This window comes from Chelon labrosus, assembly GCF_963514085.1.
Source record: "Chelon labrosus genome assembly, chromosome: 2".
NCBI classification, from domain to species: domain Eukaryota; kingdom Metazoa; phylum Chordata; class Actinopteri; order Mugiliformes; family Mugilidae; genus Chelon; species Chelon labrosus.
In genome coordinates, this window is record NC_140338.1 from 9,285,265 (window position 1) to 9,356,045 (window position 70,781).

Here is a 70,781-nt window from a genome sequence, read left to right on the forward strand (position 1 = left end):
CTGCAGTGTCTGGTTCAACAGTGTGTTGTAAATGTTGTTTTTTGTGTGATTTATGGCATTATAAGCTGCGTCAAGCTAAACTAAGCTAAGCTAAGCTAAGATATACTATTCTAATGACCCTGAACCTAGGTGTTTAGTTAAGCAGATAGGTAAACAGTTCTTCAAATGAGAGATAATGTGTTCCAGGTACAGTCTAAAGATTTAATGAATCCCAAGTAAAGGCACTGTAAAACTATAAAACGCACACAAAAATATTAAAAGTTGCATGCACCTTTCATAAACATGTTCAAGTTATTGTACGACTTTGTTTAAAGCATTAACGACAGAAAAAAAGACCCAGCACAAGAAATCACCACAAATCGATTAAACAAAATTAGTTTATTAAACAATATACTGTTAAAATGTTGGAAAAAATATGTAAAAATGAAATGTAAAGTGCAAGAAGGTTCCGGGTTCGAATCCATGGGCCAACTGGGCCTTTCTGTGTGGCGTTTTGCATGTTCTCCCTGTGTCTGCGTGGGTTCTCTCCGGGTACTCCGGCTTCCTCCCCTCCGAAGACATGCTCGTTAGGTTAATTGGTGATTCTAAATGGGCCGTAGGCGTGAGTGTGAATGGTTGTCTGTCTCTCTGTGTTAGCCCTGTGATAGACTGGAGGCAGCTGGGATAGGTCTCCAGCAGATTCCACGACCCCTTAACAGGAACAAGCGTTTACAGAAGATGAATGAATGAAATGTAAAATGCTATTGTAAAATTTTATTGAGTTTTATATCCGAGAATATGAATTGTGATTGACAAAGAAAAGTGTAGCTGTCATCCTGTGCACAGCTGAACTACAACTGAACCACACCGCCTCAATATATATGATAGAAGAAGAAGAAGAAGAAGAAGGCATGATTGTTAAAGTGGTTGTCTTTCAAATAATTACTGTAATTTATATTTTATTAGTCTTAATAGAAATCTACCCGTTTGGACATTTTCAACAGTAATTTATTGGGAAGGTGAATGATACTGACCTGCTTTGTTTAGAAAACTAACGCATCAGCAGAGCTGTTTACATAAAATACGAAAACGAAAGAAAAAGAAGAAGAAGAAGAAGGACGAAGCACGCATGCGCTCCTCCGCTCTTCCGCTAGATGGCAGTATGCGGCTGTTGTTGACTTGATTTTGTTTTCCGGTTTTGTGTTGATGAAGACGGAAGCTACTCTTATTTAATTTGACCCAAACAAACGCCCGCTGAACACTCTCCCACATGTAATGGGAGAGACCGACTACTGTCTTGTTGTAGTCTCACTGTGGCCAGTTTTAGTGACTGTTAACTGTTTAGTAACCTAGCCGGCATGCTAACTGTTTTGCTAGCTAACCGGCTACAACACGTCAGATGAGGCTGTCCGTGTCGCCGGTGTGACCCACAACAAACAAACGTGTGTCTCGACATTGAGATAACACGTTTTCTCGTCACGTTTTGTCATCATGTCGCTGTGGTTCAAATATTGCAACCGGTGTTTTCTGAACCGTGTGGTGACTCGGGGAGGTTTCGCTGTCAGACACATCGGACGGGCTGAGCTCCAGCCGCCGCACGCCGCCGTGAACAGATGCTGCTCCACGGTTCAGGGGGAAGTGAGGGTCAGGTTTGCCCCCAGTCCGACAGGTAAGGTCCTCATCTCAAAACACACCCTTAAAATCCCCCCTCTAAGGTGATCAAAACCGCCTCTCATTGGGATTTTCATTTCATATGATGTGTATTTAAACTCCCATGATGGAAGCAGAAGGTTGGTCTGGTCTAGGTGGGTGCTACATGTCTAAGTAACATCCACATGAATGAATGCCAGGTCCAAAAGTTTCCCAGCAGAACATTGTATTGTCACAAGATGGTCATTGTTATTTACTTCTCTTGTCACTGGTTTTAATGATGTGGCTGATCGAGGAACATGCATACAGCCAACTCACCTGTAATATAAATGTCACTGATGTTGTTTCATACCCCCTATGCTCTTGTTTATCCTTAAATCAGTTATCTGTGTGCACACTTCATACCCTTTAAGTGTTTCTACAATTAATACTTGCTGTCTCTATCCACTCTGTCCATCCCAGGACTCATGCATCACCTGTATAAGTGTTTTGTACTCTAGTTTTTATCATGTAGGTGCACATGTTCAGTTGCATATGTGAGATTATATGCTTGCTTAATCTCCTGGCCTCGAGCAGATGGGTCAGCCCGTATGAGCTGCTCAAGGTTTACTCCTGTTAAAAGGGAGTGTTTCCATGTCACCATCACCTTAGTGTTCGCTCTGGGTTCTGTAAAACGTCTTGAGAATAGTTGGCCTGTCATTGATGCTATATATGTAAAAAGTTGCATCGAACTGGATTTAATTAGCTGAGTGACTGCAGTGTATGCTGATGTTTGTACTGTGTTTTGTCAGCGAGACTGGAGACATGTTAATTAGGCTTTGTGCAGAAACAAAGCCAAGTATAACGTTCTATGTAAATGAGAAACTGACTAAATTATTGCTTTTGCTTAAGTGTGAACTTCAGCCACCCAAATCTGATCAGTGTTGTGCTGCATCTGCATGTGCAACCACAGATTTCTATCTGAAGGAAGGCAAAAGATCAACATCTAATATACCTTTGTGTTATTTATTTATTTTTTTAATGGAAGACATTTTCAAGTGTCATTGCAGGAACAGCTCAGATTAGTTCGAGAAGGCAGATTAGTTTCATTTCTAAAACCGGACTCTTGAAAAATATTGTTTTCTGTCTTCTGTCTATCCATCCGTCTCCCGCAGTCTGATGTTCTAATAATTTCTTTCTTTGCTCTGCAGGGTTCTTACATCTCGGAGGTCTCCGAACTGCTCTTTACAATTACATCTTTGCAAAGAAGTATGGCGGCGTGTTCATCCTGCGACTGGAGGACACTGATCAGAGCAGACTGGTACCAGGAGCTGCAGAGTCCATAGAGGACATGCTGGAATGGGCTGGTAAGAGACACTGGAGACATATGAGGTTGTCTTCTTTCATTTTACACAGTGTTTCTTGACTTGGGATCCAAGGGAAATTGGCTAAATTAATACAAAATATGATTTTTTAATGAGTACGTGCTGTAGAATTCTTGCACAGTGGCACCACCTATTGGTCAGCTTGTGAAACCACATTGACACCTGTAACAAACGACTAGAAAACATGAAAGTACTTTAAGTACAGCTCCAGTCATAACCTCATACAGCGGGGATCTACAACCACCACCAGCTGTACCAAAGCAAAGATTGGTGACTGTGTAGAGGAAAGGTTTGAATTAGACTTTTTTTGAACTCAGACAGGTGATTAGACTTGTTCTCTGTCCTCTGCCCGAGCTTATCTGCCTGCAGTTCATTTGTCATTGTGGACATGTCTACACAATAATAACTTTCATCAGGAAATGTCCAATGCAGATCAGAAATGTTTTTGCACAGACAGAGTTGACAAGAATGTAAACTGTTGGTTTTTGCCCCAAGCTGTGTTGTTGTTGAACAGAAGTTTGGAAAAAAGAGTTTTTCATATCTGTGCAAGGTCTGAGGAGAAGCATAGCAATTTCGTTTACACTGTTGGTGTCTGATGAATCTACTGACTGAAAAATAAGGTGGGAATTTGGGTGGGCAATGCCACTGATGGAAAGGGCGGCGCGTAATATTAGTTTACTGGGTCGATATCAGTGGTGCACTAAGGCCCGAATTGTGACCATGCTGCAAAGTCATCCACTGTACTACCAAGGTGCGTGTCCTCCTGCAGGTATACCTCCAGATGAGAGTCCTCGTCGAGGCGGCCCACTGGGTCCATACCTGCAGTCTCAGAGGCTGGACCTCTACAATGAGACAGCCCAGCAGCTTGTCGAGAGCGGTCACGCTTACTACTGTTTCTGTAGCTCTCAGAGGCTGGAGCTACTTAAAAAAGAGGCTTTAAGGAGCGGGCAGACTCCGAGGTGACTGAAAACAAACCTACAAAATCTGCACGTTTAATCCCATTGTCAGGACGCTGATTGATTTCTTTGCGTCTCCAGGTATGACAACAGGTGTCGTCACCTGCGGGCCGACCAGGTCCGGGACAAACTGGCTCAGGGAGCGTCGTATGTCATCAGGTTTCGCCTGGAAGCCGGGGTTGAGCCTTTTCAGGACCTCGTCTTTGGGTTGAATCGTCACGATGTGGCACAGGTCGGTTTTTAAAGTGGTTTCATTCTTTTTCACTGAGTTTCATGCTAAAAGATGTAGAGGCGGGACGCACACTTTGTCATTAGATATTCAGTCCATCCTGGCTCATCTGTCATTTTCCTTCATCCTGCTTTTCATACCCTCTGTTCTCTTTTCTTAGGTGGAGGGGGACCCCGTGGTGATCAAAGCAGATGGTTTCCCCACCTATCATCTCGCCAACATAGTAGACGATCACTACATGAAGATCAGCCACGTGCTGCGGGGCTCCGAGTGGCTCATCTCCACCGCCAAACATCTCCTCATGTACCGGGCTCTTGGGTGGCGGCCGCCCGCCTTCGGACATCTGCCGCTGCTGCTGAACAAGGACGGCAGCAAACTGTCAAAGAGACAGGGGGACATATTCATTCAAAGCTTCCAGAGAGACGGGGTCCTGCCGGAGGCGCTGCTGGATATCACGACCAACTGTGGATCTGGATTCAACAGTGAGCGACGGAGGAATCGTCAGGAAGTAAATGTAGGATAACAGGTGTGAGATCTGCTCTAAATCATTATCTGCTTATGCTTTCTAATAGCCAACCGAGTTGGGCGGAGGATAGATGAACTGATTTCTGAGTTTAATCCTTCGAAGATCACAACTCACTCGGCTTTGTTAGACCTGGAGAAACTATCAGAGTTCAACAGGTAAGACAAGACGATACTTTAGATGTAGATATATCAGTTTAATTGTCTAAATTCTCGTCTACATTATTTAAAAAAAACAAATTAATCCAGTGTTTTGTTGTATGTGGTTATTTAGAGATAATTACAAGCACAACTTATACACTTAAAGCTCTGTTCGGTCTAATAACCAGAAATAAAAATGAGATTATTTCCATCATCTCATCTCTTTAGTTTAATATGTTCAATCATTCCATTATAGAAAATAAACAGTGTCCTCGTCTGGTGGCCCTAATAAGCTGAGGCCTTATAATAGCTACTGTAGAAGAGGATACAAGTGGCTGAAATAACTTGACTGAGAAATGTCTACGCATTACACCCGATTAATCTTTTCGTGACTCCGGCCAGGATCCACCTGCAACAGCGAATTGAAGACGAGGAGAAGTGCTGCTCGCTCATAAAAGACATACGGGAACATATCCAGCAGGCCTACACGGCAGAGATCCAGGATGAAGAGGTGCTGCATGAGGATTATATCAGACGGGTGCTACAGTTACGTAAGGTAACCGGGTTTTACACATTTGTGTTCATGCTTAATGTTAGATGTTGAAGGTAAAAGGTTTGTTAGTGTGAGAAACAGCTTGGAAATCTGTTGCACAGCTGAGGTTGAACGTACATGAGGATAAAGGAAGGAAGCAGTAGCATCTTTCATATTTTCTTGGCAGACCAGTGTACGTCTCTTTATAGCAACTATATCTGTATTTTGTTTTTCAATTTACATGTGGTTTCTTTCTCCTATTGCTTGTTCCTACAGTCAGACAGTTGTTACTTCTCTTCTTGTTGTTTACTCATGTCCCCCTGCCTCTCCAGTGATACTGAAACTGTCCTCTTCTCTCTTCAACAGGGTCACATATCCTCCCTGGAGGAACTTTTAAGTCCTGTTTACTCTTACCTGTGGGTGCGTCCTTCCTTCTCCAGCCAGCAGGTGGCAGCACTCACCCCAGAGCCCCAGCACATTGCTTCACTAGTGCTGAAGTAGGTTGAATTCATACTTGATAACTACTGCACGCTTAACTTCACTTTAAAATGTTTTAGCTGGAGTATAAGGACGTGTGTCTGTGTGTTTAGGTTAATAGAAGAGCGAGGCGAGGCGCTGTCAGTGGATGAACTCGCTAAAGACCTGAAGGCTGTGGCCAAGCAGGCTAAAGCCACCAAGTACAGAGAAGTGATGAAGCTGCTACGTCTGGCTCTCAGCGGTCTGCAGGTACCTGAACATAGTTGTACCAACGCAGAGGTGTAGAGCTTCAACATTTCCTAACAAAAATGGAAAAAAAGAAAAAGCTGAGGGGGCGTTTTCTAGTTCTTGCTGCTTTATTTGCTTACAGTGCATAACTTCACAAATGCTGTTAGTACTTTGTGTTTGCCAAGCTACTTCAGCTTGTTTAATGATATTTTTAAATATCAAAAGGGAATCTACCGGATCTGCACATTAAAGCGTGTTTACAGGTCTTGGAGTGCCACTGCATATATCAACCTTTTGTGACTCCACAGCTGTGTGAGCAACAGGAAGTCAGTGTTACGAACTACCTGAGCTGGCAAAAACCACAACTTTGAAAATGAGTTAAATCTAGAGCTGGTGCGGGCTGCAGCTTTCTTTCTTTATTATGAAGTACCCGAGGTAACAGACGGTTGGTTTCCAGCTGAGAAGTTTGCAAACTTCACTGATCAGCCACAACATTAAAACCACTGACAGGAGAAGTAAATAACATTGACCATCTTGTGACAATACAGTGTTCTGTTGGGAAACTTTTGGACCTGGCATTCATTCATGTGGCTGTTACTTAGACATGTAGCACCCACCTAGACCAGACCAGGCACCTCCACCCCATAGCAATGACACTCCTTGATGGCAGCAGCCATCCCCAGCAGGATGCAGCCTGACACAGACACACACACATACACAAAAACGGTTTAGGAACAACTCAAAAAAACACGAAGAACAGCACAAGGTGTTGACTGTGGGATGATCCACAGAGGCCCCTCCCCTCAACCCACAGGACCCAAAGGCCCCCCACTAACCACATCCTGTTGCCAGACACCACAGGACACCCTCAGAAGGCCCATGTCCGTTCTCTGATGAGTCACAACTGTTTTGGAGGCACAAGAGAGACCTACACAATATTAGGAAGGTGGTCACAATGTTGTGCCTGATCGGTGTTTTGTCAGACGTTTGTCACTTTCTTCTCTCGCCATTCAAGGAAGAAAGCGAGTCAGTCAGACAGTCACCACCTGATCTTAGTCAAGCAGAGTCTTGACCACTTTTGTTCTGCACAACTGAACCAACTCTTCCGGCGTCTGTATTTCTGTATAATACAAATTTAAATGACGGAAAAAAATACAGACTTTCACTCTGCACCTGTCTGAGACTGGCTGCGCTCTGAGTGTTTATTCAGTCAAGCAAAGATTAATGTGTTTATTTTTCTGGTCTTATCTCTACCTCTCGCACACCACTCACATTTTAATACTATAATATAATTGAGGCGATTTGAGGAAGTTATTACACGCCTGAACCATCTTTTTTTACAGATGACTTTCATTTCTGCAAAGTTTTTAAAAAGTTTGCTTTTCGTTTCCGTCCATCCGTTCCGGCGTGACGCAGCTAAAACTTTAAAAATGCTTATTTTAAAATACTGCTGATGAGTAAGGGGTCATAAGACCTACGGCGACTCTGCCCCCCACTGTAAACCTGAACATGTACACAAAGAGGAAGTTGTTTCTGATTCGCACTGTCTGGTTTGTTTATGTTACCTCACTGACACTTCTTCCTCTCTGACTGCAGCAAGGTCCCAGTGTTGCAGAGATGATGGTGTCTCTGGGGCCTGCAGAGATCAGACACCGCTTCCAGAAACTGCTGCTGCTTTCAGAGACTAGTTAAAGACCGGACACTCTGTCACCACATCACCTTACACTCACGGCGCTGACTGGGGGGGGACATGAAGACGTCAGCTGCTGTTGGACTTGGCCCGTACGTTGAGAATTACGACACACGTGGTGATTCTTAAACTAAACATGACGCATTTAAAATGAACTTGTGGTGATGTGTTGACCGATACTTGAATTATTGCGCAAATTTTATAAAAGAGCTGAAAAACAAATTTTATGCACGTGACTTGTTTGTTTAATGCTGTTCTGTGAGATTTCACAGCGCCACCATCTAACACCATGCACGCAAGGATGGGAAGTACCTTGGAGTTTTTTTATGCAAATGTTATCATGCTTTACTTAAGAAAAACGGTTTTAACGAATGTCAGTGTGCAGGTGTGTAGTAGGAAAAGGGGAAAATACTCTAGTTTATATATGAAAAAAATCATAAAAATAGAATTTTACTAAATATTAATTACTATTTGCACCATATTTGATACTGAGGTAGCGTTCAGCTGTTTCACTCAACTGTCAGATCACTAATAAAAGCATAAATGCCTTAAAAAAAATCCAGGAAAAGCAGGTAAAAACAAGTGATTTTGTTAAAGCAAAGGATACAATATGTATTAACATCTTATGCTTTTTTGTAAAAGTAGCAACACTGAGTATAAATACTCTGTTACCAGTAAAAGTTCAGTATCTTAAATGATTTTTAAATGATTTGATGGTGATGTTATGCTGCAGAATGACCTCAATCATTAGTGGCATTGATATTTAAATATATCATGTAAGCAAAAAAAAACGTTGCTTCTTTATAAATGTGGAGCATGTTGATGGTTTTTATCTGTAACGTAATATCATATATATTTTGTAAGCTCATAAAATGCTTTCCTAGAGCCTACATCCTTAAAAATGTACCGTAACTGGTCAGTAAATCTGCCAGAAATATGTACCGTGATAAAAAGTACGCACTAATAGAAAAGTAGAAGCATAAAGAAGCATATGAAGCAACTGGTCAATGAAAGTAAAAGTACCTCAAAACTTGTTCATATGAGTCACTGTCTTCTAAAGGGCCCTAGGGAATAGCAGATCACAGATATACCGCAGTAGTATGGAGGGCACCATGTTAATACTACACTGCCTAGCCTAAAAAAAAAAAGGTCACACACTCTAATATTTCGTTGGACCGCCTTTAGCTTTGATTACAGCACTCATTCGCTGGTATTGTTTCGATAAAGCTTCTGCAATGTTACAAGATTTATTTCCGTCCAGTGTTGCATTAATCTTTCACCAAGATCTTGTATTGATGATGGGAGAGTCTGACGACTGAGCAAAGCCTTCTCCAGCACATCCCAAAGATTCTCAGTGGGGTTAAGGTCTGGACTCTGTGGTGGCCAATCCATGTGTGAAAATGATGTCTCATGCTCCCTGAACCACTCTTTCACAACCTGAGCCCCATGAATCCTGGCATTGTCATCTTGGAATATGCCCGTGAACATCAGGGAAGAAAAAATCCATTGATGGAATAACCTGGTCATTCAGCATATTCAGATAGTCAGCTGACCTCATTCTTTAGACACATAATGTTGCTGAACCTAGACCTGAGCAACTGCAGCAACCCCAGATCATAGCACTGCCCCCACAGGCTTGTACCGTAGACACTAGGCATGATGGGTGCATCACTTCACCTGCCTCTCTTCTTACCCTGATGCAATGGTTCTCCACTATCCTTTCAATTTTTAATAATACGTTGGACAGTTCTTAACCCAGTTTTAGTAGTTTCTTCAACCTCCTTAGATGTTTTCTCTCCTTGTTGCATGCCAATGATTTGACCTTTCTCAAACAGACTTACATCTTTTCCACAACCACAGGATGTGTCTTTCAACATGGTGTTTTAAGAAATGAGAAGCTACTCATTGCATCAGTTGGGGTTAAATAACTTGTTGCCAGCTGAAAGATAATCACCCAAGGAGGCTCATTCCTATTTGCTTAGTTAAATCCAGGTGGAGACTTTTTTTGTTTGCCCAGTCAGTGTATAATAACATTATAGGTACAGTAGGAGGGCACCATAGTAAAGTACAAAACACTGTCCACACCACACAGTAACTTGTGTTTCTTTTGTGGTTCTTTTCATGTGCAACTAAGCTACTGTGACCAAGCAATTTCCCTTGAGGATGATTAAAGTCTAAGATGAGAAGGAGAAGGAGGAGGATGAAAATTTAAAAGGAGAAGAGGAGGAGAAGAAGAAACATAGATGGGTGAAGGAGGAAGAAGGGGAAGAGTAGAGAAAGGACGAGTGGGAAGAGAGGAAGGAGGAGAAGAGGAAACTGCAAAACGTTTAATATAATTGGTACCTATTCCTAATTTGTCCACTAAGAATAGAATAAAATAGAACAGAATGTCTTTATTGTCATTGTACAAGTACAACGAAATTGGGCCGGCCGTAGAAGTACAGGAATAAAAATGTACAAAATATAAAACACTAACATAACATCCCATTCACACATTATAATAATAAGTCACTGTTATTGAACGTCACATGAAATTATTGCATTTGTTAGCACATATGAAGTTACTGCACAGATGTATTGCACACTGCTATGAGAATTATTGCACATTCACGTTATTATTTATTTATTGTTCGAGTTGTGGGGCGACGGGGCCTTTCTGTGTGGAGTTTGCATGTTCTCCCTGTGTCTGCGTGGGTTCCCTCCGGGTTCTCCGGCTTCCTCTCGCCATCCAAAGACATGCTGGTTAGGTTAATTGGTGATTCTAAATTGGTCGTAGGTGTGAGTGTGAATGATTGTCTATTTCTCTGTGTTAGCAATGCAATAGACTGGCGACCTGTCCAGGGTGAACCCCACCTTTCACCTGATGACAGCTGGGATAGGCTCCAGCCCCCCCTGCGACCGCTTCACAGGACAAGCAGTTACAGAAGATGAATGAATGAATGAATGTTCGAGTTGTTCCGTGCATTTATGGCTCTTGCATGGAAGCCATTTCTCAGCCTGTTGGTACTGGCCTTCTGAACTGTTGACCGGATGGTGGACAGTTCAAAAAGTGAGTGTCCCGGGTGGGTTGTGTCCTCTAGTGTCGCCTGGGCCTTCCTCAGGCGGCGGGAGTCGCACAGTTCCTGTAAAGAAGGGATGGGGCAGCCGACGATCCTCTGGGCCGAGGTGACGACCCTCTGGAGCGCCTCTCCGTCTGCGGCAGTGCAGCTGGAAAACCACATGTAGCTAGATACATTAGGTGAGGATGCTCTCTGTGGAGCGTCGGTAAAAGGACGCCAGCTGTCTCTGGGAGAGGTGGTTGTTCCTCAGGCAATAAGAAAAGTCTCAGCTGTGCCTTTTTATAACATTTAAGGGTTATTAAATATGTAAAACCAAACCTGAGAGATCCAGAACTAAACAGCAGATGACAAAGATCACTTATTTTTCTCAATAAATGGCAGGTTGCTCATGAAATGTTCTGTAAAAAAGATTTTCACAGTTGTACTTCTTTGCACTCAATTAAAGGGAGACATCTGGAGTTATAGTTACAGGTTATTATGCTAGTGTGTGTTACTGATCCAAATTAAACTGTGGGCTGTGTGTGTGTGGTGTCCTGTGAGGGGTGTAACGTGGTGACTGTGTCAGGAGTGTGACTGACGGGGCGTGAGTGTCACATGTCACCATCCACACAGGCGGCAGCAGTTTGACACCTCCGCTTCCCCCGATACAGACGCTCAGTAGCAGCGGCAGGAGGACACGGACGGACGGCAATGGCGAACGGTGACAGCCCGGCAACTTTTGAGTCATGGCTCAGTAAGTACAAAAAGCAACACGGAAAAAGTTTATCCGTTCGTTGCTTCCAGCCGTTTGTTTGTTTGTTTGTTGTCGCTGCTCACCGCTAGCTAACATCACTGACTGTCTGTCTCCACCAACGGTCGCCGCTAACTGCACATTAACGGTCAGCTCGTGGCTTCAGTTGGACGCCGCCGTTAACCGCAGCGAGTGAGACGTTTCGTGTGCAGCTAGCGGCGGCGTGTTGTTTTTTTTTTTTTTTTTTAACGTCGGTTAAAAAGCAAATAAGTTTGGGATTTGTGCAGAAAGTGTCTAAACAGGAAGTAGTTCTAGTGTTTTCTGCACTTCTTGCTGCGCGTTCGCGAGAAAACGCACCGAACTGTGTGTGTGTGTGTGTGTTGTGTCTGGGCTCCTGTGGTGCGCGCGCACGATGGTAGGGAAATATGATTATATTTCTTAAATTTTTATTTATTTATTTATTTTTATTTTTTTAAAGCAGCGGTGCCTCTAAATGTCAGAAAAATAAAAAAAAATAAATAAAAAAGGAAGAGAGAAAAGCATTTAAAATATATATATTTTACTCTTGTGAATAGTTTTTAAGTTAACCACCACTTTGTTGTAAGCAATTCGAAATATAGTAGTTTTAATTAAAAAAAAAACTGTTAATTGCAGCATTACTAACATTGAAGGAGCTAAATCTGCACCTAATACCATAATTTAAACTTTTTATAGGTACACTGGGAGGGCAACATAGTGAAACTTTGAGAAAAGCTCTTACAGTTTCAGTTTCTCAGAATAAAATGTGCTGATTTAAGCATTTAGAGTCTTTATTTATGTCATAGTACAAACGCCACTTAGTAAAAAGCTCTATTGCAAGTCAAAACACTTGCGTTAAAAACGTCACTTAAGTAAAATTATGTCAGCGTATCCAGGGAAAAAAAATATACTTGAGGTACCAAAAGTGAAAGTACGCCATGTGGGGAAATGTGCCGGCGCAGTCAGCTGATGTGCAGCTAAACCATTATCTCATTACGCGTTGGTCTGCTGACCTTGTGGATCAATCCATTCGCCGAGGAGATTGTGGAAGAAGTAAGGAAACGGTGGAGACGTTTTCAAAATGTCTTCTCTGGCGGGGCAAACCCAAGTTTTAAGGTTTTGATTTTGAAGTTTGAATAGTGACTGGGAGGAATCTAAAAGAGCGAAGGTAAGAGTGTCTCCCCTTGAAGTGTAGTGTTAGTATGACGTGTTACTGACAGTGCTCTTCTTCCCGTTCGTGGCCAGTCTCATTCACTGGAGTTGCTTTAAAAAGTTACAAAGCTACACTCCTCTTTTTGAGGTGTTTACAATCTCTATACCCCAAACAAGCAGCATATAGTTCATCTGGTGAGCGATTATCGTTGTCTTGTAGTTGTAACTCCATCTGCCGCGTAAATGCAGTGTAGAAAAGTCTAAAACCTTCAAAATAAAAACAAAAAAGTCATCAAATAATAGCAATAAAAGCAGAAATATAAATTAGGGAACTGACAGAAAATCAAAGTTGATCATTAAGATAAAAAAAAAAGCTGAAATCTCTGGTCAAGCAGAAACAATGACGACGAACATCTTTTGCATTTTATAGATTGAACAGTTAAATCTATCTATCTTTTATTGTCACTTCCTCAATAAACAATCTTCTCTGCGTTTACCTGTTTCTCTGATCTGATCTGATATTCCCAGACCAGGCCACAGACCCAAATAACGAGGAGGACAGATGGGACTGCATTCAGGGCTTCTACCAGCTTGTCAATCAAGAGACGGACGGGTAAGCACAAGTATAGTTGTCTTTACTTTTATCTCCATCACAGTACGCAACCCTGCAGGCTCTGCGTATGAATCAAGAGATCTGCTGGCAGCCCCGCGTTGAGGAAGAGTTGCTTCACGTCCATGTTGCGATCACAGTTTGTCAGTTGCACCACCGTGCGAGCGCGAAGGGGGAACTCTGTTGCCCCTTCTCTCTTTTTGGCCCTTCTCCTTCTTTCAGTATGAATGCATTGTACAGTCTGAAGGTAATGTGGTGTAAAAAATCAAGAACAACTCTGTCTGGTGTCGGTAGGCATGAGGAAGCTGTGCGAGCTCTCTGCATCTGTTGCTGTTAGCGTAGCATTGTTCGCTCCCAGTCTGTTCAGTCTTTAGTAACGTGGTTCAACATTTTCTTGCTCTCAGGCCACAGGTAGCCATTCGTCTTCTCGCCCATAAAATCCAGTCCCCTCAGGAGAAAGAGGCTCTGCAGGCTCTCACTGTAAGTACTTACCTCTACATAAAAGATGCAGATAAGGCAGCTGTCCGCAGTGTGTGTTTTTATTTGTCGTCTGCACAGCTTGTTCATCTGTAAATTACCCAAAATGCGATTTAAAATGTTCTTTTTATATCACGGATTGTCAGTTTTTTTATGTGAGGAAACATGTTTTATTTAAGGTCACATTCTGCAGATGCATTCCTTGTAAAACAAATATCTTAACGCCGGTCGAGTGTGGTCTTGTGAGTAATATCTGTGACAAATTTTTGCCACATGAACAAAAAAAAGACATGAGGGACTTAATCTGCATTAGAATCGCCTGTGACAGCATGCAGTTTGCCGTCTCTACATCACAGTAGAGCGCCAGTCACTTGCCTCGGCCGTGAAATTTGCCCCGGAGAAGCTTCTCGAGGGCCACGTGCCTCGTGTCATGTGACGTTTTTAAAAGGTGGCTAACCACAAGCATGCTCTGACAAAATCTGTTTTCTCCATCTCTCCCTCTCTTTCTCTTGCGTTGCACAAGAACAAAAGGTCTTCCTTCCTCGTTGTCTCTTCGTGTCTTTCAAAGTCTCTGATGCCGATTGGTTTGTTGGTGCTTTCCAGGTTCTCGAGGCGTGCATGAACAACTGCGGCAAGAGGTTTCACGGCGAGGCCGCCAAGTTTCGCTTTCTCAATGAGCTCATCAAAGTCTTGACGCCAAAGGTAGGAGATGCTGGAATATGTTCCCTTGTGCAGCAACCGTGAAAAAAACTGTTGAAGCTGCAAGTTTTCGTTCAGTTTATCAAAAATCATCTGACCTGAGTTCAGTGCCTGGATGTCAGGGGTTTCATGCACACACACGCGGCTTTTGAATTCTCTCTCTGTTATGTAAAAATGCGACACAGACATGTAAATGGTTTAAAGGGAGTGGTCTTCCTCGTCCCATTTCTGTCCCAAGTAATCTGCTTTTATCTCTGACCAATTTTTCGTGCTGCTCGTACTTTGTGTAATCACTGGTTTTGAGTTGCATCTAGTTTTAAGAACACAAACTGTGGTTGGGAAAAACTAGTTTTTATGGAGCCCTCTCCGGAAACCAAAGTTTAAAAAGTTCTTCTCACAGAATAAAACTAAACGTGTTAGGGATATAAAACAACGCTTCAGATAGATTTGCAAGAGTCTAGTCAAGTTTCATTCAGCAGATATGAGCTGACTCATCGCAGAGATTGTCTCCATATACGGTTGTAAATCAGATAAGATACAAATGTAGTAAAAAAAAAGAGATGAACCAGAAAGCTACACATGGTAAATGGCCTTATATAATGTTTTTCTTCCTATCTTTATTGAAAGCTCTTCACATTTTCAACAACACATCAGCCCAGGTTTTCACGTAAGCGCACACAGATGTGCACAAACGAGTTCAGGGTTCAGTTTGTTGCTCAGGGACACAAGGCATGAAGGACTGCACCGCCAACCTTCTGGACAACCCACTATTTAGCCACAGCCAACACTGTATCATACACAAGGATATACAGGACGGATAACAAACACACAAGTTTCTAACTATAATTACTACAAATATAGATCAAAACTGTGAAGAGGGCCAATAATCTTGAGTTATTACGAACATCGTCGACTGTACAAAGACATTATTTGTTATTCTGAGATGTCATGATTTATCAGAATAAAATCAGCCTTTTCTGCATTAACCCCGACGTGTCTGATCTCTCCGAGCAGTACTTCGGCGCATGGACTCCACAGAAAGTTAAAGACAGGGTGACCGAGGTCCTCTACGGCTGGACGCTGTGGCTTCACGAAGAACCCAAGATTCAGGAAGCCTACAACATGCTCAAGAAACAAGGTCAGGAACAACAGAGCTGTTCTCTAAGTCTGTGCTCTAAGGGCAGCTTTAATTAAGACCGGGCATGTATGGGATGTTTATAGATATAGATACAGAGGACTGGTATTAAGTTTCTAAGTATTACGTCCCTCACTCAAGGCTAAAACCGCTTCATGTTTGTTTCTCTTGTTTTAGGTATCGTGACGAAAGATCCCAAACTGCCAGACACAGTGATCATGGCTCCACCACCACAAAGACACACAGAGTCAGTTTTTGACCAGGAGGACAAGGCCACGGTGAGTGAGTGTGTTTGTATATAACAAGTTGTCTGCTTAGTTGTTTCCTGTTTTAACAAGTGTTTCTGTCTCATCAGCTTTTAGCCAGATTATTGAAAAGCACCCGTCCTGAAGACCTGGAAACTGCCAACAGGCTCATTAAGAACACCATCAAAGAGGTGAGGAGTGCTGTGGTGGTGACGGTCATATTTACATGTCGCTTTAGGAATTATATGAATGGGATATTCAGTTTTTCTGTGTGTATGTGTTGTTTTCAGGAGCAGGAGAAAGCTGAGAAAGTGTCAAAGCGTGAGTCTACCCTGAAGGAGGTGGAGAGCAGCGCCAGGCAGCTCAGGGAGCTGCTGGACCAGCACACAATTACTGGATCTTCGTTACAGCCCAGCGATGACGTGAAGGTATGCTGGTTATTATACAAACACTCAATCAACTTTACAGGGCCGAGCTGTCGCAGCCTGATACAACTGATACATCAGCACCTCTTCGAACTGGGTTTATCCTCTCAGAGCACCCGCTTACTGCTGAGTCCTGAAACATTTCTGAGCTGGAAAGTGTTTTATTAATAGCGCATTTATATGTCAATGACATTAAAGAAATAGTGAAATTCTTTTCTCTATGGACATCTATTTAGAGAAGTATCTGTTTGCTGATTGCTTAATTATGGTTATTTTCAGTCAGAACCACAATAAGGAGCTGACCAAACAGCCACATGTCTCGCGGTTCTGACTTATTGTGGTTCTGACTGACCATACTTGAGCGATCAGCAGTTCTTTAACGTCACTGACCCCGAGCTGCATGAACTCCACGGGGTTAGTTCAAACCTGATAACACGTTCCTCATAAATGTTCAGGGGGCTCGAGGTCAGGTGACAGTCATCAGTCTTCGGTGTTGACATAGTTCTTCAGAGCCTCGAGGTGTGTTTGCGCCGCAGTGTGAATCTCTCTCCTCAAACATACCAGCCGGGCGGCGGAGAGAGTTTCTCTGAGGAATGGAGTGCTCCTTCGTCAGAGTTTGTTTCATACACATTTCATTACTGCAACTAGGGTTGGGCGGTATGAGCAAAATCTTATATCACGGTATGAGTAATTTCATATCACCCTAACGGTATATATCGCGGTTTTTTTTTTCCCCCCTGTAAATTCAAATTAATGGCTTAAAATAACCATACTGACGCTTTTGATCATTTTCCTCTTTTATTTTTATTTGCTCACAGCAGCATAACATTATTTTAAAGAAAATATCTTTTGGCTTTCATAATACTGCTTCGCATGTTTTGTGGTGGAAGAGGTTACCGGTGTTTCCACCTCCAGCTGCAACAGTCGCGCGACACCCTTTGCAGAGTATCACTTTTTGTTCGTCGTCGGATTTTCTAAATCCGAAAAAGTTCCACACAACAGACATAGCGCCCCTCCGCCATGATTGTTATCACTCAGGTACATAGACATACATACATAGACGCCGCATCGACTGTGGAGGGACGTGCCTAAAGCGCCGCCATCTTGGTACAGGGCTAGCAGAGGCACCGGTGCATGAACATACGAAGGAAAGAGGTACTCCTCAATCTCAAAGTAGAACTATTCGCTGAATTTTGGACCGATTCCCAAACGTAATGATCTGTTAAAAACGTCACACATGTAGCTATGATAAAAATATGGTTTTACTACCCAAATACAAATTCTACTTAATGTTATCAGCAGACTAGCTTCTGACAGAATATTGTAAAGAAAAGATGCCGGACTTCAACTGAGCGATTTATGATCACTTTTATTGTGTAGAAACCCCATTCCTCCATAGATGTAATGCACTGTAGGAGGGAGTGGCCCTGTTCCAAGATGGCCGCCCTGTAGGCACGTCGCTCCAGTAGACGGCAGCGCTCAATGTGGCGTCTATGTATGTATGTCTATGCTCAGGTAAAGCTGTTTCTTCTTCTTCGTCGTGCTCATGCAACCACGCCAAGCAGTCTGCTGCAGTGCCCCGTGTGTCGAGGCGGTGTAATTACAGTGACTCAGAGAGATGCCGCAGACATCTGCTCTTTCTCCGGTGTAAACGGTATTGCAAAATCTCAACCGGTAGACACTTTTATACCGCCACACGGTATAATACCGTCATACCGCCCAACCCTAACTGCAACAAATCTTTAATTTGGTTTCTCCATGTCCATTTTTACCACACAGAACCAGAAAATACCAGAAGTGTAACATTTAAGGCAAAACAAAAGTAGTATTGGGTTCATCTAATCTACAGATACTCCCAAAACGTGTAGAAGTGTGATTAAACGTACACCCAGCCATCACTGTATTTGTCCCTCTCACTACTGTAGGCTCTGTACGAGCGCTGTGACCGGCTGAGGCCCAGCCTGTTCCGACTGGCCAGCGACACGATGGACGACGACGCTGCTCTGGCGCAGATCCTGGCGGCTAACGACGAGCTAACGCTTGTAGTGAACGCCTACAAAGACCACATCGGAAGGGGAGAGTGTAACAGAGGACGGTCGAGAAGTAAAAGTGAAGAAGTGACTAGAAAAAACAGCGGTAAGCCTCGTTTTGTTCACCTGTTTGTGTCTAAGTCCCTGCGGAGAAATCCTCAACCTCGTGTCTGGCTCTGCTCCGTGTCTGATCTGGCTTTCTCTTGTTTATCCAGATCCTACGAGTCCCCGGGAGATTAAGAGCTACCACCTCATCGATCTGTCAGCACTGGACTCTCCGCCGACTCGCAGGAAAGCTGATTCGCCGCCTGCGTTCAGATCCTCTTCGCCCGTCTTCTTCCACTCAGAATCTGACCAGGATTTAAATGAATTAGGTGGGCCTGCATTCATTCCTATTTCTACTTTATTGTCTCTAACCTTGACGAACGTGTTTCACAGTGTAATCATGCCGTGTTGTGTAATTACAGAGTTGTATAATGTGGTCTCAAAACGGACTCAAGAGAATTCAAAGTCGTACTACGAGGAACTGATGCAGGTCAGGCTTCAAGGCGAATGTATTTAAAGCTGTATTTTGTTTGTAGGAAACACGTAACAAAATACTAAACTATACTTTCAGCTTAACGGAGACATTCAGTTAATGAATACTGAGCAGAACGGGGGGAGAGGACTTGTCCTGACAGCCCGTGGAAGTGGAAGGAGCTGCGCTACATCGAATGGGACAAGCATTTGGTGAGGACAGGACACAAGCAGAGACCTGACAGTCCTTTAACTCCACTTTATAACAGTTATGGACACAAAGTCTGAGTTTGAAGCATTTAATAGTATATGTTATGTAACTATGACTTGTATGTGGGCACCCATAAACATTAAACAGATAATGATTCACATCAAATAACGTCACACAGCTGTAAAAATATAAAATATGTCTTCATGGGAATGGTTTAACTACCTTACACTTGAATCTGAAATATGCTTTTATTTAGATAGTGTTTATAAACCTCTTACATACGCACATAATAATATTACTGTCCACTACAAATCATAAACGTCTAAGTTTAAAGGAATAATTCAAATGGACTCTGGTTTTTGAAGCCGCATTTACTGATAGTGACCACTTGAGGGCAGCAGAGCAGTCCAAATGTTTTGAATCATGACATTTTATTTTTTCAGCTAATTCATTGGGTTTGAAAAGAAGAATTTTCAGTTTGAAATTTAAATTATTGTCGATCTGTCTTTTGTCCCGCTAGGTCTGTCCCCGAGAATCAGCAGTTCACAGGGTCGGGATCTCCGTCCAAGTCACAGAAACAACCAAATGACGTGTCTGGATCTCCTGTGAAACCGGAGGAGAACTCATGCCCCCCGCAGTTACTAAAAAACATCTTTGTTCCGATGGAGACAATCAAACCTAGTATGTCCCTAAAGGCTGCAGTACCTGCTTTTTCCGTTTGGTTTTATAGCCCTTTGCTCAAAACTGCAGAGAAATTATATGAGAAACAACACAGTACCACCACCGGCATCAGCATGTCAGTGTATCTGTTCTTTTCTTGTGTCTTGCAGGTCATCTGGACCCGATCACTTTGCACGATCGGGCCGGGGTCCACGTGTCGCTCCATTTTGCCAGAGACTGTCCGCCCGGTCACCCAGACGTCGCTGTGGTCGTCATGTCCGCAGTGAACACGTCTGCCCTCCATGTGAAAGACTTCGTGTTCCAAGCCGCTGTGCCAAAGGTAACAAATCAGCTCACGGTCTCACGGTGCTCTGCTTTAAATGTTTCAGTGCAGCTTAGATTAATACTGCATTTAAACTTTAAACTCCAGAAGTTGCAGGAGAACAAAAAATCATGCTCGCTAGACTTCAAATTTCTGAGTCACCGTTCAGATAATAAGTGTTTTATGCAATTATAATAGATCTTAGTTGCTCAAATGTGAGGATTTGTTGCTTTTTGCTTGCTTGGAGTAGCCAGATTCAATTATTATTCACTTATCAGAATATGAGTCTGGTAACGCACCATTTAAATCTCATTATGTGGTGTGTTCCAACTGATGCAGAGAGAAATAAATACCTCTGCACTCTGTTGGATAGTCCTACAACCAGTCAGAGACATTTTGTTGTAGCGGCGCTCAGGAGATGTGTACCACCATGTCGCTGTTGCCCCTTCTGTCCATCACCACATAAAGCCCACACAAACAGTGTGATGATCACCTGGAATAATTAGTTCTGAAAAACAAAACATTGCATCGATTGACTGAGGATAGAAATAGTATATTGTAAACTTCCAGTGAGGAAAACACACTCGCAACCTGTTCATTAACCCGTTATGGGACAAGGAACCATATTTGGTAACTTCCACACACATTTTAATTATCTTGCTGGTGTCTCCCAGTGAGGTTTAGCAACATGTGGTTTTCACTCAGCTGATCAGCAAAGATCAGGGCAACAGTCTAAGGCAGTGGTTCCCAAACTTTCTCTGCTGGGCCCCCCTTTGGTACATTGGGAACCACTGGTCTAAGGTCAGATGTGGTCTGCGAGGTCCACCTCTGCATGAACGCTGAGTCTAACTGGTTTATTAGGTACCAGGAAGTAGTGGCTTAGTGGCGGCTCTAATGTGATAATGTGTACGTTGACAAGTGCCCGAATCAGCACTTATGATCTAATGGTCTAAATACAAACATGTACATTTGTTCACCACTTAAAGGCAAGGAACCATAAATGGCAGCTTCATTAATCTTGAGTTTCAACATGAAAATTAAAAATTTAGAAGAAAAAATCACAAAAGTAAAAATAATGCCCCACAATAACACTGTAGAATTCCCAAATATTTCAATGAGGCCTATAAAGGGTTAAACTACTACATCTGCAGTGTATCAGTGTTCAAGTTGACTTACTTCATGTAACGCTGATCTCTGGTTTATCTCACAAGTTAATCTCAAACGGAGTTACTGAGAACTGATACGATCAGCTGTCACAAATGAGGCGTAACGGCGCCTCCCACTGGAGTCAACCAGTTCACAAATGCCACACTCGCTCCTTTAAGTACTATTTCACGTATCTGTCTTCTTCTTACTTGGTTTGAACACACAGCTCACACACAGTCGGTGTACAAACTCTCTTACAGACCATGTCAGTGAAGCTCCAGCCTGCCTCGGGGACACACCTACCTCCTTACAACCCTCTCCTGCCTCCACCTTCAGTCTCACAGGTCCTGCTGCTGGCTAATCCTCAGAGGGTGGGTTTATACGCGTTCACATGCCGGTGGCTCTTTTAGTGCGTCTGTGTCCATCATTAGTTTAGTTAGTATTTCCTGTACAGGCGTATAAGAGCCTACTCTTAATATTAGACAAGGATACCCCTGTGCATAACACCTTACCCCACATCAGACATTAGAGATCGAGACAACACACACTAATTTCTATTTTATTGCACTAGAGAGAACGTTTCAAGCCCAGATTAGTTTTTCATCCATTAGTTTGTTTACTTCTTTATTCCCTTCAGTGTTGACTGTCTTGGGTCGATGTGGTCTAAGTCTCTCCTCTGTTTCCTTCAGTGTAAGGTCCGTCTGCGCTACAAGCTGACTCTGACGCACGGAGACCAGCAGCTGAACGAGACCGGCGGGATGGACAATTTCCCCGAGTGGACTTCTTTGATTGGCCACTGCGTCTAACCTGAAACCTAGACTGAAAGGTCGGGGGAGTTTTCTGTTTGACCACGAAAAGTCTTTTGTACATTTTCTAACACAGCAGCAAGTACAATTTATACAAAGAAATGTTACTTTAAAAACAACGTAAACCTTATTTTATACATTAAGTCCAACCATTAGATAGACAAGGATGTTTAATGGTTAATGAGACAGTAGCTGCTCCTCAACACTGCTCCCTCTTTTCATTTATATTCGCCGAGCGGTGACAGCAGATATCCAGATGTTGCTACGTCCCGTCTGTTAAATACTCCGTCGTCTTATTGTGTCGTTTGTGCCGATTGCTGCCTCTTGAGATCGCCCAGCTGTATGTTCACTGTATGTATGTGTGTGTGTGTGTGTCAGCTGGTCACGTGTCTGTAACATGTTTATTTATTTCGTGCATTTGTGGCGTAAAAATCTCCCAAAGTGCCTCGACTTGGAACAGGTTTTGATTTTATCGTGTATTTATTTTTCAAATGAGGTTTCCTTAAGGAGCGAAAGGTGTCTCGTAAACTGATGAAAACTTCTTCTGTTATATAATGAATCTAACGTATTTTGACTTTAGTCTGTTTCAATTAAAGTGTTAAAGTGCTTAAAACACAAAACAAATGAAAACTGCCATAGGACGAAGAAAAAACGAAGAGAAGACATTTCACCGCTCTCACAAGTAGCGTCTTCAGTTCTAGAGAACTGGTAGGAAGTTTGAGGTTTAAATAGGAAACTCTGTGGGTAACCCATCAGAAACTTGCGTGTTTGTCTAAACAACAAGAAACTGGTGCAGCTAACCTCCATTAACAGTCAGATACTTAGCTGTCATTGAGGGGGGGGCTGTTTCTCCCTGCTCTCTTTCCCTATGAATGGTCCTCTAACGACCCATTGTCAGTTCAGAGTCTCCAGTCTCAAGGTGAAGTGAATGGAGCTGAAACTTCTCGGGGGACAGAATTTAAATCTGTATTGTAAATTGATGGCAGATTAAACCTCAGTCCACCTCCTCTGTTTAGAGAAAGCTTTTTCCAATCTGCAATTTCCAATTCCTTTACTCCTCTTTCAAATCATCAGTCTTCTTTGGCAAAGATTTGGACGCCATGTTTGGACGTTGAGTGGTGAAACGTCTTCTCAAAAACGCTTTTTCAACGCTTTTTGGATATACCATGACCTGGATGACTGAGAACCTTAACAGACTGCAAATAGATAATGCAAAAAACAAAACAAATGAATATATTGATTACAAATGAGCAGATTATTTTTTTTTGATTGTTTAGTAGCATTATTTTTTTTGATCCCCATTTACGTCTATGCTTTTTGTAACTTCCGCAGGTTTCTTTGTCCCATTTGTTTCTTAATTTGCTCGTGTTTTGTCAAATGGCACCTTATTATTATTAGTTTTTTTAATACATATTGCCTTTGTGAGGACATTTTCTCCACTTGCAATTTGCAGTGCATCAGCTGCCAAACGTAAATGCTGTTGTCGACCATGTAGGTGTTTTCCTGAGCAGCCGTCTTTACACTGTGAAGCTTTAAGTTTAGAGCCCAGAATAATCAGTCTCAGCTTTAACTCTCAGATTGTGCAAGCTCAAAACTGGAGACTCTTGCCCTATCTGGTTACTGTTATGTGTCAGTATTCACTTTATCAATAAATACAAATTCATTCTGAGATTTGTTTTGTGCATTGTCTCCTAGAGATTAAAAAATGATGAGAAATGCGCCTGTTTAAATTTCTGCTTTATTGCGCGAGAGAATGTTTTGAGCCCAGACTGTTTTCTTCATTAAGATCTAATTTTCTCGTCACGATTGTGTTGTGAGCTGCGTTTAACTGTTTAAATCCTTTGGAGACAGATTTGGTTTTTAGTTTTTGGATGCAGACAAGAAAGAGATTTTGTTCCAAATACAAAAAAAACAAACAAAAAAATTGACGTTTCTCGAATATTCCCAGCTGATCCTTGACTCTGATCTCAGTCCAAAGTCACCGTGGTCTGATATTGAAGTAATGTCTCTGAGGCTGTTCTGAGATCAGTTTATAACTTTGATGCAGACGTCGATGTTCAGTCCAGTTTGTTGGACAAATCTCATGTTTATTACAACCAACAAATCATTTTCACCATCAGTTAATGTTCCCATTACTTCTTTCGTCTGTAAATCTTTTAGGAACTTATTAAAAAAAAACATCACCTCAAGTCCAGGTTGAGACATTAACAGCCCACAATGCAAAAGTATTTGCGGCGTATTATGACAAATAAACAACAAATATTCTTGTTAAACTCAACTGAGGGGTAATTACTAGAACCTGACTAATGGTTCTGGCTTCGAAGACCCCACATCTGTTCCATCACATCCCCCCGGGTGATCGACTCAGAGATGCAGCGTCTTCTAAAGTGTTTTTTATTTTCTCCTCTGCTTTATAAATTTTAAATGCTCCTCTACCTCTCAAAGAGCTCCACAGTGTTTCTTATTCAAATAATTGAAGCTGCCGCTGGGAACCAACTCTTGAGTTCAGTTCAGTTCATTTTCACTGCGCAGCATTTGTCTGACAACTTCAGGTGCTTCGCAGATTCGGATGATGAGATAAGAATAAGATTCACCAATAACGCCACAGATCATTAAATAAATAATTAACTGTGACCCCATAATGCACATATTCTGAAATGGGCCATCCTGTGTAATGAGTACGGACCAAGGTTGAAGTTAATCTGCAACCTTTGCATTTACCTTTATAAAGATTAATTATTTTATCACTTATTTTCTTGATTAATCTACACAAAAAGAGATAAAAAAATTCTCCAAAAGAATAAGGTGCTATCACTAAGTTCATCACGTAAGACAAAAGCAGCAGGGTGGCGTTTAGAATAATTCATTATCTGATGATTAAAACTCATCCGATTACTTGAATTTACTCTCATTTTAAACTTGTAAAGAACAATTTAATCTGACATCAACAGCTGAGAAAACATTAATTTTCTTTTCGTGGCACCTTACATTGACAAATATAATATTTACTGATTACCGGCAACTTTATTTTCTTATTTTAAACTGAAGACGATTGAATTTCAGCACCGGTATTAAAGTGTCTGAAATAAATTACTTTTTACAGTACCATGGCAACTAGTAAGGTAAAATTAACAACTGTCTAGTAATCTATTGTTTTTTTAAAGTTTTAAAACGTAGGAAAATGAATAAAAGTGCAGTTTCCTAGACCCTATAGTACTTGCTTTGTTCCAGTTTATGAACCTTTATTGATATTAGACGAAAACTGACAATAAAAACTTAAATTTAAAAGTGGAAAAATCAATAAATGGATAATCCAAGTCGTTGGCCGCTGATTGTTCCCGGCTGTCCCTGTGCTAAAATAAAACCTTTGTGAAGCTCCCCCGCCATTAAAAACATAATTTATTCACTGATTCATTCATCGTATTTATTATATGACATCAGCAGATTAAAATACAGGTTTATTATGTACAGATATGTAACAGGGGTGTTAGATAAAGTGCCAAATACAATCTTTACAAAAACCGAACGAAAACAAAAGAATGGGATTTGTGGAAGACCATCACACCCGCTGGCCTGGTCCCACTGTTTCATTGCTTCTTGACGAGTAGCCCCCCCCACCCCCAACCCCACCCCACCCCTTCCCCAACAACCCACTCGACCCCCTAACACCCTGCACCCCTGGGTGCGGAGGCTGAATTGCTCAGTGCTGGTCGTGGGACAGTTTGGCACGATTCAGGTGAACCTCTCGCGGTGAGATGAGAATACTGGCTGTTGTTTTATTTCTACTTATTCATTTATTGGTTTTAAACATGGACTGACATCGAACACACGTACAATAGATCAGCCTCTGTGAGAAAAACAGTCCCGGTGTTATTCAGAAGTGGGTTTCAGAAATCCAGCATTGTGGCTTTAAGGTTAGTATGTGAGGAGGTTAAACTGTTCTGAGACCGGAGCCCAGAGGAGGAGCGTCCTGTTCACGAAGGAGGAAAGGTTGTTTTTTATTTGTAGTAAATACAAGACGACAGACTACACTTCCCAGACTTGTTTTTGTTTGTTGTTTTTTTTGCATTTTTTTCTCATCTTTTCTGACAAACAGAGAGGGCTGACATTCTTTTTAACAGTTGCTCTTGAGATTATTGTCACTGTGTCATCAACAAGACGGAGACGGCGACCGAGAGACGACGTGTCTATAAGAACGGGAGAACAGGCACGCACTTATTTGCATGTACGTATTTCAGGTGATTTTTTTTTTTTTTGTTTGTTTTTTCTTCAGATGTTCAGGAGCTACAAAAACTTGATAAAACGGGTTCATATATCTCCCCCCTCTTTTTTATTGTTGTTCGTTCTCATGGCCCCGGCTCGTCCCCCCCCCCCCCCCCCCCCCCGCCCCTTTAACGGCAGTGATGGATGTACAGACACCAGGTGAAGGAGACTCTTTGTCTGTCACTACCGGCTGATCAGGAAGATCTGGAGAGGTTTTAGTTTTTGTGTCCAGTGCTGTACTGTTGGTCTTAAATGTCCCTCGGTGAGATTCTTAAGACGCCTCCAGTCGGGCGTAACGATCTGGAGAGAATCAGCCCTCGATGCTCCTCCTCACCGCCTCCTGCTGCGTTCCTCCTCAACCTTCCCCTCGCTGACCCTGTTTGTTCGTGGTTTTACGCCAAGACTAACTCTCCTCGTCCTCTTTTGCTTCTTCCTCCTCCTCGTCCTCCTCTGGCGCCGCCTCCTCCTGCTCTTCTTCTCCTAACTCACCTTCCTCTTCCCCATTCTCCTCGTTTTCTGCCTCCTCCTCTTCCTCTTTCTCCTCCTCAGTCTTATCCTCCATTTCTGCCTCCTCCTCCTCTTCCTCTTTCTCCTCAGTCTTATCCTCCATTTCTGCCTCCTCCTCCTCTTCCTCTTTCTCCTCCTCAGCCTTATCCTCCATTTCTGCCTCCTCCTCCTCCTCTTCTTCTACTTTCTCTCCTGCATCGCCCTCATCTTCTTCTACATCTTCCTCCTTTGCTTCCTCGTTCTCCTCCGCCCCTCCCTCCGCTTCACCCTCACCCTCTTCTACTTCCTCTTCCACATTTCCTTCCTGCTCCTCCTCCTCATCTCCTCCCTCTCCTTCATCCTTTTCCTCTCCCTCCTCACCCTCTTCTCCTTCCTGATTTTGATCGTCCTCCTCAACCTTTGTCTCATCTTGAGCCGCATCATTCACAGTTTCTGTTTCTTCTTCGACTTGTTGCTCCTCCTCCTCCTCCTCCTCTTCCTTTTCTCCACCCTCCTCCTCTTCCTCCTGGACTCCGTTCTGTTCACTGTTGTGGTTCTCCTCGTCCTCCCTCTCAGTTTCCACGTGGTTCTGCTCCTCTCCGTTCAGCTCGGCCCGGATGTCCCACACGCCGTCCACGTCGTCGTCGTCGTCGTCGCACGCGTCTCTCCTCCCGCTGCTGTTCCTCAGGTCGATGTGGTTGTGGTTGTTGTGCTCCAGGTCCTCCAGGGTGAGTTCGAACTGGAAGCGGTCGTGCTGGAGGTGTCTGTCCGGGGGAGGCGAGGGGGACTGGGGCATGGTGTTCAGGTACCACTCCCTGTTCTCCTCCAGCGTGTCCAGCAGCTCCTGGGCGTCCGGGTGCACCAGGTCGGCCCACGTCTCCCACAGCGGGTGAACGATGTAGTCGATGAAACCCACCTAGAAAAAACAAGAACAAGAACAGTTTAACATTTTTATTTTCATGACTGCATTCTACACTGATCAGCCACAACATTAAAACCACTGACAGGCGAAGTAGATAACGTTGACCATTCAATGTTCTACAGATGGATCCAGACTACAGTAAGGAAGGGAAAATGTTTACACTGGGAGAAAGGTAACAAGGAAGGAAGGAGGGAAGGAAGGAAGGGAGAAAGGATGGAACTACTGGAGGGAGGTCGGGAGGGAGGGAGGTAGAGAGGAAGGATGGAAGAAAAGAAGGAAGGAAGAAAGAATAGGAGGAAGGAAGAAGGAAAGAAAGAACGAAGGAAGGAAGGAGGTAAGGGAGGGAGACAGGGAGGATGGAAGGAAAGAAGGAATTACTGGAGGGAGGGAGGGAGCGAGGTTGAGAGGAAGGAAGGGGGGAGGAATGAAGAAAGGAAGGGCGGGAGGAAGGGATGGAGGGAGAGAGGAAGCAAGGAATAAAGGGAGGGAGGAAGAGAGAGAAAGGAAGGAAGGAAAGGAGGAAGCAAGAAAATATGAGGAAGGAAAGAAAGAACGAAGGGAGGGAGGAAGGAAGGAAGGAAGAGTGGGAGGGGGAGAGGAAGGAAAAAGGGACTGGAAAGAAGGGAGGAAGGGAGAAAGGTAAAAAGGAAGGAAGGAAGGGAGGGAGGGAGGGAGGAATTACTTGAGGAAGGAAGGACTGAGTTGTAACTACTAACTAAAATGAGACAATCCTTTAACCATGACTCTGTGGTTCAGACACAGACGTGGGTCATCACCTGACTCTTCTCCACAGACGCTGTGTGTTTGTCACACATGGCGCTGATCTCCATCCCTCTCTCTCGTTCCTTGTCCCCCTGTCTGAAGAACTCCTCCATGATCCTCTCCGTCCACTGTCGGTACAGCGGTAAGGGTTTGGTGGGGTTGCTCAGGTCTGCACAGTGCACCATGTTCTTCAGCACCTACACACATGAAGGAACATGAAGGAACATGAAGGAACATTGCACCCTGACGTCCCTGATGTCTCATTGTGTCTCTGTACGCCCGGTGATCCGTTACCTGTATCCGCTCTGTATAATGGTCCAGGAGCAAGACGCCAGAACTCGTCACCTTCTTCGTCTCCACCATCGTCTTCAAATCTGCCAGCAGAGTCATGTGTTTGGACATGTCTGTGGCCAACACCTGCAGACAGAGACAGAAAGACAAAGCTAGAAAAAGAAGTGCAACTGATCCAAACTTCTCTCTGAATGGTCTGTTTTTTTTTTTTTTTAAACTTGTGGATTCTGTGTTCAGACAAAGAGTCTGAGAAGAAACAAAGACACTTCTACTGTTTTGTAGATGAGATCTTTTCTTCAAAACACCAATGTTTTAAATGGTCTTTGGAGGACATTCAGTCGTGACGCAAATAAATCCACTGGAAACCAGATCAGTGTATTATTGTAGACTCTCTCTGTGATGTTGAATAGAAAGGTGAAAAAGCTTTTCAACACCTATTCGTTCTTGATTTATTTTGCTTTAATTAAAGTTCTTTCTGCTGATGACTAAGGTTTTCTGCTCAAGATGTTCGGCAAGCGCTAAACTTACATCTTAAATAGATATTTCACTAAATCAGGAGGAAACAAAGCCAATCTGTATAGTTTTTAAAACTGCCAATAACAATAAAGAGCAAGAATCACATCCTATATCAACCTAAATACCTTGGGAATGACATAAGAGCAGAATCAAACCTGTATAAGTAAATAAATTAACTGATAAATTATATTTCTTAAGCTTTTCCACAAAAAGTAATTCCATTGAGACCGGTGTGTTTGTCTGCAGTTAAACTGAGTTTGTGTCAAATCTCCTGACCATGTCGATGACCAGCTTGCGAAGACTCTGCCGCTGCCTCTTGGTGAGGTTCTGGAAGATGTCACAGTTCTCCTGGTGGAGGAGCTTGAAGCCCACGGCGAGGTGGTGGTTCTCCAACACCGACTCATCGTTGTACATGAGGGCCAACTCTGAGTCTGGACACACAGAGGGAAGGAGGGAGGGGGGTAGTGAATACAGAGGCATGTGTTACAGTGTTTGTGTGTGTTTGTGTGTGTACTCACTGGTGTTGATGAGGAACTGATTGGAAACGCCGGGGTGGTCTACATCGTGGATGGCAGCAGCGAACAGGGAGGCGAGGATCTCCAGGTCGGTGAAGGCGGCCTGATGGAAGAACCCAGGAAATAGTTGAATGCCACTAGAACTTATTAAAATCATCACTTTTTATTATCGCATGGCTTTCTGCTCTGTCTCTGTCACAAGAGGTCAGACTGTTAAGGTTTTCTTGTGCATCCATATCTGTCCCAGTTATGAATAATACAAGGGGCATGAAGTGAAATTTAAATGTTTGTGAACGCTGTCATTTAACAAACGCACAGTGACACTTTTACTGCAGAACTGCTTCCTCTCAAAAACTTCTATTAGAATAATTGTGTGTCAGTGGTTATGTGCTGATTAGTTTCTGCTGGACTGAATCTGTGCATTTTGTTTTAATCTTTAATCTTTTGTTTGGAAAGTTTGAAAAGTCCAACATTTGTGTGATCAATAACTGATTATATTAAAGGGGAACTGCTGTTTTTTACAACCTGGACCTTATTTCTGGCATAAAATACGATCGTTTACTCACCCATATAACTTTTGTGTCATTTGCACTCGTTCAGGAGATAATTAGATCACAGGACCCCGAAGCGCAGCCTCTAAACAACACATTATCTGCCGCAAAACACGTTCATTACGCCAATATTTTGTTATGATATGCTAGTGCTATTCCCCGTTGAGTCCGGAGTTAGCTGTCATCATCATCCGGGGTCTGTAGACTGACCTACAGACCCCGGATGATGTCTTCTGACCTGGACGACGTCATTAGCACTAGCGTATCATAACAAAATATTCTCGTCACGGTGCCCTGTGACTCCCGCTATATACGCTGATCTAATTATCTCCTGAACGAGTGCAAATATATAGGTGAGTAAACGATCTTATTTTATGCCACAAATTAGGTCCAGGTTGTAAAAAACAGTAGTTCTCCTTTAAGTTTAACAACTATTAAATGTGATCACGTCTTCTGTCTCACTGTTATGCATCACACTACTGAAAAGTACTGAAAATCATACGTCATAAATGTTAATTAATTCCTACACTTTCACAATTTAATAATCAAACAGGCGTTAAACTGTATTCTTAATATAAGAAGAATCATAAATTTAACTTTTAAGGGTTGGGCAGCAGGTTTGAGGAAAACAAGGACATAGCATATTCAAAGAACATAGCATTAATATAGCGCGAATTGTGCTGGATCAGAGAGAGTTTACTTACTTGCTTCCATTTTACAAAACTGAATTTAAACAACTTATTATGCATATCAGAGTGGCAGAAACCCTAGAACAGATGCGTCAGGGCTAGAGGATCCAATCTGGTGTGCAGGATAAAATTTTCCAAGTGCGAAAACTACATAAATAAATAAAATAAAATGCAATTTTTCAGTAAAACTAGCTGCTATTCCTAATATGTCCACTAGGGGTCAGAGTTTTTCGCAACGAAAGTGTAGATGAGAGCAACGTGCTGAAATTGCACCTTTTTTGTCTTACGAAATGTCGTTGTTGTTAATAAAATGCTTTGTTAAAGGATAACTCATTAAATGTAAATGTTCTTACAATGTACTTGTACTTGTAGAAAATCTGGAGTTGTCATTATTTATAGGTTATTATGCTACATGGGCTTAAGAGTATTACAGCTGTCTTAAATGGGTTAAATCAGCATCAGTTTTCAGTGTTACATCAGGCTAAAATTAAAAGTACTTAAAGGCTTAGGTTGAGATGATGACTAGTGTCTCTTAATTTAGATTTTGTGTTCACTCCAGCTTTTATTTATTTATTTATTTATTTATTTACATCTTGTCTGCTAATGTGGGACCCTAAAAATTAACATCAGATTATGTGGGTGCGTTCACTATGACCCACATCGAGGGCAGGTGTGGAGAGGAGGATGTGAGTGGACTGGGTGACGTCGGCAGCATGGAGGCTGTTGTGGTACGCTACGTTTCCATGGTAATGGTCCTCCAGGGTCATCACGTAAGTGACAAAGGTGTCCACCGGGATACGAAATGTCTTCAGCAGCTCTCGCTCCTGAGGAGGAGAGGAGTCAGAACTTTCACAGGCGGGAGTACATGGTGTACATGAGCGAGAGACACAAACACGTCGGGTGAGGACGACACATTCGGTCTCTCTGGTTACCTGGAAGATGGTGTACATGACGCAGCTCAGAGGTCTGTTGTTGGAGAATTCAGCTACTCTGAATATGTTAAAACTCCACTTGTCCAGGTCCTCCAGCTCCTGGTTACACACCACACACAGAGAAAAGAAAAATATGAACTGATGAGTCGGGAAAACAAGCGGAAACAGACATACAGATCAGCCACAACATTAAAACCACTGACAGGAGAAGTTAATAACATTGACCATCTTGTGACAATTCAATGTTCTGCTGGGAAACGTTTGGACCTGGATGTTACTTAGACATGTAGCACCCACCTAGACCAGACCAGGCACCCCCACCCCATAGCAATGACACTCCTTAATGGCAGCAGCCATCCCCAGCAGAAACAACAACAACAACAAAAAAAAATGGATCTCTTTTAGAACTTAACCTACTTGTGTTAAAAGTCCAAAAATCTTTACAACCTCATATGCCCACACAAACAGAAAATCAGTCCATCAGTCCCCACTGTGGTGAACATGTCCAAAGTCTTTAACTGATGTTTAAGTAGAGCCAAGTCGAGAAGAAAGACAAGTGGAGATGACGATTTGTCGTCGTATGGCTCACACTCAGCTTTCTAATGCTTTTTTTTTTGTCTCGTAAGTCTCGTTTCAGCTGCTTTCAGACTGCATGCGAACAGTTTTTGCAGCAAATGGCAAAGAAAGTCAGCAACAAGTCACTGAACTTAGGGGAGGGAGGGAGGGAGGTTGAGAGGAAGGAAGGAAGGAATAATGGGAGGGAGAGAGGGAGAGAGGAAGGAAGGAAGGAATTACTGGAGGTAGGTTGAGAGGAAGGAAGGAAGGAAGGAAGAATAGGAGGAAGGAAGGAAGGAAAGAAGGATGGAAGGAATTACTGGAGGGAGGTTGAGAGGAAGGAAGGAAGGACAGAAGGAATGGAGGAAGGAAGGAAGAATAGGAGGAAGGAAGAAAGGACAGAAGGAAGGGATTTATTTTGTTTGAATTAAAGTTCTTTTTGCTGATGACGAGGTTTTTCTGCTTAAGATGTTCAACTAGTACTAAACTTACATCATCATACAAAAAGTCTGGTTGTGTGGAGAAGAAAGCAAAGCTAAAAGGAGAGTGAAGACTGGACTTAGATCCAGGAGACAGGAGGACAGAGACAAGCGGAGAAACAGAACTCCATAAGCAGAGAACATGAACGTGAGAGTGCTTACAGTCTTGTAGGAGTAACCCTAGAGCAGCAAAATCAATAAAAACCAAATCAAATTTAAAAATCATATTGCCCATCCCTAGTATTAGCTTAGCTTCCGGTGCATCCGCCTTTCAAGACTTATGTCGCTGACGTCAGGTTTATTTAGAAAAATCTGTCAATCACAAATTGACAGATACGTTCAATCTTCATGCCGAGAATAAACGTCTAGAATACTTTCATTTGATTTCTGCACTGCAGCATGAAGATGTAGAGCCACAAAGATGATCTCCATGAAAACTGTCCTCTTTCCAAAACATCTGACGCTACAGACTGTAGATAGAAGTTACAGTCTCAATATAGTCTCAATATAACACTGAAATAGCCTCAGCCTCGACAAAAACCGCCATAAAACACTGCTAGGAGGAGCAGCTATGCCAAAATCTGATTAAAACTACTCACAAGTATCCAGAAAGTCCTAAAAGTGATCTTATGTTCAGGCATGAAATGTGTGCTGGGTTATCTCTGAGCAAGAATTGATTTGTGTAACTTATTTCACACACGAGTCAGAGCAACCCGGACAGAAAACAACACCTTGGCAAGCTCATCCTCGTGGTCGGTGTTGACGCCGAAGCGAGGCATCGAAGCGCTGGAGAGGCTGGAGCTGTGAGACAGTTTCCTCACGCCGCTGATGTGACTCATCGGCTTGTCTTTCAGAGTCGGAGACGGGATTTCCACCTCGTTCTGCTTGTCTGCAGATTCATGGGGGGAGGGGGGGGAAACACACACACACACATATATATGAGAGGATTTATTGTTTCTGTTTGGCAAAGGCCATAAATGTGATGTGGGCAGAAATCAGATTCTGGTCCCGCTCACCGAGGAAGGTGCTGGAGATGTATTCGGACACCTGGTTTCCAGAGCGACTCATCTCAGACAGGTGGGACAGCTCTCTGTTCAGCATCCTCTTAAACTGTGGCAGAATGAGAACAAAACAAAGACACAGGATGGGTTGAACCGATGCTGATTCTCTCATTATTTGTTGGTAATATTCAAAACAGAAGTCTTTTTGGATTTAAGGCTAATAAGTATGTTTAGAATTTTAATTTTGCAGTAAAATGACAATTAACACACTAAAATATTTTCATAGTGACATTTGACAACTTGTTTGTGCTGTACACATTGGGCAATATTTCTTTTTTTTTAACTTATTGTAGCACTTGATAAATATTTAATTTACAGTTGAATGATTATATTTAACATCACAAATAATAGAGGCAAACTGATACTAGGTAAAAATGCATAAAACTGTATCATGTACTGCATTTAAAACCTAGTCTTTGTTTCAGTGACGGTTTCATACCTTGGTGGAGGCCATTTCGCTGACGGAGCGGTGTGTCTGGATGGTCTCCAGCTGGTCCAAGCACCAGTCCAGCTCCTCCAGCGTGTCCAGAGCGAGCTGCTGGTACTGCTGGTCTGACAGCGTCGCCCTGGGACTGATGCAGCCTCCACCTAGAGGAGACCTCCTACAGACACAAGCAAGGTAATTAGACTGGCAGGAAAATTAGGAAGTTAAGAGCGTAACAAACTGAATGTAAGTGTAATGTAAGTAGTGCTACAAAGTTAAGACCAGTACACAAGTACTGTGTGACTATTTCAGCAGATAACTGTGTTAACAAATGATGTGACTGTAAAAACAAAATGCGTGCAAAAGTGTTTATGTTCAGTGGTGGTACCAGAGACTGTAAGAAAAGTGGACGCCATGACAGCTCCTTAAAAGTGAAGCCAAAGCAAGTAGAGCTCCCCCTGGTGTCTGGCTGCAGTATAGATCATAAGCTCCACCTCCTCCATGTTAGTGGATGGGACTTGGACTAAACTAAACTAAACTAAACTAAACTAAACTAAACTAAACTAAACTAAAGCTACACGTCAAATAAATAATTGTCAAAGATGGTTTCTGTCATTTTAGGTGGTTAATATAATGCTGATGTATGATCTAGTGTCCATTTGAAATTACATCGATTGTTCAAGATTTGTTTTACTTAGTTATTTGACTCTATAGAAACACAACATGACATTATGATGATTGACAGTTGCCAATGACCACCACTCGTGGTCTTTTCTGTCCGTCTGAAACCTTCTGAATGAGTAGCTGTGCTGTAAACTGTGCCAACCGACCTCAAGGATCTGATGAATCTTTGCATTTGTTTTCAGAAAGATAAACTTTTTAACTAGCGAACTAAAACAACACTCCAAGGTAAGCTCAGGGGGGAAAAAGTCGGCAGTCGGTAGTTAGCATTAGCAAAGACTGAATCCATAACGGGTGATTGCTTTAAAAAATCTAATGTGCAATGTATAAGCCATAAGACATTTCTTTGTAACTGGTGGAGGTAGAGCAGAGGATTGTATTAACCAAACTCAGACTCAGACTCGCAAGATGGCGCCAGCCGTGTCCCCAAGATACAATTTACCAATGGGAGGAAGTGGAGTCCATTTTTCTCTACAGTCTGTGGGTGTTACTGTAACCTCACACATACTGAAGTAAAGTGTTGTTTGTTTAATTAGGAAAGTCTGAACTAATGTATAAGAGCAAAACTGTAGATGTCTGAGTAGGTGGCACTGACTTGACTGTTGGCGTGGAGACGTTGGCGAGGATAGTGAAGTTGCTCCGTACTGATCTCAGACTGGCCAGCACCTAAATTATATACACAGAACAACGACAAGTGAGCCCCTCATAGTGTTTTCAGTCCTTTGTACCTATTTCAAGTAAAAGTTAAAATTGGGGAAACTATTAGGGATACAAGCAGTTAGGAAAGTCAAACTCACTTGAGCAAAAGGTGTGACGATAAAGTCCTCTGCTGTGTGTCTAGTAGAAGGGAGGGGTGGTTTGAAAAGAGGCAGAGAAGAATTAGTACCTTGATAGATTACTTGTGATTATAAACATACGGATACAATTTGATAATCTTTGGCTTTTTTAATCGTACCCTTCGCTAACGAGGGAAGAGTTACGTGAGACGGTCTTGGGCGACATGTCGTAGTCCGAGTCGGAGCGGTAGAGGAAGGACTCTCTCCTCTGGCCCTGGGGGAAGGAGGTGTGTAGGGTGAGGCTTGGACTCTGGGAGCCCAGAGGGGTGTGACCTGGGGACACTCCATTCTCTGCTTCGTAGCTGGAACGCGAGAACGGCGATTAGAAACAAACATCCTGCAAGGTGAAAGCAGCAGTTTCAAAAAGTTGTACGCAAACCTGTCGGAGTCAGCTTGTGTGATGGAGATGCGAGGCGGGATGCGGAGGGGAAGGGTTGTGGGACGTGACACATTGCTCAGGACCTCTGGTGACCGGGTGCGATCTCGAGGGCGGAGCCAGCAGGGCACCTGATGAGGTAGAAGGTAGGGTTTGGACAAGGAAGAGAGTGAACCCCGGTTGTTGTCGTCTGGTTTAAGGTAATTAATAAGTAATTAAAAATACCACTCTACTTCTACTGGCCACCCCAGACAGATGTTTGCTATTGAGATCTGATGAATAACTTTATGAGACTATAACATTTTCACATGTATTGTTTTGGTTTCTATCGTCACACACAGTAAAATACAACAATTAGGAGATGTTTGATAGACTTAAAGGAGTATAAGTTTTCTTTCTGTCCACTTGGGGGCAGCAGAACAAGCTTTAACCAAAATGTCACCATATTGACACTTAATAAAGTTGCTGTGGTAAACATGATAACAAACCTATTTACCTACCCACCTAAGCAAACTGCATCATCAGCATTTATTTGTATTTGGAGGTACTCTACACCAATCAGCCACAACATTAAAACCACTGAGAGGAGAAGTAAGTAACACTGACCATCTTGTGACAATACAATCTTCTGCTAACACAAAACAGTACAAGGTGTTGACCTGGCCTCCAAATTCACTAGATCCCAAACTGATCACGTATCTGTGGGATGATCCACAGAGGCCCCTCCCCTCAACACATGGGACCCAAAGGCCCCCACTAACAACATCTTGTTGCTCGACACCACGAGGGAAGAGTTACGTGAGACGGTCGCCCAAGACAGTTCAGACTTTCCTAATTAAACAAACAACACTTTACTTCAGTATGTGTAAGGTTACAGTAACACCCGTAGACTGTATAGAAAAATGGACTCCACTTCCTCCCATTGGTAAATGGGATCATCATGATGTCATCATGTCGTGTGTCCACAGAGGAACCGAGGTTTTAAATAGAGGTCCTCTGACAGTCATCTGACAGAATCCAACATCCCAACGATTGTATGGAGGGGTCCGGGTCTCTGCAGCTGGACAAAGCGACAATAGATCAGCTGTCCATCGACTGAGACACCCGATGGATGTGGAGACTCTGCAGGCGCCGTGGGGTCTATGCCTGCACCCATCGGGTCTCTCTACAGGTGGACGGCAGACCTCCGTTCGCATCGTCCGACCGGGAGACCCCGTAGGAGGAGACGCTCTCGAGTCGCCAGGAGTGACAGGAGATGTAAATAACATTGACCATCTTGTGACAATTCAGTGTTCTGCTGGGAAACTTCTGGACCTGGCATTCATTCATGTGGATGTTACTTAGACATGTAGCACCCACCTAGACCCGACCAGACACCCCCACCCCATAGCAATTACACTCCTTGATGGCAGCAGCCATCCCCAGCAGGATGCAGCCTGACACAGACACACACACAAAAACGCTTTAGGGAAAAACTAAAAAAAAACAAAAAACATGAAGAACAGCACAAGGTGTTGACCTGACCTCCAAATTCACTAGATCCCAAACTGATCAAGTATCTGTGGGATGATCCACAGAGGCCCCTCTCCTCCCATAGGACCCAAAGGCCCCCACTAACAACATCCTGTTGCCAGACACCACAGGTCCATGTCCATTCTCTGATGAGTCACAACTGTTTTGGAGGCACAACACAATATTAGGCAGGTGGTCATAATGTTATGCCTGATCATGTATAATCGTGTATTTTGCATTGACCATTAAATGTGCATATGTTTTCCTCAGTGTTTCAATATTTTAGGCACAGACTGATTTGAAAAAGAAATGTCATTTTTCCTTTTATTCAAATTAGGTGTAAAGTATAATTAAATAAATAACTCTAGATGATTTTGCAAATGGGAGTTTATGATTTGTAGGTAATGGGTTAAAGCGTGCTAAAAATTACGGCCCTTCAGGATCACATTGCTGTGACACGCCACAAGCTCCTAAATGAATTCGAAGTGATGGGTCACAGATGCAGGGCCCCGCGGCTCCTTCATACCCCGCGAACCACAAGCTCATCAGCGCACAGTCTTGCTCCGGCTTTCGGTACCTGGAGACTAGGCGAGAGTCTTCTGCTCCTCCCTCTGCGTAGCTCGGCCCCCAGCGTGGCCCCAGACGTGTACGATCGGCTGTAGCGAGACGACTCCGCCTTCTCCACAGCACCTGTTATATCTGTGTCGTTTCCCTGCGAGACAGGACGGAGGGGCAGGTGAGGCGAGAGCGATGCGGGGGGGGGGATTTCTTTTGCACACAAGAACACTGTGTCTATCAGTGTAGAAAAAAACATGCAGATTTTCTGTAAGTCATTTTTTTGGCACATGTGTTAAATTTCCACAATGAACGATTAATAAATATGTGAGTGTGTGTGTGTTTCACGGTGCATGCGTTTGTGTGTCTGGGATAGGGCCTCTACAGACTGAGCTCTTAGAGGCTGATCTGCACTGCAGTACCGTAGCAACAAAACACAGGGGTGGGTGGGGGTGGGGGGGGGGGGGGGGTTGGTAGCAGTTGCTAGGCAACAGTGCCGTGTTGCTTCCATGCTGCGTTTGATGTCGTTCAGACCCAGATGTGAAAAGATGCTAACATCCGCGCGCGCACACATATATTGTACACGCGCACACAAACGCACACAGAGACTGACGGAGCCCTGCTCAGCATAATCGATAAAAGAGGGCCTGGTGTAATGCATGCTGTTATGTCCTTCAGCGGAGACGTCACCTTTGAAGGAAAGTAGCTCATTTACATAGAGCACTCGTTTAGCCGGGGCTCATTTACATAGAGGACTGTGACTGAGTGGAGGCTGGAGGATACAAACTGTCCGTTTTGGACCTCTGAGTGTGTGCACAGACGTGGGCGGCAAGAACAAAGAGCAGCTGAGATATGTGTGAAAGTCATGTTTTTTTGTATGGCACTCGAGATAAACAAAGAGTCTGACAGTCCACAGCTCCACCTGGTCTCTACCCCTCGCTCCGACAGGTAGGTGATAGTTAGCAGATCGCCCCCCCCCCCCCCGATGTGATTAATCCCCCCCACCTCTCACCTCTTCTCCAGTCACCGACAGCACGCTGCGGCTCTTCTTCATCCTGATTGGCTCGTTCTGGGCCCCAGGGCGGAGCGTTCCGGAACCCAGGCAGCAGAGCAGGTGGAGAGCCAGGACCGGAGAGGTCAGAGGTCACAGCAAGGTCAAACCGGGGTCAGACCGGGTCGCAACCGGCCCCCATCGGAGCTGACTCAGCCAGCCAACCGCCTCGCCTCGCCTCGCCTCGCCTCGCCTCGCCTCGCCCGCCCCCGCCGCTCCGTCCGCGCCGCTGTCCTCAGGCTGTTAAAATCGGGCGTCCTCCTGGCGCGGAGCAGTAAGGGAGCATTTATGTGCCCGTCAGAACCGCTCCAGGCCTCTGTTTCAATCTTGATTTTTGTTTTTTTTTTATAAGCCAAAGGTGGAAGAAAGAAGCATAAGAAAAAGTGTCACTCCATGTTGTCCTCCTTTGTCCGGATGAGCCCTGTGGATATCCCCGTCAGAGTTCATGACTCCGCCGCTGAAGAAACCCTTTCCCAAAGTCTTCCAACTTGGAGTAACGCTTGCATGATGTTTCCCAGTCGTAAACCTGATCCCACATGAATGCAAGCCTCCACAAGTTAATAATCCATAATCCAAAGAGACTGTAGAAGAACTGACATCACCTCTCTCCGGTCTCAGATTGCTCGGGGAAGACACGTTGAGTATGACCTCATCTGAGAAGTCTGGACGTTAAAAGTCCCGGGTTGATTTGCTGGGGTCCATGGCTGAATTTGTCTGCCCTGCGATAAAACAAATTGAGAGTTAGTAGTATCACGAGCCGGGCGTCACTTTGCGTAATATTTCGTCCCTCATTCAAACACTGGAGCCAAAAGCGAGGAAATCAATCTCCGTGATACCAAGCTCTAAACTTTCGGTTGATGGACTAGCCCTGACAAAAATATTTGGTGGCCTTGCCCGAGCCGTACCTACGCCGGTGGCTAATTCCGAGCAGACACTGCAACACCGAAGCTCTCTGATGTTATATAATTACTCCGAGCGGTCCAGGCTGACCTAATTCCATTGGACGGGACGGATTTCAGCGCATCGGAGGTGGTTCTGACCGAGCCGGCCCGGAGACGACGACTTCCACCGGGGGGGGGGGTCACACTACGAAACACACCCTCCTTAACGAGAGGGACTTCCACGCCGGAGTCAGCAGATTCACGGCACGGCATAAACAGGTGTGTGTGTGTGTGTGTGGAGAAATCAACAAATGCACGGTGACACAGTGACATATATTTGCACAGACAATGAGGCGTTTGAGCACATACACACACCGCTGGCTGCGACCGAGACCACCTCCACTACAGATAAAGCAGCTTATAAAACCAAGCGGCAATGCATCAACATGCAGCTCAAACTACCAGCCTGCTGCTCTGTTACAAAATCTGTCACACCAACACCTCTCTCCCTCTCTCCCTCTCTCTATATATATATTTCTATAAAACCACACTCTCACTAATATACATGGAGGCTGCCCTGCCATCATGCTTGTCTGCACACACACTGCAAGAGGCTGTGTGTGAGACTTGACACACACATGTACACACACAATCACGCAAACACAGGCAGTCCTGCAGGATGTGAGAATTAAAAACACACTCACCTTGATCGCCTGAAGATCAATGGCAAAGATGGGGGGGGGGTGAGCTTCGCCTTTGCTTTCACTTGTCTCCCTGTGTCTTCCCCGCTCCCTCAGTCAGCCCTTCTGCAGACATAGCAGTGTATCACCACGGCAAAGACGGAGAGAGAGGAAGAAAGAGAGCGAGAGAGAGAGAGAGAGAAAAAAAAGAAAAACACTTGGCGTTTTCATGAATATCCACGGCTTCACCAGCTTCCCTCCCTCCTCCTTCCCTGTGTCTCCTCTCCCTCTCCCCCCTGCCACAGTGGTCTCCCCCAGCAACCCCCTCCCAGCATCACAACCTCCATGGAGAAGCCCATCTCCCCTCCCCTCCCTTTCCTCTTCCCGCACAGACGCACAGTGTGTCCATTAATCCCGTACAACGGTCTCCATCCTCTCTCTCTCTCTCTCTCCGTCGGTACCCCTGCCTTTTATTTCTGGCAGTACGCTTTTTCTATTTTTTTATTAGCAGCCACACGCCGATCCTCTGCTTCAACAGTCAGGCGTCATTCCTCTCCATCGCACACACCCACACACACAGAGCGCCTTTTTTATTTTTTTATTTATTGGAACACCTCACACATTAAAATAAAAATCACAATAAACATTCAGGCCTCTGCCTTTTTTTTTTTTGTCTCCCCTCCCACTACTGTTTGCCATGTTCCAACGACGTGCTATACATTTATCCACTTAAAGACCTCCATCATGAACCACCACTCCTGTATAGATACACCAATCAGGCATAACATTATGACCACCGACAGGAGAATAGAATAACGTTGATCATCTTGTGACAATAAACTCTTCTGCTGGGAAACCTGTGGACCTGGCATTCATTCATGTGGATGTTACTTAGACATGTAGCACCCACCTAGACCAGACCAGGTACCCCCACCCCATAGCAATGACACTCCTTGATGGTAGCAGCCATCCCCACACAGGCGCACACACAAAAACAGTTTAGGAACAACTCAAAAAAAAACATGAAGAACAGCACAAGGTGTTGACCTGGCCTCCAAATTCACTAGATCCCAAACTGATTAAGTATCTGTGGGATGATCCACAGAGGCCCCTCCCCTCAACCCATAGGACCCAAAGGCCCCCCATTAACAGCATACTGTTTCCAGACACCACAGGACACCCTCAGAAGGTCCATGTCCATTTTCTGATGAGTCTCAACTGTTTCGAAGACACAAGGAAGACCTACACAATATTAGGAGGTCATAATGTTATGCCGGATTAGTGTATATGGAAATTGTGCTTCCAAAAAATGCACATCATACATTTCCTGAGTCCAGAAGGGCGTCTTAAATAGTTTTGTCCAGACCAGAGACAGTTTGGGACGGTTGGTCTGTTTTAGATTTTTGCTTGAAAAAAAAAATAAATAAAAAAATTTAATCAGCTGTTTTCAGAGGATCTGAGTGTCTCTTCTTTGCCAGACACTTAGATGCAGTGCACATTTAGAAGCTGAGCCTATACGCTGACTTCTGACTGTGTCATATCACCTGATTGTTAGCGTTACAGCCGCACAACGACATAAACTGACCAACAACACAACATTCAAATAATCACACACGCGGTCAGTCCTGCACAAAGCTGTGAATCTATCCCGTTATTCCACCGGCAGCTTTTATAGGTATTATCTAGATTTGATTTATGGCCCCGGCACCTGCGCTGATCGTTGCCTATTTACAAAAGCGACCGCACAAAGAAGCTTTGCCTCTAAAAAAATAAATAAAGAAATAAAGAAATCCTGCACAGGCCACTAAATCAAACCCCAACAATTAATTATGAAGAAGGGAGAGAGAGAGAGAGAGAGAGAGAGAGAGAGAGAGAGAGAGAGAGAAACACAGCAATTAATTATGCGAGTGAGAGTAAAAAAGAGAAAGAGAGAGGATACAAAATGAGTCAGGATTCAAAGAAACTAGTGCGAAAGTGAGTAAACACAGTTTCCGAACAACAACGGTTGAGCCTGGTTTATTGTATAGCACTGAAACACAACTTAAAATACAGCACCACAATTACAAAGATAAACACAAACAAAAAAAGCACTGACTGTAAAACACAAATACACATGAAACTATGACATAATTATCCTTCTGAGACATTTCATTGTCTTAAAGGTGAATCGTCAGATCAAGCAAACAACTGAGTAAATTCCGACATCTTAAAGTCCCACCAACGCAGTGTATTTATATTTATACAGTATTAATTCAGCTCCTTCTGAATAATCCCAAACGTGACTAAAGCATTTCAGCACAGCAACTATTTGTCACTCACGTTTGCAATCAACCAATATGTCTCTAAATAAAATAAAACAGTCTAATGTCTGCAAAACTCATAGCCTAAATTTCTCATTCGAACGCTGGAGTGAGCATCTAATTTTGTTACAGTTTTAGGACGTGATGTCTTGCAGCCATCGTGTGTGTGGGCGGTTGGAGAAGAGTCCAACCACTCGAGCAGAATAGCTCGTCGTGCCAGAAGGGAGGCGAAGGCCAAACTGCGCTCCTTTTCCGTGGTCAATCAAACCTGTCCTTCCGTGACCCCGAATAAAGCGGTCAAAGGGGTTTGGCGCCAGTTTTACACTTAGCAAGTGACAAAGACTTCCCTCCTTTATTTGACCAGGCTAGGACAGGACCAGTACATATGAATAAGAGAAGCTTCAGCAATATTACATCTGACACAGTATGCACAAACCACAGGGTACATGGAAGATAGTCTTGCTTTCGAGATATGTGCTCTGTGCACTACTTTGAATTGAAGTAGGCAGTGGCCGCCTCATAGTGACAATGAGTTGACCAGTCTGAGTATGTTAGCCCAAGCATCCACTGATATGGAAAAACCCAGCTGAGGGGGGCATCTAGAGTCAAGCATCATGTTATACAGATTTGGAATAAGCCTTGTTTAGAGGGGTCTAGGGAATGCATTCTGTCAACCAGAGATGAGTCTATTGGTGTTGAAAGGCCAAATGTATCACTTAACTGTGCAAAGTGTCAGATATAAACAAGTCCTTGAACCCGACAATTCCCTTTCTGCGCCAAATGTGGAAAGCTAAATCTTGAGAGGGGTTAAAGAGACGATTTGAAGCAGCTGGGGGAGAGAAGGGAGAGAAACAATGAAGACCAAAAACGCTTCCTGAACTGGACCCAGATCTTTACGGCGTGTTTAACCACCGGGTTTGATGACGCATCTTTATATTTCGACTGCACTAAATGAAAAAATAAATAAATAAAAAAAGTCTGCACAGCCATCCTCTATCAAAAAGCAATGTTTTAAAACACTTAACTCCACATGTGGACAGTCGTAAAAGAGAAAAGGAATTAAATAAGAGGGTCACCTGGAAGGATTCATGTCTACTCCACTACACAGGCTTCTGATGGTGCTGTATGAGCTGTCTATCCCCCAACAGACGTGAGGTGGCGCTGTTGACCACAGTAGCACAAAAGATATGCACGTTTTAAAACAGAAAACCAAACTTTTCATATATTATTAGTTGTTGTTGTTTTTTTTTATATATATTTCTTTGGATGATTGTATTTGTCTATATTTCAAGCTGCTGTTACAGAGAAGTAACACCAGTACATATTTACTGAGCAAAAGTTGAAGTTAAAACTTTTAAATATTTTCCTAATACAGAAAACTACTTATTATTTTGTATGTTTTTTTGTTTTGTTTTTTAAACTACACATTACTATCATTTTGACATGTATGCAGATGATTTAATATCATGCGGGTAGAAGTATGACTAATTATGTGCTCTTCTCTAAAGGTTCATTGTGTTGCATGTATGATTCACTGGATAAGAATGCCAGGAAAGACTTCGATTCCCCACAAAACACATCGGCCACGAATGAACTACACAACATAATAACAATTTGAATTAACCAGATATCTAATGCCTTATTTTTAATCTTCTTCCCCGTCCTCGCTCTCTTCATCGTCACACTCTCCTCCTGATTCAGGAACCCACAGCCCAGAGTCAATACACCTCTTCAGGTGGTACTTTCCTTCCTGTGAGAGAAAACACAATGACACTGGTTGAAGACAGATGCATGATTGGAAATTACCAAATTTTTTGGCAGAGGCACACACTCACCTCGGGGTCCAGCTTCCTCATGGCTTCTTGCAACATGTGGATGTTTTTCTCGTCAAAGCTCTTCTGTACTTCCTAGAAAACACAAGCTGTTGAATCACTGGCATGGTGCAAAACACCTACTCTTTTTAAAGCATGTGTGTAAACTTAACTTTGAAACTATTTACCTTGCACAGAGACTGCATGACCCACCTGTATTAACCTCCCTGATTATAGTGACGCAGTTCACATCAAATAGACATCAAACTCTTGCACTGACAGCCATGGTGGTCAAAGTAACTATATTTTTTAAACAAGTAATTAAACGGAAAAGATACTTTTAAACACCTTGAAAGGAAAGATTTCCTCAATCTAGCTCAGGAACTCTGAGGCTCATTGGAACTATGTATCAAAGCTAATACAAGACAGAAAACATAATAATAAGTTCTAAATAGACATTTACCCAAGCAGAATGAATGCGGAAGGAAGTATGGTAAAAAAAGAAAATGCTAACTTGCATATTTTCTGGATAAAAAAAGATGATGATACCTATCTCTTCTAAATATTTGTCGCCGCTAACAGGAAAGGCATCGCACAGAAGTGTTTACAGCCAAACCCTCCAACAATGTAATGAGAAAAAACTGACTGTGTGCTCATAAGTTGTGAACCATTACATATCACAAATACTTAGATGACATTAAGACTTTCTGAGAGTAGATTATTAAGAAAAATAAAGCAAATGTCCTGAGACATTTACACCGATCAGGCATAACATTATGACATCATAACATTTTTGTGCCTCCAAACCAGTTGTGACTCATCAGAGAATGGACGTGGGCCTTCTGAGGGCGTCCTGTGGCGTCTGGAAACAGGATGTTGACGACATCACGGGTGTGAACGGTCTGATCTAAGTGGGCGTCTAAGTGACATGCACACTAATGCCAGGTCCAAAATTTCCCAGTACAACATTGTGTTGTCATAGGTCAATGTTATTTACTTCATCTGGTCATAATGTTGTGGCTGATCGGTGTGTAGTCTCATATGTCAGCCTGCAACAAGACTGATCTACTCAACACCGATGCACTTCAACTCAGTGAATGAGGTGATGAAGTATTAGAGAACATTTGATCCCGTCCCCCTAACACCACGCACACAGCATGATGTCCACACCTTAGGACAATGGACACAGGTAAAGACACTCAAGGGGCGCCTTGAGAACGTCTCCTCCTACGGGGTCTCCCGGTCAGACAATCAAAGAGCAAGTGTTGATCGTTATTTATTTTTGAAATAAATACTGGTTTGTATTGTGGTCCACAATTTTAGGTTTAGCTCTTGGAGATGATCTCCATTTAATCTGACAACTGGAGAATTTAGGGTGTCCTGTGTTGTCTGGAAACAGGATGTTGTTAGTGGGGGCCTTTGGGTCTTATGGGTTGGGGGGGGGGGGGGGGGGGGGCTTTGGGTCCTATGGGTTGAGGGGAGGGGCCTCTGTGGATCATCCCACAGATACTTAATCAGTTTGGGATCTAGTGAACATGTCTAAGTAACATCCACATGAATGTTTCCCAGCAGAACATTGAATTGTCACAGTATGGTCAATGTTATTTACTTCTCCTGTCAGTGGTTTTAATGTTATGCCTGATCGGTGAACATTTACAGTATTAAACTGAATGAAATGTACCTAATAACTGTTAGCGAAGCAGCTAATGATAACACGTATGAGTTCGTCTGCACTTGTCTGGCCTGTAGCTTCAGCCACTACAGCAAAACCAAGTGTTGAATTCGACGTGCTGTGGAAACTAGAGGTAACGGGAGACACCGTGTTCTCTCACAGCCTCAGGAGACGGAGAGCAGGGCAACAGCAGCCTCGTTTTTAGCTGCAGTGAGCGGCCGCACGGACTCTCTCCGAGGGGAATTCCTAACGAACCTCGTAATCAAGAGTGAGTGAAGCTCACATTTAATACAAGCAGCGTGTTTAGAAAATCCTGTCAAAACAGTAATTAATAGGAGAAAAATGAGACACAGCTGAGGACTTGGCCTGGATCTTATCCACCAGGATATGCTCCTAATCACATTCCTTCTTCAGTAATGTGTCTGTGATGAAAAGCTGGTGCACTTGGACCCAGTGGTACTGCAGACTCTCGGGAGATAGCCGTCACCTAGTAACCTCCAAAGAAATGCCTCCTAACGGTGCTGCGCTAAGCTCCTCCTCCACGACCTTTATGTTGCTCAGTTCATGCTGAAAACAGCGTCAGAAAGCTGGTGATTAAGCAGTGTGATCATTCTGGGGGATGTGTTTTGTGGTGCTGTTGTACACCACTTAAACTCTAAAGTGTTTTTGGTATGTAGCCTAGCCCGCTGACTAAAATGCTACTGTTAAAATAATAGAAACAGAGTCAAAAGAACTACAAACCACAGCCTCCAAAACTCTCTCAGCTACTTTAAACAAATGCTGAAAAACAACCTTTATGAAGAGTAGATTGAGTGCAGGACAGTTATATCAGGAATATTTGTTTTCACTAGTATACCGAATGAACTGGCACATGCATAGACTGTATATAAATATGGACAACGTATCCCCACTTACTTGCATTTCACAAGCTCTGCTCTGCCTCCACCAGTTACAAGGAAATGTTGGATTACACACTGTACTAATTTTGTAATCTTTTTTTTTCTCTCACACTCTCAGCTGACTGCTTTGTGGAGCAGTTGGCGTGGCAACTAGTGGTCTCCATGATATCACATCCTGTTTCTATATATAACTAAAACTAAACTTAGCCAGAAAATTGACACTTGAACGTGCATCAACATTACATTAACTACATAAAATGACAGAACCATCCTTGAAACAAACTTATTTGACGTGTATTTTAGTGTTTTAGTTTGGGCCAAGTCCCATCCACTAACAATGGAGGAGGTGGAGCTTATGGCCTATACTGTAGCCAGACACCAGGGGAAGCTCTACTTGCTTTGGCTTCACTTTTGAGGAGCAGTTCCTCCGTCCACACTGTCAACTGCCTGTCTGTTTCTAATTTAATTCAGCTTTTTACGTTCATGAGGTAATGTTTTACCAACAGTGATCTCTGCCAGTAATTCATTCATGTGCTCGACAAATCCACACACACTTATGTCATTCGCGATTCCTCTTTTGCTGGGGAAAATACCTTTTATGCAAATGCTATGGACTTCAGTTGACCTTTAGTTCCTGCGGTGATGACATAAAAGGGGCTACTACCTCCAACAGCTACATGAACTATGAAACGGTATGATACTTTATGAAATAATATCCATGCTCCTTTCATTATCAGAGCCATCATAAGCGTCAAATTTAATCTTCTATTATGACTCCCCCCTGACAGCTTCAAGTCAAAACATTATTCACAGACATTTGCCTAAAAATAGAGCGGCCATCGTGCTGATTCTCAGAAGTATGTGAATGAGTGGGTGTGTGGGCTGCGTACTTTTGGCAGTGATTCATAGACCTCTACAGGGTCTAAACCACCCGGTCCCAGTCTCTTCCGCCTCTCCTCCTCCTCCAGCTCTTTCATGGCGCTCTCCATGCGAAGCTGCGCACAGCTGCGGACCCGTCCTTTCAGCAACTCAAGCTCACGGTCGAATGCATCTTGGTAGGGCTTGTCTGCAGTCTGTCACGTATACGAAAACACAAATGAAACTGAAAGTGCCCCCTGATCAAACAGAAGGAAGGTTATTAGACAGAAAAGTGAATACAGACCTTGATCTTGGAGAAGAACTGTCTGAAGCAGCCTCTCGGGTCAACCTTCAGTGTCCGGGACAAATCCAGGATGAACTGCATGACGATGGCTTGATGGGCCACTTGCTCCATGAGGGCATGTTTCTATAAACAGAGGGAGAAACTACAACGCTCTGCCTGGCCTAGAAGAGACATGCATACTCTTATGGCACTTACCTCATCAATTTCAAAGTCAATACAGATGACAACAAGACAGCTGGCCGTCTCTTCACACACCAGATGTGGGTTGTCTGATAGATACTTCTGGCTGTCGTCCCAACGCCGCAGCATACCTAGTAAACACAATCATATTCAGTTCCGCTTCTCTTCATACAAATCACAAATGGGATACGGTTTCATTGCAAAGGAAACAGTTGATTATCTAAAACCTGCAGGGGGCCAAGTGATTTCCTGGCCACTTCCATGCCAAGCCCCAGCCAATAGCAATGACACTCCTTGATGATAATCCTTGATGATAACCATAACCATAACCGTAACCCTAACCCATACCACCCCCAGCAGGATGCAGCCTGACACAGGCACACACACAAAAACGGTTTTAATGACATCCTGTTTCCAGACATCACAGGACACCCTCAGAAGACCCCTGTTCCATTCTCTGACGAGTCACAAGCGTTTTAGAGGCACAAGTGAGACCGACACAATATCAGGAAGGTGCTCATCATGTTATGCCAGATTGGTGTATCTCATCATATGGTAAACACTCAGTGTGCTATCATCCAACCCACCTGAGCACGTTAAAGTGAATTTCTACTATTTCTACTACTACTACCATCATACAGTATGCACACAGGACAAGGGAATCTGAATGACTGTAGTGGAAGAAGTATCCCAAAACAGCTTTGTCTGTCCATTGAAGAATACAGCGACAAACATCCTAACAAGTTAGCGCCTCTGGGGATTGGGGTTGTTTATCATACACAGAGGAAAGGAGGAGGAAATGGACATTGTGAGGGTGCACTGAGGCACAAATAACAACTCACTTTTATCAAAACAAAACCCACCAAAGTGTTTGATTTCCTTCGCATGCTCCTCCACAAAGGTCTTGTGCTTCTCAATCTTTTCCTCTGTGGTTTCTTCTGTTGATTGTGGCTTGATGTTGAGCACGCTCTAGAAATCAAGATAAGGTAGACAGACAGATCAGGATGCCGATAAGTCACAGTAACTCTTGTGATCTCGACGACGTGGGTTACCTTACTGAAGCCTTCCCTGCTGATGGTGTCCACATTCCACGGTTGTTTCTTTTCACGTCGCCGGTATTCCTCCATCAACTTTTCAAATTTCTTTTCATCCTTCCTGAGTTTCTTCACCTCGGCCTGGACTTTCTTGAGCTCGGCCTCCCTCTCCTCGTCCTCCCCTCTCTGATTCCTTCCGTCCTCCAGCTCTTTAAGTCGTCCCTGGGCTTCTTCTAATAGTCTCTTGCATTCTGCAAAGCTGTTTTCCAGATCCTCACCTCTCCGCTGGAACTCGGCCATTCTCTCCAGTCGGGCCTGTCGTGGCAGGACGGAGCGGACGTGAGCAAAAAAGATGAATAATTAAAAAATAAAAAAAATGCATGAGGAATCACACGGGGAGAGGATGCTCCGAAGCAACACCAGAATATAAAAGTACACGCGCTTCCAGACCAAATAAAAAACAGTCTGCACAATTACTCAAAAGCGGCATCGTTGAATTTGCAGTAGGACTGAACGATCTTTAATTTACATTATGCAGCATGTGACTATTGAAGAGAAGCTTCACTTTACAATTAAACTGTAATAGTTTATAATGAAACTGTTGCTTACCAGTTCATTGGTTACACTAAAGAAAACAAAAGGGTTCTTATGTAAGAGTCTTGCACTAAAATCTTAGATCAATTACTTTTTATGTAGTTTGTGGGGCTGTTAAACTGGATTCAATTAGTGCTTCTGTTTTTATGTTTTGTAGCCTAGCCCACTGACTAAAATGGGGTTGTCAAAATAACAGAAACATCTGTCTGTACGACACAACAGTCCTAACCGATAGTTGACTCAACAACAAATAGTTGTGAGTCAACAACTACTATTTGTTGCAGTAATCAACAGCCCTCTCGGTTATTTTAAACAAATGCTGAATACCGTAAAGATCTTGAAGCTAAGATTTAGTGCGGAACTGTTATATTATTAATAGAATAAAAAGAAATAAATAGAGTTAAACTTGTTTGTCCCCCAAACAGCCTAGGTTTATTGTAGCATAACTAAGGGATGGTTCAGTGCAGCCTTAACTATACACTTGATCAAAAAGGAAAGTCTTGAGTCTAACCTTAAAGGTAGAGAGGATGTCTGCCTCCCGAACCGAAAATTGGGAGCTGGTTCCACAGGAGAGGAGCCTGATAGCTGAAGGCTCTACCTCCCAGGCTGAGAGTTTAATCAGTGGTTACCTGTTGGTTAGTTCATGTGTTCAAACATGAATCACACTGTATTCATTTTTTACCAGTGAAGTGCACCCAATGAACTGGAAAGTGAGTGGGCTGTATATTTTCCACAAGGTATTTCCACCCAATGTGCAGACTACAACTACATTAAATCAGTGCCTGATGGAGAAAAGTCCAGAGGAGTTTTCTGGACTTTTTTCGACACGGGGGCACATTTCTGAGTCTCTGCTGAGTCTCGGTGTTTCAAAACAAGCGAGACAATGCACAAGGGAATGAGTCACGCTTATTATTCAGATCCAGAGGCAATAAACAGAGCTTGACCATGGGAGTGACCTCAAAGTTCCCTTTGTTTCCCATTGGTTTCAGGCACATCAGTGGATGGAGACAGATAGGGGGAAAGCAATGATACCCAGTACTTAGATTTAGTCACATATTTTGATATGGGGTATCAACGTTTGTCCACGCTTTCACAGTCATTTCCAGGGTTTTATTGTGTGTTATTGTGATTTTATCATACATTTTGTTTTGTCCGGTGTACACTTGATTTGAAAAGTCTTCTTCTTCTTTTTCTTTTAATTGAATTTATAACATTTGTTTTCGTCCCATGACGTTTATCACAATCCTCCATTTTACCTTCAAAAGAAGTAAAGTCAGTCAGTATTTATGATGATTATGATTTAATTTGTTTATAGTTTGACTGACCTTGTGACTGTGTGTAGGGGCCAGATCATCTTTAATACCAAACCTTAAACCTTCAACTGGATACCACCTGTGGGGTATTTAACAATGAACTGATGAGTTGAACTGGTACTTTTACATACTTTAAGGACTTGGGTATTTGTGGTCCTTGTAGCATCTTAAGCTAGCAGTTATTTAGGGCAACACAATCTAAGGGATTACAGATTTCTGTGTGACACCTGCCAGCCAAACTCTGTATGGACGCCTCTGGTCTGCCACTAAAAAGTCACGGGTCTACGGGTAAAACTAACCAGGGACGAGACTCCAAACTTCACGACTAGTACAAGGTTCACTTCTGACCCGGTGTCTCATTCTGAATAAACTCGGAGTGTCCACGTACGGACTGCAGACATCTTCATCGTCCGACACGTAGATGTGATCCCAGACGCTGTAGTCGACGCCGGCTCCACTGCTCATTTTTCTCCTCCAAAAAAACAAACAAAAAAACGTCTCAGTTTTCACCAGGGTTTTCACTTTCATTTACAGCAGAAAGACGCTGTTAAGATTGTTTGGTCTGGACGCAACTCCCGAGACGACAAGACCAAACAAGTGGTTTCTCAATCCTCTTAGCAACGGGAGAAGCGGAGACGAGCCGTTTAAAGAAATCACTTCGCTGACGGCAACAACGCGCGCCGCGAAGGAGCCAAAGCTGACACGTCATCAACAAGCGCGGAGGTGTTTGTGTATATGAGAAAGTAAAGGTCAAAAACTCACACCCTCACCAATGACCCATACGCAGCCAGAACACGAAGTAGTTGTTCATTCAAATGACCAAAAAGATGAAGAACACGATAATGCAGAGTTGTTGCTGACATTTACTCCTGTTTCCATTGTACTCTACTTATAAATATATACCTCCATAATGGCAGTTTTAATTTTAGTTTCCCACTGTGTCATGCAATTTTGAAGGTCCTTGTGTTGTGTGTTCACTATCAGAATCAGAATCTTTACTGCCATTATACAAAAGGGCAACGGAATTGTATGCGGTCCCTTTCAGTGCAAAGTAAGCAACCTAACTAATTAAAACATTTTTTTATATGTACGAAGTTTGAAAAGAAGAGAATTAATTAAAAGGAAAAGATTTGCTAATAAATAGACAAGTAACAACAGATGCAAACCTAGTAGAGTAGCGTTCTTGCAGAAACATGAATAATGTAACATAATAAATGTAAATGCTTAGCCACACTGTTAGGATCTCACCAGGTTGTTTGGTCCTGTTTATCTCAGATTGTCAAGTGGAAGAACTAGGACATTCAGGAAACGAAAGAAAAAGGTTCGACACTTGTTTTCCTGTGTTCTTTTGCGGGCATGAACTTTTGTCTCCTTAAAACAACCACAGGGGAACTTGACAGGGGTTCCAGGTCAGAGGCACAGCTGTTTCCCCTGGAAATGTTTTTGGGATAATCATCACAATGTAAACATGTCGACAGTGTCCAGTAGCAACGGTGACAGCACAGTTTTAGTGTGTGCTGGCGTGTTAATGAATCAAAAACTGTCTTTCTGTACTACTTCCAGTTCAAATCATCTCCTTATCTTCACATAAATGTGTCCTGCACATTGTCCTTTTTGTAATATTAAAAATGCATTTGATGTTAACAGTTACATTCGTGATAGGTCCATATCCACAATGTGATGTATATTTATAGCGTGAAAACTTTTTATTTATAGCAAAAAAAAAAAAACTTTTTAAAAAAGTATTAACACTTATTGCAAAACAGTAAAACGGCTAGTCAGTGACATCTGTGAAGTTCTAGTGAATCTGAGGTAAAAGCATCACAGCAAACAAACCAAAAGGTCAAGGACCGATGAAAACAAATATTTACTTATGCTTACTGGGCGTCTGCAGTAATGAAACCATGTCACTAATCTTTTTGACTTCAAAGGGGCCACCAACAATGTGAATTATTCCCCAACAACAAAATTACCTACAATTCATGTTGAGTGAATTGCTACAATAACACACAGAAGGGTGTGTTACAAACATGGCAACAAGTCTATAAGTGCCACAGCTAATGGTGTGTAGCTTTAGATTTAAAGCGAGATAAGTCAATTGCTTTGTGCCGTAAGTCTCACTCGCCTGCACTGTGGTGAAGGCCGAGGCTGCAGCTGATAATGATGAGAGACAGACGTAATGGAAAGCCTTTAGTTACATGAATAGTCACTAGACCTCAGCGCAGATATTGTGGGTTTGTCGTTTACACCAGAAATGGTTTGATTGTTTATCTATTTTCAACACTCAGGGACGAGACAAACTGTCCCTTAAGTCCTGCTATTTTCCTGACCTCATCAAAAGCTTTTCTTCCTGTAAGAGGAGTAGCGAGAGGAAAGGAAGGAGTGAAACATTTCTAGGAATGTATTCACTCCACCCTCCGCGCTTCTGCCCCGGAGTTTCCCCAGAAATCCGCAGAGTTCAAGACATCATTTCTTGAGTTGTGAGGGGATGGAACTGTCAGGGAAGAATCTCATAAACAGGAAGTATAATTACCAATTAATGTTCTCTTGGCACATTCAGGGTTTTTTTTTTAGTACTCACTTCTTCCGCTGTAAAGTCCAGTGAGCATGTCTAACAATCTTCAATTTATACTCTGATGCAAGGACAGATTCCTACATCTAATAACTATAATCAGTGTTCAGAGATCATATGTAAAAGTGTAGTATCATTTATTGACGTATAAACATTAAAAAAGCTTATATTTTCTTACGGGTGCTCCAGCATACAATTCATAACTGTACAGTTTTCACTTATTGTTCACTTTCACACTTGCTGTACACACACATACTGTATAATCTGTGGGTTGGGGTGAAGACTTCAGTGGGCTCAATGTGAGAATTTTTACATCTGAATATTTAGCTTCACATGAACAGCACACCACTAAATGAAGCTATAAAGTTATTAGCGGAATGATATGTGAAAGAAAACAGCAAAGAGCAATAAAACAGCATGATCACCTACACAACAGCTACACTGGAAATTCAGGCCCCATGAGGTCAAATGAACTTCACATGATATAAAACTCACAAAACTGGTTGCATTGCTGGATTCTTTGTGACTGACAGACTACAGTGACTCCTGAGTCTCACACGTATCAGCTGGTATCAATAGCCGACGTTTAGACACATTAAATAAACATTTTGTTATCACACAACCTTTTATATATTTACAGAACTAAAATCTGTGTCTGTTCACACTCCACATCCAGTGTTTAAAACAGCATTATTTCCGTGTGTGTGTGTGTATGTGTGTTTTCATTTATTTACACATTAACAGAAGTTTCTGTAATAGTTAATGAGTCAACTAGTTCTCAGCTGCAGATCTTTTGCAAGATGTCCCAAAACCCAATGAAGCGACAGACAGACAGACGTAGGACAGTATGACACTGATATGACTAAAGCAACTGACTGAAGCTTTACTGACAAATCTATGAATCAGAATCTTGAACCACATTCCCTCCATGTACCGAACTCAAGGTTGTGCAACAGTTCAAGGATAAAACTTGGGATATGTTTTGTTATTCAGTTTGTAGGCAAAGACCAAAACTAACAGCTGATTTGGCTTCAGGATGGATATCAAATGTGATAAAGTAGGTAACAGCCACAAGGTTTTACCTTCATCAGGGGGTCTGCAGAACCCAGCTGCCACAAAGGTACAATATTAACATGTTTTAACTATAAAATTGAACTTGCGTGGAAATTTCCTTGCACAGCTATTAAAAGCCCACAGTGTTTTCAACAGTCCTGCTGCCACCAACTGAAAACAGTACCAAAAAAGCCTGTATAGTAGTATGGATAGTGTTTACCGAAACCAGCTGTTTTATGGGTTTACCAAACCAAACTCTTAAAGGGACTGTGTCCACCAATACTGAAATGAGTAACATATAAAAGTGTATGTAGAACATACACCACACCGCTGATTATGGTAAATTATATCCTTAGAGCAGGCCTGGTCAATTAGCAGCCCGTGGGTCACATGCGGCCCAGAACCAACCCTAAAGTGGCCCAGCAGGAATTGAATTGAAGAGATTGAGAGGGCTACTTGTTTTGCAAGATTACAATAATTCCTACAGTGTTTTAGACCGTGAACACCCTGCGCAGCCTAGCAACAGTCTACCCACAATGCAGCTCATTGTTTTTAATTGTGGCTAGTGGTGTTGACAGGAGTAGTGCCAAGACACAGAGTCTAAAACATGTCATTTTCCACTCTGAAACCTAGAATTGACATGAAAAGCATATTTCTCATCATATTGATCTGTATTGGTTTGAAATACGTCATTACTGCTTACTGGGCGCCTAACATTTCTTCATTTTAAAATTTGGCCCAGCAAAATTTGTGACTGAATGGCCCTGGCTTAGAGTATGGTACAGTGGCCTATTTTAAACTTTAGAGTATTTTAAATACATTTTTAAATAATTAAATTATCTAACCCGTAGACAACACTCTCTAAAACACTGCAATCCACGGCTTCTAGCTTCACTTTACCTGTGTGAGTCAACCGAATGTCTCGTGATTTCTCACAGTAAACTTCTCACATGAGTTTAGCATGAGAGGAAGTTGCTTTTTCGGTTCAGCACATAGGTTACTCAAGTTCTCCTTTTCTTTTTTTATCATATTATTTTTGCCGTTTTGTGTCAGTGTAGACGTGTTAAGAAATGAAGGAGACAGAGATGTAGCACCAGCAAAACTCAAACTGGGGACGTTGTAGCTGATCACCAGAGTCTTTACAACAAATCCACAAAGGCTCCTCGATGACTTTAACTCCACAAGTAAAGTCAAAGCACCAGCTTCAGAGGGTCCATCTGCATGTCACGCATTCGTGCAGGTTTAACCTTCAAGAGGCACAGCAACATGTTGCGTATGGCGACGCAAAACGTCCTTCAGGTTGTATTGTCCTGTTCGGTTGTGTTTGTAGTAACTCTTGTATACCAAGATCAGTATGATGGCAATCAGGACAAGAGCTGCTATTACCCCCACTATAATGTATGGGATGATGTTCTCTGCAGAGGTGGGTGAGAGGTACAGGTAAAGAAAAAAGAAACAGAAAACATTATATGTCAGAAAAATACAAAATGAAACAGTCACAACAAACTTGATTCCTGGTTTTGCATGAATTATTATTAATTTTCAACTGCTGTAGCAATACTGGAAGCAACATCGTCTAGCCTTCGAAAACTGGAAATGAAAACACTCACCTTGGACTTCCACGTAAAAATGCACAGGGACAGTCTCCACTTTGTTGCTGACGGTACAAACATAATTCCCTCCTTGATCAGATCTCACAGACTGGATGATGAGAACGTTGCCGTTGAAGGTGGAGTTATCTCTTTCTGCTGGGAGCTTCCAGGAGTATGAGGGTCTGGGGTTTCCTTCAGTCGAGCAGTTCAGACGTAGAGTGTCTCCTGCTGTGAGTTTGATGTTTTCATTTGCTGACACAAGTAGCTTAGGTCCATCTGTGTGTTGATTGAGAGAAGAAGAAATAGAACAAATTATTTCAACACCTTATCCACTGACGCACACACACATTGTAATGTTGCAGTGGAAAGTACCTCCTTACTGTCATCACAGTTTTGTTCCTCACTCTTCATTGTGTTTCAGTTTCTGCTACCATTATCACCGCCTCCCTCCCAACTGAGGCTAGTATTATACCCTTTGTTCCTCATCATTTATTCAACAGTTGTAGGTCATTTTACAGATTAATACTTTAAACACGGAGCATATGATGTTTAGTATACTGTATGTAGAATGACTTTAAGAGAGCACAGGGTCCCAGTGAATAAAACTCACTGAGATAAAAACTGTTCTGTTAGACTGCCCTTAGGTACAGGGATGTTTAAGCTACTGGGCTCACACTGTCTCAGTTTAATATATTTAGTACGCGTACATGCATTCGCATTAAATACAGACAGATAAAGCTGACAGTATTGTCATTATTTTTGCAGGAACTTAAACACGAATAAAGTCCTAGGCTAATGAGTCTGTACTTTATATTTAATCTGAGAATAATTCTAGACATAAGGTTTATGAATTGATCCTGAACGTGACCCGAATCAAAACGTTCACGGCAGTCCATCTAATAGTTGTTGAAAGGCTGAACACTCTATAGCTCTATAAACAGCTGCCTTCTGCAACAGAAAGTGATTCTGGTCAGAACTATGAGAGAAAACCAAAACAGTAAAGTCTTGGACCTGCAAACCAAATAATAAATCTCTGATAAGCTGAGGAGAAGTGGACAGTTAGGAGATATATGTATGTGTGTTTGTCACTATAAGGTCCCAGGTTAGGAACAGCTTCAATGAATGAATGAAAGGACTTCATCCATCAAAGTAAGTGGAGTGAAATGATTAACAAAGGTGTTAAAGTAGTTTTTTCTTGTCAGACTCACAGTAGACTGTAGCAGTGATGTTTTCTGACTTCACCACTGGAGGGGGTCGTGGTCCTTCAGGTCCCAGTTCTAGTTTGGCTTCACACCAGTACTGAGCTCCACCATCTTCTTTACTAGCAGTGATGTTCAGAGTGAAGTTCTCATTCACTGGTTTATAGCGTTCACTACTTATAGACTGGAGTTGATCCAGTGCTGTCTCTCCTCTGTAGAAGGTCACAACAAGGTGTTTAGCAGGAGCTACGTTCTTCACGGTACACTGCAGCTGGTACTGATGACCCTCAATCATCGGCCCAGTGTGATCTACAAAGCTGATGGACACATGTTCTAGAGGCTCTGAGGAGACAAGGACGAAGACAAAGATGTAGAGAGACACACAAAGCAAACTAGAGACTATAAATCCCTGTAACTACTGTGAATCTGAGCTAAAGAAGAGAATAAATTCTGATCATAAATGATAAAACCATCAATATTAAAAGTGTTTTGGTCAAGTTTACTTACGGTAGACAGTTACAGGCAGGTTGGTACAACACTGTTTATCATCATGAGTGGTGTAATAACACGTGATATTTGAGTCCCATTCAGTCACTCTGTCAACGGTCCACACCAACGTAGTTCCATTTTCTGTTACCACTCCCTGAGGTTTTTCCAAACCAGATACGGTGTCCTGGCAGGAATTATGACAAGGAACACATGTAGCAGAGGTTGGGTCTCCATACTTCACTACCAGACTGGATGGAGTGAATACAGGTTTATCTGCACACTTGTGATCTGTAAGATAAACAAAAACTGCTGTGAAACATCTTCACACACAATGTCCTTCATGAGTGAAAACCAAACATTAAAGTACTATATATACTGTAATGTTAACTGTTGATGAAATGTATTCATGTTTTTCATGTTTCTAAATAAAATATCAATGACTCCTTGCTGGGTCTAGTGATGTGTTGCCTGGCAACCTAAAATGATCCATCAGCACATTAGCAGTTTTTTTCATTAATTTGTAATTTCTTGCACATTTAACTCACTAACATGTTTTAATTTTAGGTATGACATGTTATAACATATTAATAATATAATTAGTAATAAAAAAATACGTCATAATACAACTTTATAGATGATCTGATTGAAGATCGGACTGTTTATAGCTTTAACAACTGTAGTTCTGGGTTAGTATAATAAAAATGTTGACGTCCTGATCTACACAGTGAAAGCTTTGATAACGTACAAAAGAAAAGTCAAATTTATTTTCTTAGCTAAAGTACAGAGTATATGTTGTTTAATGTTAACAACTAGTTGATCAATTCAGACACACTTTTCAAGACACTTAAAACACTTGAGCAGGACACTAAGCTGTACGGTACATGATGTAAAGAGCGAAGAGAACGAGAGAGAAAAACAATCGCTCTCTAAAAAAAGGCGAACGATGAAAACCGCAGATCAACAAATAAAGAAAACTTACCACAGCTGGACACATGGAAGTCACGCAGAGAGCTCATCAGACAAACAACCAAAACTATGGAAGAGATGGAAGAGAACCACATGATGTCCGGTTAGATTTGTGGGCAAACGAGCTGAGTCTGTCTTGGTGATGTTAAATCTCCGTGGTCTGACGGGGAAAAGCAAAAGGTCCACTCCCTGATGCAGGTTTTAAGATGTGAGCAGGGGGCGGTGCTGCAGACATCCAGTAGGCTGGCGAGTCATGTGGAAAACCCATGAATTATCACTGAAGGTTAAACTGAAAGTGATTTGAAACGTGCGTCTTTTTTGGGAAAGTCCCTATATACTGATGCACTTGTGACCTGAGGCAACTTCAATGACTCAGCCTGGCATCAGCGTGAACCCCTAGACTGCCCCACTGTCAACCTGTAGCCTCTAAGTGAAAGTAAAAGCAAAGTAAATGGGTGGTAAGATAAGATAATGTGGAAGTAGTTTTCTCGTGCAGTGACATCATATTTTTTCGGAACGTCAGGGAATTTCCTTTTTCTGTTGAAGGGGAAAATATGACTATATGACCATTTTAGCTCATAGTGCCAATACAAACTGAACTACCAGCCTTGTTAGATCTATTACACATCTGGTGCGGTTTAAACAATAATCAAAACCTCAGTGGACTTTCACATCAGTCCCGAGAGAGAACTTGTTATGATGCTGGCATTGTAAACCCTGCCGAACAGTTTGGCCTCATCTGTCCTCAAAACATACTCTCAATGGTCTTCTGGCTTGCCCACGTGATCTTTAACAAACAACAGATGGGAGGAAATGTTCCTTTCCTTTTGGAAAGAAAAGTGCCTTGCCACTCTGCCACGTAAACCATAGTTGTTTAGAGTTTTCCAGATGTTTGGTGGGTGTGAGAGAAGTCTTTAGCTACATAGAAGTAACCCAGGGTTCTTTTGTGACTTCTCAGATTATTATTTGTCTTGTTTTGGAGTGCTCTTTGTTGGTCGGCCTCTCCTGTGGATAGTGACCGTCGTCTTAATTTTCCTCCATTTGTTCACAATCCATCTGACTGTTGATCTCAAACTCTTTAGAGGTGGCTTTCTAACCCTTTTGTTTAGACTGATGCTCAACCACAGCTCATTTTATGAGTTCCTCAGAAAGCTCCTATGTCTGTGCCAAAATACACTTCCACAAATATGTGTTGTGAAGATAAGACTGCGACAAATTCCAGGTTTTTATTTACAGGAAACAGGGCACTGAACTGAAATGCATTACATTGATTAGAAACTCGAAAGCACATATGGGAGTGGCACAGTGGCGAGGTGGTTAGCACTGATGCCTCACAGCGAGAAGGTCCCGGGTTCGAATCCATGGGCCGACTGGGCCTTTCTGTGTGGAGTTTGCATGTTCTCCCTGTGTCTGTGTGGGTTCTCTCCGGCTTACTCCGGCTTCTTCCCACCGTCCAAAGTCATGCTGGTTAGGTTAATTGGTGATTCTAAATTGGCCGTAGGTGTGAGTGTGAGTGGTTGTCTGTCTCTCTGTGTTAGCCCTGCGATAGACTGGCCACCTGTCCAGGGTGTACCCCGCCTCTCGCCCGATGACAGGTGGGATAGGCTCCAGCAGACACCCGCTTATTCCTGTTAAGGAATTTCTAATCAATGTAACGCATTTCAGTTCAGATGCATTTCAGTTCAGTGCCCTGTGGAATTTGTCGCAGTCTTATCTTCACAACACATTTTTGTGGAAGTGTATTTTGGCACAGACATAGGTGGCCAGTCTTTCGCAGGAATAGGAGCTTTCTAAGGAACTCATAAAATGATGATCATCAGTCATCAGTCTGAAAAAAAGGGTTAGAAAGCCACCTCTAAAGAGTTTGAGATCCACAGTCAGATAGACTGTGAACAAATGGAGGAGATTTAAGACAACGGTCACCATCCTTCCTTAACAGGAATAAGCGGGTACAGAAGATGAATGAATGAATGAAAGTACATATGGACTCTAATTCGGCCTTGACTTGCAATCCCAGAAGCGCCTCGCAGATATCTGTGAGCCGCTTACAGAAATACAGATATGTATTATCTGTGAGGCGCTATGATATTTCTGTGAGGCAGGCGCTATGATATTTCTGTGAGGCAGACGCTATGATATTTCTGTGAGGCGCTATGATATTTCCGTGTCATTTGTTTGCCTGGGTTCTCTTTGTCTACTTTCAGGACTTGCATGAGAATCCTCTGATGTTCTGAGTCACTTTTACATAGAAATGTAGAAAGATAAAACAGGCCTTTAATCTATTCTAATGCGTCATGTTTTATAAATGAGTCACATGGTTTTTATGTAAAGTCAAAGTGTTTTGCTGTGTAAAGCCACACAAAAAGGCAGCGCGCCAAGTAAAGCATCTACAATTACACAGCAGTAAATGCGACTCTGAACCACTACCGTCCACACGCAAGCAACACAATTGAAAGTTCTGGCCTACTCCATGGAGGGGTGCTTGTTCCATAATCAGACCTTCTTTATCTCTTTCCTGTGCATGCTTCCTCAATTACGAACCAGGAGAGGCCGTGCTCGGAATCAGCTTTCAAGGGTTCACCCTTACCTGGCCTTGTTAATATATCTATGTTTCATTCTTTCATGTGCCAGGAATGAGATCCAGCTGTTTTTATTGCTTCTTCTTCTCTTCTGGGCTATTTTAGTCTGTTCATTCCAGGCCCGTCCCTCTCCAGCTCGTTGCCAGAGGAGGCAGAACTCCATATCAGCAGCCTACTGTTATGACACTTTGTGCTGAGAAAGGAGCTGCAGTAAAGGGAGTCATGCTTTATCTTATTTTGAGGGACTGCAGCTGAATAATCACAAAAGAACTCTAATAGAAAGTTTGAATTTCTTATACAGCTGTATAAGAAATCACAATGCTAAGAGTAACCCTAGGGTTACATTATATTAGATCAAAAGCTTAATAAAAAAAACAGTAATAGCATTGATCAGGTTGTGAGACACAGGGTTTATATATAATACTCAACAATGTTAGTTAAATTATAACTTACTGTACTGTGGTCAATCTCAAAGCCATTACCCTTTGAGTTTTTAAAACTTTCCTCGCACTCTCACGAAACTTTTTCTGCGAAGATGCAGTCAAGTGATATTGTGATACTGTTTGACATGACATAAAAAGAAGAACTTTAATCAGGAACTATTATAAATAGAAAAAAAAAACCCACATCCAGTAAAAAGAAATCCTTAGTCAACACATTTTATACACGGGTAGAAATGAGTACCATTTACCGTTATATTGTTGATTATTTTCAAATGAACGTGAAAACTTGGATGGAAGAGTTTAATTTGCTCTGTATATACGTATCCATGGATATAGTCGCCACAAAGTTGTGACATACTTTTAGAAGTAGTTTACCAGATCTGCAAAACAGAAGTGAAACACTGAAGTGCACATCCTCATCCAGGGTTCACTGAAGAGACCCTGATGACGCTTCACTTTCAAGGGTTGACCCCTTGGAAAGTATTAGAAAAGAAAAAAAAAAAACATATGAATAAAAATGTCTTAATTACAGTATTATGTGTTGAGCCATGACTCCAACACCCATTAGGAGACAGGAAGCAAAAGGGAACCGATGACTCTTCTGTGGGTGAAGTGAATATGTAATTCCCTGGAAACTAGTTAAATTTGAGTGACACAATGAATGACGACATACAGCAGCTGCTCCATAGACATCGGTATGGGCCCCACTTGCCTGTAAAACCGTTACCTTTTAGTCCTGGATTCTCGCTCTCTATCCATCTCCTCTGTGTTTTTTATCTTATCTGTACTTTCATTATCTTATCTGTACTTTCAGATTAGAAAAATACTAATGATTGTTCTAGATTATTGAAGTAAAAGTACTCATTGTGTACTTAACTGCTTCCCTTGTCTCTTTCTTGTCTCCTTCGTTTTCCTTCTCTGTAGTACGTCGTCCTCTTGCACAGTCCTTTACATTGTTTTTTCTGCATTTCCAGTATAAAACATAGTTCAAGTGAACTAGAAATGTAAGAAGGGTGGGACTAGTTGCAACCTGCCTATACTGCAACTGGAATCAAATGAGCATTAAGATCAAACAATGTGCTGTATAACACATATTTTAACCATAATTCCCATGTGTAATTCTTTAGTGAAGGTATTAGAAAAGATTCTCACTTACTTTAGGTGGAATTATGAAGCAACGTTGGCTAACTGGCTAAGTAAAAGACTGGGACAGAGGTTCATCTTAGTGCAGGGCAATGAGCCGAGGCATACAGCTGAAGCTACAGTGGAGAAGTTTAAACAGAAACATACGAGCAAAAACCTCCATCCAAGTGAGAACCTGTTGCGTGACTTGAAAATTACTGTGTACAACCACAACCGATCTCACTAGGAGGAGCTGCAGACTTCTTGGGCAAATTTGAAAAACTCCCAGTGACCTGACGTGCTAAGCTAAAAGCGACATGCTCTAAGAGACTTGCAGCGAAACATGTACTCCATACAATGTAGTGAGGTGATATTTCTGTTTAGTTTGTGTCAATAATGTTGTCATTTTGTGCCTCCAAAGTGGTAGATATTTGGTTTTAAATCAAAGGGCACATACGACCACACCAAAAACTATTCATGTTTCAAATATGTAGTTTTATTGTAATCCCACGATTTAATGGTACAAACAATAAACACACCAAGGAGGGACGTAAGAGCTTTTACAATCTCTGTAGTTCAGCTTTTCAATGACAGGAAATGGCCTTAGAGAATGATTTGATTACAGAGTAGTAATAGCTTTGATCACAATCTTGACTGAAACATAAAGACTCATTCAAATCTTCAGCTTTTATTTGTGTTAACTTCCGTTTTACAAAAATAAATAGTGAAAATATGAACTGAACTAAATATGATGTATTTGTATATTTAAAATAGGGAAGGCAATTATCTAAACATCGATATTTTTTCCGAAACTATGACACTGTACAGTGACCAGATTGTTGTATCTTTAATTCATTTTTATTCTCTATTGTCCCTGAAGTTCACAAATTCAAATACAGCAACTCTACTGCTGCTACCTCTTTATGATCATCAATTAAAGGACCCACAAAGTGTAAATGTTACAACCACGAGTGATTAAACTCACAGAGGATGTGACCTGATGGTCTGAGGTTATAATCTACCACCATCTAGTGGTGAAGCATCAGTACTACATTATTAAATGGAGGCGTTGCATCTACAGAGGCTGCTGCTTTCTCACAGTCCTCTCTGCATATTCTAACAATCTGAACACCTCCTAAAATGTAATTACACTTTGTGGCCTTATCAAACTCCACAGAGTAAAACCTTCCAGCAGCTTTGAGGATGGAAAAATGATGATGATGATGATGATGGTGACGATGACAACCAGCACAAGAAATAGTCTGAAGACTGTGGCAATAAAGATTTATTTGTACCCTTGTTTAAACTGATGCTTATTTTTAGTGCATGAATGTTCACTTCATCTTCATCTTATCGGTCGTGGTGTGTTGATTAATTACCTAGAAATGGACAAGAGGAAAAATTAAAAGCATGAAGCACAAACTCAAGCTGTGAATCGCTGTGGCTCTGGAACCAACAGTCAAAAGTCAAAAGTCAAAGTCAGCTTTATTGTCGATTCTGACATTCCACATACACAGGGTTGAAATTTCTTTCCTCAAAGTTCCTACGATGCAGCAGCTTAAACACAAAATGTACAAATAAGAGATGTAAAAATAAAGATATATAAAATGGTATCTGTGTCATCCTCAAGCTCAGGTCCTGGGAGTTTGAGGGTTCTGCGCAGTATCTTAGCTGTTCCTAGGACTGCACTCTTCTTGACTGAGGCTTCTGATGTTGTTCCTGGGATCTGTTGAAGCCACTCCCTCAGTTTGGGGGTCACTGCCCTGAGTGCTCCTACTACCACGGGGACCACGCTCGCCTTGACCTTCCACATCTGCTCCAGCTGTTCTTTCAACCCTTGGTACTTTTCAACCTTTTGAGTCTGCTGGTCCTGGCCCGAAGACTCCTCCTCTGAGGAAGTTGTGTGACGGGTGGGTGGGATCACCTGCAACGCAGAGGGCTTTGCGGGTGAGACAGGTGTTGAAAATGTCCTGGAGGGAAGAGAGAGAGACACCGACTACCCTCTCAGCTGCTCTCACTAAGCGCTGGAGGGTCTTGCAGCAGGACACGACCATACCACACAGTGATGCAGCTGGTCAGCATGCTCTCGCCTCTGTAGAAGGTGCGCATGATGGGGGTCGGTGCTCTGGCATTCCTCAGTTTGAACAGGAAGTAGAGGCGCTGTTGAGCCTCCTTCACCAGTGATGCAGTGTTGGTTGACCAGGAGAGGTCCTCTGTGACGTGCACACCCAGGAACTTGGTGCTGCTCACCCTCTCCATAGCAGCACCGTTGATGGTCAGAGGAGCATGCTGAGTGTGCGCTCTCCTGAAGTCCACAACAATCTCTTTTGTCTTTTCCACATTCAGAGAGAGATTGTTGTCTCCGCACCACATAGCCAGACGGCTCACCTCGCTCCTGTAGCTGGTCTCATCTCTGTTGATGTTGAGACCCACCATCGTCGTGTCGTCTAAAAACTTGATGAATAGGTTGGAGTGTGCAGTCGTGGGTCAGTAAAGTGAAGAGGAGGTTACTGAATCAGTAGGTGTGAGTTGTTCTGACTTAACCACTGGAGGGAGTTGTGGTCCTTCAGGTTCCAGTTCCAGCTTGGCTTCACACCATTACTGAGCTCTCACCACTACTCTCTCATTATGAGTCTGATTAAACATGATACAGTCACAGTTTTCCGCATTTGTGCATAAAAATGACTCAAAATCTCTGTGGATTTTCACTCAAGTCCTGAAAGTAGACAAAGAGAACCCAACCAAACAAGGAAAACAGAAATATCATGCTTGTATATTTGTTTATTTACAAGCAGGTCGAGTAATTAAGTGCATCGGTTCATCCTATGCAGACAATACAAGGATTTCCTGGGAGTTATACACCCATCCGAAATCTGCACTACCTAGTTTCAGTTTCGCTTTTAAGGCTGTTGTTCCACAGATGACTAGATACTGGATATCTGCAGTGCAGCCCCCAGCTCACATTTAAAAATAACTCTGAGAGGGAGTGGACCTGTTTCTTCAGCAATTTCTTTTCACCGTTTCCAGTTCTCTCTCAGAGCCCAGAGATTACCATCACCAAGACATAGGCAGCTCGTTTGCCCAATAATCTAACCTGGACATCATGTTGTTCTCTTCCATAATTTTGGTTGTTTCTCTGATGAGCTCTCTGCGTGACTTGCATGTGTCCAGCTGCGGTAAGTTTTCAGTATTATGTTGGATTTTTATTGTTCGCCTTATTACCATACAGGTTAGTGTTCTGATTAAGTGTTTTAGGTGTGTTTAATTATATTACATCAAGTCAGTACACATTTGTCTCTCTCTCTTCTTCAAATCTGAATTAATCCACTAGTAATTAACATTAAAAAACATATACTCTGTACTTTACTTAAGAAAATAAATGTGACTTTTCTTTTGTACGTTATCAAACCTTTCACTGTGTAGATCAGGATGTCAGGATCTTTATTATACTTATCTAGAATAGTGTAAAATTAAAACACGTTAGTGAGTTAAATGTGCACAAAATCACAAATGACTGAAAACAACTGCTAATGTGTTGATGGATCATTTAAGGTTACCAAGCAACCCAACAAGGACTCATTGATATTTTATTTAAAAAAAAAATAAAAACATGAATACATTTCAACCCCCCCTTTAACAACAATACTATAAGATACAGTATATATAGTACTTTAATGTTTGGTTTCTTTCATGAAGGACATTGTGTGTGAAGATGTTTCACAGCAGTTATTGTTTCTCTTACAGATCACAACTGTGCAGATAAACCTGTATTCACTCCATCCAGTCTGACAGTGAAGTATGGAGACCCAACCAATGCTACATGTGTTTCTTGTAATAATTTCTGCCAGGACATCATATCTGGTTTGGAAACATCTCAGGGAGTGGTAACAAAAAATGGAACTACGTTGGTGTGGACCGTTGACAGAGTGACTGAATGGGACTCATCTATCACGTGTTACTATACTGGTGATAAACAGTGTTGTACCAACCTGAATGTAACTGTCTACCGTAAGTAAACTTGACCAAAACACTTTTAACATTGATGGTTTTATCATTGATGATCAGAATTTATTCTCTTCTTTTCAGATTCACAGTAGTTACAGGGATTTATAGTCTCTAGTTTGCTTTGTGTGTCTCTCTACATCTTTGTCTTTGTCCTTGTCTCCTCAGAGCCTCCAGAACATGTGTCCATCAGCTTTGTAGATCACACTGGGCCGATGATTCAGTTTCATCAGTACCAGCTGCAGTGTATCGTGAAGAACGTAGCTCCTGTTAAAGACCTTGTTGTGACCTTCTACAGAGGAGAGACAGCACTGGATCAACTCCAGTCTATAAGTAGTGAACACTATAAACCAGTGACTGAGACCTTCACTCTGAACATCAATGCTAGTAAAGAACATGATGGAGCTCAGTACTGGTGTGAAGCCAAACTAGAACTGGGACCTGAAGGACCACAACCCCCTCCAGTGGTGACGTCACAAAACATCACTGCTACAGTCTACTGTGAGTCTGACAAGAAAAAACTACTTTAACACCTTTGTTAATCATTTCACTCCACTTGCTTTGATGGATGAAGTCCTTTCATTCATTCATTGAAGCTGTTCTGAACCTGGGACCTGATAGTGACAAACACACATTCTTAACTGTTCGCTTCCCCTCAGCTTTACAGAGATTTATTATTTGAAGGTACAAGACTTTACTGCTTGATTTGAAAAAAACAAAACAAAAAAAACTGGTAACATGCATAATGTTGACATGCTGCTTTACTGAGTACAGAGTTAGAAACATCACTATGATGACAGTAATGAGGTACTTTGACCTTGGCCTTGCTTTTTATGTAGCACTTTTCTACCTATTGGTACTCAAAGACCTTTACAGTCACAGACACATCTACCCATTCACTCACACAAGCACACACACATTCACACACCAGTGCCACGTACTGGGAGCAACGGGGGGTTCAGTGTCTTGCTCAAAGACACTTCGGTATGTGGCACATTCCGGGGATCGAACCGGGTCGTGGACAACCCGCTCTACCTACTGAGCCAAGGCCACCCACTTTCCACTATAATGTTCCAATGTGGTGGTTAGCACTGATGCCTCACAGCAAGAAGGTTCTGAGTTCGAATCCATGGGCCGACTTTTGTGTGGAGTTTGCATGTTCTCCCTGTGTCTGCGTGAGTTCTCTTCAGGTACTCATGCTTCCTTCCACCGTCCAAAGAGGTTAATTGGTGATTCTAAATTGGCCGTAGGTGTGAGTGTGAATGGTTATCTGTCTCTCTGTCTTAGCCCTGAGATAGACTGGAGACCTGTCCTCTTACCTGATGACAGCTGGGATAGGCTCCAGCCCCTCACGCCCCTTTACAGGACAAGTGGTTACAAAAGATGAATGAATGTTCCAATGTGTGTGTGTCAGTAAACAATGTTTTGAAATAACTTGTTCTATTTCTTCCTCTATCAATCAACACACAGATGGACCTAAGCTACTTGTGTCAGCAAATGAAAACATCAAAATCACAGCAGGATACACTCTACGTCTGAACTGCTCGACTGAAGGAAACCCCAGACCCTCATACTCCTGGAAGCTCCCAGCAGAAAGAGATAACTCCTCCTTCAATGGCAGTGTTCTCATCATCCAGTCTGTGGGCTCTGATCAAGGAGGGAATTATGTTTGTACCGTCAGCAACAAAGAGGGGACTGTCACTGTGAATTTTAACGTGGACGTCCAAGGTGAGTGTTTTCATTTCTAGTTATCGAAGGTTATAATTGTTACTGAAAACTGAGCAACCTCAATGTTGCTTCCAGTATTGTTACAGCAGATGACAATGAATAATAATTCATGTAAAACCAGGAAGGAAGTTCATTGTGACTGTTTCATTTTGTATTATTCTGACGTTTAATGTTCTCTTTTCTTTTTCTCTTTAACCATACCTCTTACACCTCTGCAGCCAACATCATCCCATACATTATAGCGGGGATAATAATAGCTGTCCTGGTTTCCTTCGGACTAATGGGATACTTCCGATATAAGAAACACAAACAAACTGGACAAATAACTGGTCAAGAGATGACAAGGACAACCTGAAGGGTGTTTTCCGTTTACATACACAACACAGTCCTGTACCTGTTGAAGGTTAAATTTACATGAAGGCATGAATGCAGATGGAAACTGTACACATGAGGAAAAAGAGTTTTCTAGGAAAGCTTTGTATTCTACTATCAAATTCACCATGCTGATAGCTAACTTGGAGGTTACTCTGAATTCCTTTGTGACCTCTCGGACTATTAAGCATCTTGCTTTTGTAGTGATCTGTGTCAGTCAACCTCTCCTGTGGAGGGTAACAGTCGTTTTAAATCTCCTCCATTTATTCACAATCTGTCTGACTGTTGATTTCTTGATGTCAAACTTATTAGAGATGGTTTTGTGAACTTTTCCAGCTGGATGATCAGCAACAACTATTTTTCTAAAGTCTTCAGAAAGCTCCTTTATCTGTGCCATCATGCACTTTGCCAAACATGTGTTGTGAAGATCAGACTGTGACAAATAAACAGGGCACTGAATTACAGCAGAGTCTTATTACGTTGACAGGAAACACTTCTGAACAGATGGACCCTAATTTGGTCTTGAAATGAAATTGTAATCCTGGAAGTGAACGTAGTTTTGCAACTCACTGAAATGTAATATGTTGATTTATTTATATTGTTTTGCTTGTACAGCACTTTGGCTCAACTGAGATTGTTTTTAAATGTGCTTTAGAAATAAACTTGACTTGA

General features: G+C 42.5%; 5 protein-coding genes across 6 annotated transcripts; 2 read left to right on the plus strand and 3 right to left on the minus strand.

Moving 5' to 3' along the window:
* Positions 1 to 1,192: 1,192 nt before the first annotated feature.
* Positions 1,193 to 9,065, plus strand: ears2 (glutamyl-tRNA synthetase 2, mitochondrial). The gene is made up of 10 exons (XM_084565300.1): positions 1,193 to 1,648; positions 2,820 to 2,975; positions 3,763 to 3,952; positions 4,031 to 4,181; positions 4,339 to 4,660; positions 4,751 to 4,859; positions 5,244 to 5,397; positions 5,740 to 5,870; positions 5,964 to 6,099; positions 7,675 to 9,065. The coding sequence occupies exons 1-10, from the start codon at positions 1,471 to 1,473 to the stop codon at positions 7,768 to 7,770; spliced, it is 1,623 nt and encodes a 540-aa protein (XP_084421426.1). The 5' UTR covers positions 1,193 to 1,470; the 3' UTR covers positions 7,771 to 9,065.
* A 2,093-nt stretch (positions 9,066 to 11,158) lies between these two features.
* Positions 11,159 to 24,229, plus strand: LOC311502860 (ADP-ribosylation factor-binding protein GGA2-like). 2 transcript variants are annotated; one of them, XM_084565279.1, is made up of 16 exons: positions 11,160 to 11,560; positions 13,256 to 13,340; positions 13,742 to 13,817; positions 14,418 to 14,516; positions 15,528 to 15,651; positions 15,826 to 15,926; positions 16,004 to 16,084; positions 16,184 to 16,321; positions 18,244 to 18,454; positions 18,564 to 18,722; positions 18,816 to 18,883; positions 18,965 to 19,077; positions 19,596 to 19,756; positions 19,906 to 20,075; positions 21,464 to 21,574; positions 21,893 to 24,229. In XM_084565279.1, exons 1-16 carry the CDS (start codon positions 11,518 to 11,520, stop codon positions 22,007 to 22,009), a joined length of 1,857 nt encoding a protein of 618 aa, XP_084421405.1. In that variant the 5' UTR covers positions 11,160 to 11,517; the 3' UTR covers positions 22,010 to 24,229. The 2 variants fall into 2 exon arrangements, with proteins under 2 accessions (XP_084421406.1, XP_084421405.1); XM_084565280.1 differs by lacking the exon at positions 19,596 to 19,756 and having other exon boundaries at positions 11,159 to 11,560.
* Positions 24,230 to 25,896: 1,667 nt separating this feature from the next.
* On the minus strand, positions 25,897 to 39,469 carry LOC311507821 (3',5'-cyclic-AMP phosphodiesterase 4C-like; the record flags this gene model as incomplete). Its single annotated transcript, XM_084572340.1, has 18 exons — positions 25,897 to 25,979; positions 26,762 to 27,040; positions 27,140 to 27,674; positions 28,457 to 28,639; positions 28,737 to 28,859; positions 29,526 to 29,680; positions 29,768 to 29,867; positions 31,664 to 31,828; positions 31,937 to 32,035; positions 33,702 to 33,859; positions 33,987 to 34,080; positions 34,471 to 34,633; positions 35,732 to 35,802; positions 35,934 to 35,973; positions 36,092 to 36,274; positions 36,352 to 36,479; positions 38,438 to 38,572; positions 39,428 to 39,469. The coding sequence occupies 18 exons, from the start codon at positions 39,467 to 39,469 to the stop codon at positions 25,897 to 25,899; spliced, it is 2,736 nt and encodes a 911-aa protein (XP_084428466.1).
* Positions 39,470 to 44,962: 5,493 nt separating this feature from the next.
* Positions 44,963 to 52,457, minus strand: LOC311502949 (hsp90 co-chaperone Cdc37-like; the record flags this gene model as incomplete). Its single annotated transcript, XM_084565414.1, has 8 exons — positions 44,963 to 45,077; positions 45,163 to 45,234; positions 48,600 to 48,782; positions 48,872 to 48,994; positions 49,067 to 49,182; positions 49,915 to 50,020; positions 50,104 to 50,400; positions 52,341 to 52,457. 8 exons carry the CDS (start codon positions 52,455 to 52,457, stop codon positions 44,973 to 44,975), a joined length of 1,119 nt encoding a protein of 372 aa, XP_084421540.1. The 3' UTR covers positions 44,963 to 44,972.
* A 2,050-nt stretch (positions 52,458 to 54,507) lies between these two features.
* On the minus strand, positions 54,508 to 60,616 carry LOC311502921 (cell adhesion molecule 4-like). The gene is made up of 5 exons (XM_084565376.1): positions 59,877 to 60,616; positions 58,916 to 59,185; positions 58,418 to 58,750; positions 57,228 to 57,485; positions 54,508 to 57,032 (listed from the first exon to the last, which is right to left on the minus strand). Exons 1-5 carry the CDS (start codon positions 59,956 to 59,958, stop codon positions 56,860 to 56,862), a joined length of 1,116 nt encoding a protein of 371 aa, XP_084421502.1. The 5' UTR covers positions 59,959 to 60,616; the 3' UTR covers positions 54,508 to 56,859.
* Between the last annotated feature and the right edge of the window lie 10,165 nt (positions 60,617 to 70,781).

Excerpts from the sequence above, each read along its gene's own strand:
- ears2 (XM_084565300.1), top strand. The coding sequence starts at position 1,471 with ATGTCGCTGTGGTTCAAATATTGCAACCGGTGTTTTCTGAACCGTGTG. Across the intron at positions 4,182-4,338 it reads ATCGTCACGATGTGGCACAG|GTGGAGGGGGACCCCGTGGT; the intron begins GTCGGTTTTTAA and ends CTCTTTTCTTAG. Across the intron at positions 6,100-7,674 it reads TGGCTCTCAGCGGTCTGCAG|CAAGGTCCCAGTGTTGCAGA; the intron begins GTACCTGAACAT and ends CTCTGACTGCAG.
- LOC311502860 (XM_084565279.1), top strand. The coding sequence starts at position 11,518 with ATGGCGAACGGTGACAGCCCGGCAACTTTTGAGTCATGGCTCA. Across the intron at positions 11,561-13,255 it reads AACTTTTGAGTCATGGCTCA|ACCAGGCCACAGACCCAAAT; the intron begins GTAAGTACAAAA and ends TGATATTCCCAG. Across the intron at positions 18,884-18,964 it reads ACTACGAGGAACTGATGCAG|CTTAACGGAGACATTCAGTT; the intron begins GTCAGGCTTCAA and ends CTATACTTTCAG.
- LOC311502921 (XM_084565376.1), bottom strand. The coding sequence starts at position 59,958 with ATGTGGTTCTCTTCCATCTCTTCCATAGTTTTGGTTGTTTGTCTGATG. Across the intron at positions 58,751-58,915 it reads CCTGCCTGTAACTGTCTACC|AGCCTCTAGAACATGTGTCC; the intron begins GTAAGTAAACTT and ends TTGTCTCCTCAG. Across the intron at positions 57,033-57,227 it reads TTTTTACGTGGAAGTCCAAG|AGAACATCATCCCATACATT; the intron begins GTGAGTGTTTTC and ends CCACCTCTGCAG.